Raw genomic sequence first — 72,089 nt, forward strand, 5'->3', positions numbered from 1 at the left:
TATCTATAGAAGTAATCATTTTTTTCTCCTTAGACATATTAATAGATTTGCTAATATTGAACTATTCTTGGAGCTCTGGAATAAATTCCATTCGATCATGATGTATTTTTAAATGCGATGTTGAAATCTGTTGGCTAATATGTTTTTAATACTTGTACATTGATATTCATAACTTAAAATGATGTATAGTTCTATTTTTATTCAATTTTATAGTTGTTTAAAATATGAAACTTTCTTTTTATCCCCCATTATTAAGTTTAAGAAATATTGGGATGATCAAATCTTTACAAATTTTAGAATTTTGCGCTGAAAGCATTTGAATCTAGATTTTTTTTTTTCCAGCATTCTTTATTTCTTCTCCAAGGAAATTGCTCTGTTTAGACTTTCTTTACTGTGGCCACTTTTGGTAAATCATATTTGTATAGAAAATTATACATTTCATCTAAGTTTTTAAAATTCGTGTTAATGGAGTTAAGGAAATTAACATGTGCTTTTTAAATTTAGAAATATGATATTGGTGACTCAGAGTTTCTCAAGATGTTTGAGTGGATGAGATCAGAAGCATAGGAATGCCAATTAGCATTGAAAAGAAATGGGATCATCTCCAAGAGGGTTAGGATACAGTTAATTTAAGAAAAAGTTAATGATTTGATTGTTTGTGTTTAACTGCATGGTCTAATGCAAAGGTATCTGCTGAATTTGAAAACAAGCAGAATAGATTTTAAGAATTTCATGTCACTTGCTCCATTAATTTGGATCTTCTGGTTCTTCTAAATTATGATAGTATTACTCATGACACATTCTATTCAAATGAATAAAATCAGAAAGATGTACTGAACTTTTGTGACATGCCATTCATCCCTTTTCCTCGATCTCTCCATCCTTTGGGAATTGGGCAATTTTTTTTAGATGTATCAACTTCCACATGATTGTATTCTTATTCTCACAGAAGGTGGAGGCCAGAAATAGGGATAGCACTCTGGAGAAAGGCTTTAGTTTTTCAATACTATTTCAATCACTATGGCCTTCTGTTCCTACCCAATCAATACCTTACTTTTCAACCCATGTCACATAAAACTCTGTCAGCTCACAAGCCCTCTGCAATTACCTTTTCTACCATAAATTTAGTAGAAGTAGGGCTGCTTTTCAACTAGTATGCACCACTTCAGTGTTCCTGGCACTATCTATTCTCATTAAGCAGGATCTGTTCATATGGGGTGGTGCCTATGACATACACTGGTAAATATTTTCAATATTAACTCAGAACTTAATGTGCTCTATGTTGGAAGACTATCTGTATGAGAAATAGTCTGTGCATTTGATATTTCTCACCTATTTTCTTAATGTCATCTAATTGCTGAGACAAGTTTTTAAATTCTCTAGTTTTTAAATACCACAGTCATTTCTTTAAATATCTCTGAATATTCTTTTCAGGCCTCAGCAGAATGATATAACACTTGGGAATAAACACGAAGGTGAATAATGCAGCACTTGAGGCTAAAATAGAGATCTCCACAGCCACTGTGGTCTTCCCCTTGGTGCCATGGTAAGTGGGAAGAAAAGAAATCCAGACACTGCAAAACACCAGCATACTGAGTGCAGTGATCTTAGAGCTTCATTGAAAGTGTCAGGTAGGCTCCTGGCCAAAAATGCCACAGTGAAATTCACAAGTACCAGGAAGTTCACATAGCCCAAGACACAGTAGTAAGCAGTGATGGAACCCTCGTTACATTCAATGACAACGAAACCAGGCTCAGAATGTGAGTCCTTGTTTAGAAATGGGGGAGAAGTCTCCAGCCAAATCCCACAGATTGTTGCTTGGATCAGTGAGCAGACACGAACAATGGTTTAAAGGTTGTGGGTCCCATGCTCTTCCTTATTCTACTCCCAAGCTTCTTGGCTCTAAATGCCAAGGCTAGAGTGGTGGTTTTGGCCAAAACAGAGGAAAGAACCACAGTAAATATAACTCCAAAACCTGTTTGTTGAAGGAGGCAAGAGGCTTCCATAGGTCAAGCAATAAAAGCAAAGAACAGGAAAAGTAGAAGAGGAGAGAGATGAGGTGGGTATAGGTGAGAGCGCTATTATTGGCTTTGATGATAGGAGAGTCTTGATGTTTTACAAAGAATATAAGAACTAGAGCTGTGAAGATGGAAAAGGAAATGCTCACACAGGCCAGAGACATTCCCAAAGATTCTTCAAATGATAGAAATATTTCTGTTTTGGGGAGGCAGTGGCTTCTCTCCTTGTTTGGAAAATGATCTTCTGGACACTTGACACACTGTTTGGAGTCTAAGTAAACAAATGAAAAATTACTTTATCTCTTGTAGTCTACATTACTTCTCCCCAAGCCAACATAATGATTATAGCAATACATTTCTTTTAGTCTACAAACTACAATTCTTTGCTGCATGGGAATTACTATGCTAAAAATCTTAAATGTAAATTTCTTTCCTATAAATGAAAAGGTGATTATTAATGGTTAAGTACATTGAATTAGTCATTTTATGGGTTAATCTGTGCAACAATCATTATATTTGGCAACATTCTTTTAACTACAAGTAACAATAATTCGGACAAGCTTAATCACAATGGGGAATATATATTACAGTTGATCATCTAAACACACATGTCCTATATTCTTCAATAACTTCCTATGGCTCTTAAGAGAAAAGGTAATGTAACTTTCGATGCCCTACACTCCTTGGGTTCTGCTTCATTCATACACTGCTTGTCTTAATTTCACTGCTTTTAAGACTTTAGCCACACTGCCCATTCTTTTTTTAAAATAATTTTTTATTTTTCAATTACAGTTGACATATAATATTATTTCAGGTATACAACATAGTGATCATCCCAATAAGTCTAGTGCCCATCTGACACCATAATTAGTTACTACAATATTGACTATAGTCCCTATACTGTACTTTACATTCCCGTGACTGTTTTTGTAACTGGCAATTTGCACATCTTAATCCCTTCCCCTTTTTTATCCATCCCCCTATCCCCTTGTTCCTGTTTTGTTTGTTCATTTATTTTGTTTTTTAGATTTCGCATATAAATGAAATCATAAGGCATTTGTCTTTCTCAGTCTGACTTATTTCATTAATACCCTCTAGGCCCACCCACATTGTTGCCAGTCACGCTGCCCATTCTTAAAGTAATGTGCCTTCTTGGTTCTGGGCCTTCACATATTCTGTTCTCTTTTGTACATACATTCTTACCTCTTCTTAATTTAGCATCTCCCATTGATGATAATAAAGATTGTAGCTTAAACATTACCTTCTCATCAAAGCTATCATGTGTTTTAATATTCTATTATAATTTAGATATAGTAAGGCCAAAAGATTAAGAAATGACTGCCATTGAAAAAAATATTTTGCTATACTCACAGATCTTCCTGAAAGGGCACAGCCTTGGGCATGTACATGGTCTTCCAGACTACTAGGGACATGTGTGATTTTACTTCTAAGCCTGACTTTTGTTTAAAATGCCATTTCAAAATGGAGTTAGAGCCTCCATTCCAGAGAAACTGCCTTATATATCTTGTTCCTTCAGTCTCTGGACTGGGTCAGACCTTTGTGCCACTGCACAAGAGTCAGAGGCAGGGACAGCAGCCCATTTCTCTTGGAGTAGCTCTCTTGCACTCTGAGGGCACTGATCCCTGGCCTTCTTGGCTTGTTTCTGTTGGAGTAGCATCTCCACTCTACAAATGAGCTGGAGCAAGGGAATTTGAGAACATTAAGGCCCCAGTGTCCCAAGTGCCATGCCTAGAATGGCTGGGCTGTGTGGGAAAAACAAAGCCACAGTCCTATTGGCAGTGCCTACCCTGAATAGATCTTCTGCAACACAGAGCTGAGGAAGATGAGAAACAGTGATCTGCCCCTATTGGGGGTGAAACCGTATCCCAAATCAGGAGTTTGATGGGGAAGGAACCATGGTGGTGGAAGGTTGTATAATACAAATGGGACTTAGGGGATAACCTGTGAAGTGTGAGAACTGTTCTGGAGGAGTGGGTGAGGACATAGAATGGGCATATTCCTCAAAAGTCTTATTCTATGGATATATTTTATTGATTGTTTTTATTTATTCATAACCTGCCTATATACAAACATATACTATCTGATTTGAGGAAACTTATAAACACACACATGTATACACACAGGTCATATACTTACATATATTGCTATAAATATATATTTGCATAAGACTGAGAACATTTTATGTTCCAATATTCTGAGAAATATGTTCTATGGAAGCCAGGCCTACCAGACATAATTTCTACATATAAATCCAACAGAGAGTGGGACTGGACAGCATTTTTCAAGGGTCTACAAGATATGGAGAGGATATCATGAAGAGAATGTGCATTCTGGAAAATGGCAGCATGTAAGCGGGGAGACAGTGAAATTGCAGAGTGCAATGTTATCTCTTTCCACAAAACTCCAAATTTTCAACAGTTTTTGAATTTACAAAGAATTAGGTGAGACTGTATTTTTTTTTTTGAGTGGCGGAGAAGTTGAAGTCCTGAGTGCCACGGGAGTTTAATAGAGAAAATTCAAGAAAACACATATTGATTCTGAAAGAGGCAGAGAGAAGCATGAGGACATTTGTCATGGAAATCATAGAAGGAAGGACAGTTTTTAGCTGTTATGTTCCACATAAATGACATCCAAGGAAAATTTAACCAGTTCTCCAGATATAAAGGAGTCCCCTGTAATCTGGGTCACATTCTGGACTTTCCAGCTAAGATTTGTAAATTAAGCTGCAGGACTCAGCAGGATTTCACATTAATTTATAAGCTCTTAAGTGATTCATGTGGGCTTCCTCCACATGACTGCCATGTTGGTGGAACAGGGTGCAAGTCATAGTAATTAGCTTGCATAACTGATAGCGATGCCGAGCATAGAACCTCAGAGTTAGCTGAGTGCTGCAGAAAATACTCTGAGATGAGTGTCATAATCTTTTTGGAGTCATAGGTAGGGTGCTCTGAGCAGCAACTAAATAAATGAAGCATTATGAGAGTTTGGTAGTATGCAGAAGACTGAAAAAAAATCCCTCATAAATCCATGCTAGAAACTGATTTTCAACTGACCCTAAACAAAAACTCTCTTTCTTAATAAACCAGAGTCTCCTAGAAAGACTGACTACTGCCCTCCATTGAGACAGGATTCACTGGACCCAGACTGCTTCCCTGGGACTATTAGCAATAGCTGGGACTTGTCAATCAAAACTCTATGCTATCTGAAGCCAGTTCTATTCTTTGGGAAGAGTGGTTGATTGTATTAATGACTCCAATTAATGGCCTGCCTGTATTTATACCCTTTGCTTTGTTAATTCTTAGTTATTTCCTGCTCTAATTCTGGGCCTAGCCATGGTTTTGGCCATCGGGATGTTTGCACACATGATATAAGCAGAATCATGAAAAGCACTTGCATACTTTTGCTTCCTTTCTAGCTTCTCTGCCTTCATGTAAGAACATGTCTTGGATAACTCTTTCTTAAAACCCTGCCACCATCTAACAAGAAGCTTGAGCTAGCCTGCTGAAGAGATATAAAAGATACATGAAGGAGAGCCAATTTATCCCAGCTGAAGCCATATTAGATGAACCAGCCCCTAGCTAATCCAGCTGATTGTAAACACATGAACAGGGCCAAATGCAATCAACTGAATCCACTCTAGATCAACGAAATCACCTAATTTGCCTGTGGACTTATGATTATTGTTTTAAAGCATGATATCTGGGGCTGTTTGTTACACAACAAGTCTTATTGGTACCAGAGAACACCACAAGGACAGAAGAGAATTTTAACTTGTCATTAGAGTATTTCACTGAAAGGTCACAGGTGGAAAGTTCTGAAGAAGCAGTAGAAATTAAAAGAAAGTTTTCATAGCCTTATATTGGAAATGCAATATGGTCTTGAAGAATTAAATGCCTCCAGCATAATTTGAACCAGTCTTATAAGAAATTTTAGAGCAAAAGATATAAATTAATGAGGGAGGGGAGGATATTGTGATTTGCACTTGAATCTGGAAATATGAGTTTTTGTTAAGCCAGTGAGCCTACAAACATAGCATTCTCAATTACCAAAGATTCTGGTGACCATTAATAACAACAACTAGTAAAGGAATTGAGCCTCTAGTTTACCCTTTCCGGTTTCGAATCCTGGGAGTATATTGCACTTACATGGATACTCACAAAATTAATTTACACTAAGCACCAAAAACATTTGATTCCACATTTGACAGTATAATAGATTTGTTAAGAAAAGCCACTTTTTCAGATCACAGGTTTTTTGTTTTTTTTAAAATGTATTAAGTATTTTTATGGTATCTGTCATGGATATAGATTTCTTTTATATTTTAAGACAGGATTCAGATTCTTCTGAAATCCTGTGATGTGAATAATAATTTAGCAAATATCATAAATCCAACAGAACTTAGAAGACAGAATCTGAGTCCATGTAGAGAGAAGTCATAGCTTGGTTTTTTATGTACTCTTACCTCTGCTATCCGAAGACTGCCCTTCAGGGCAGAGTCTGCCACCGAAGAAGCAGTGTGGGGCAACTCAGGGCCAGGAATCTGGTAGGACCCTGGGGGGCAACTCTCACTGCAGACAGAGAGGAGAACCTGGGGGTAGGGGAGGAATAGCATATACATAGATCCCTAGATTCTCCCTTTTCCTGAATAGGAGAATTAGAAGCTCCACTGTAGAAAGAAGTGGTATAAGTTAGTTTGAAAGAAAGGAAGCTATTTATGTATCTATTCAGTCCTTCACCACAGAAACTTGGAAATCAAAAATTCTTGTGGGAATGAGAGCTAAGAGAACTGAGAGGGGAGACAGTGAAATATTTTGTTGTTGTTCTTTTGCTTTCGTATAGCTACATACGTGTGCCTACAGACAAAACAAATGAGCTATCTGAAAAGAAAAATTCCTCCATCTGCACACATGAGATTGGTAAATAAAAGGCAAAATAATAATATTCCAATGTCCTGAGTAAGTATTCTCCACATTCCACCTTTGGTGTCATTATTTCTTTGCACAATGGACTTTCCAAAGGCTAATAATTTTTATTGTTTTAAATAGTCTCTCCATATTTTGAGAAATGTATTGTTATATTTCCTTGCTTTCTCCAGGCAATGGAGAAAACTCACTTAAAACTCTACAGTCTGATATTGCTCACCAATGTGAAAGGAACAATTGTTTTGGCCTTAGTTTAAAATCGCAGTCTCCCTCATCTGCCTGTGATGCTCGTCCCCTCCAGGTGATGGTGCTTTTGTTGATCATCAGTTCTTTGAACTATGGGATCAATATATCCAATTTTCACAGAGTAGAAGTTGCCTTTAGGGGTCTCTTGCCAGTTAAGAATGTCGTATCTTTCAGAAAAGTCTCCATTGGCCTTGAAGGATGCCTTCTCTCTCCACTGGGAGCCTGGAAATGCACATTCCTGAGGTAATGGAGGAGCTGGGGAGAGACAATGCAATGCATGATGAATGCAGGTGGATGGGGTGGGGGGAAGGGAAAAGAGGAGGAGAATTGGACTATTTGGACCAGGGACTGGGTAATTCATCACGACTGCAGTTTTCTTTCATTACTCAAAACCACTGAGTTCCTATTACTCCTTCTTATCTTATTTTATAGATTTATGATTGGAATTCAATACATAACTTAACAAATGAATGAATAAATTATTGGCAGGAAATGTGAACTCAGTGGTTACTAGGGTGTTGACCTATAGCCCAGTGTTTTATTCCTCATGAAAGACTAAAATCGGAAAGGCCTGTGGAAGGTGAGGGAGTGTGAAAAGTGGTGAAGGAAGGGGCAGGCTTCTCTTCTAATTCCCAAACTTATGTATGCCCATTTCTGTTGGTCCCAGGGCAAGCTCCACACAGCTGTTATTAACATCACAAACTGCTGACACAATTGGCCCTGCCTGTCCCTGGACCTTTGAAAGCTTTTCATAGCATTTTGAGCTTCTTCTCAACTAACAAATAGAGTCTGGAAAGAGTATGTCTCTTATTTGCTTGCTTGCTTCTTTCCTTCATTCTTTCAACATTATATGAGAGTCTCTTTGCCAGCCCACAGGAACAACAGCAGTGAACAAGAAAGTATGATGTTATAATCTCTTCTATATGTTTGGGAATGAGCAAAGCATTAGGTGCTGAATCTTGGGACCTCAGTTTTCCTGTCTGTCTCTCACCTTAGTACTTATGAATCCATTGCTGCTTCTTGTTTATACTCTACCACATCTCTATAATGAGGCAGAACACACGTATCATTGTGCCTAACTTTAAACCAAGTTTTCTGGTGTCCTCTCTTATCAGATTCATGCCAGGTACTTCCTGTCTATGTTGGCCTAGGCATTGACATTTCTTCTGCAAAATCTGAATGAATTTTATTTCATTATGTGAAACTTTAACAAAAGCATCATTCAAACTGTCTATGAGCCTTCAGACTAGACTCTCTTTGTGTGAGATAATAGAAAATATTGTCTCTGCCCACATTTCTTGGTAAAGAGATCCTGAAACCCTTGTAATTTCCTAAGTGATAAGAGTACTAGGAGCATCTCTTATTCTAATATTTGTCCTTGACCCCATCCCTGGTACAGGCCTCCTAAAACCCTTATAAATTCCTAAGAGATAAGAGCACTAGGAACATCTTTTGTCCTATGAGGTGACTTTGGAGGTGCTCCTGGATGGGGGCTTCTGGTCACCAGAAAGACCAAGGCATTATTAGAGGCTTGGGATTTTCAGCCCCACTACCCATGTCTCCAGAGAGGAGAAAGGGGCTAGAAATGAGGTTAATTACTGATCATACCTATATGGGTAAACCTTCATAAAATCCCAATAGGTGGTTTGGAGAGCTTCCAGGATGGTGAACACAGTCACACCAGGAGGGTGGCAGACCCCATCTCCCCAGTGACAGAAGCCTCTGGACCCTCCCAGACCTCACCCTATGTATCTCTTCATCTGGCTGTTCATCTGTATCCTTTATCATATCCTTTAATAAAATAGTAATCCTAAATATGTGTTTCCTTGAGTTTTGTGAGCTGTTCTAACAAATTAATCAAACCTAAGGTAGAGGTCATGAGAATTTCCAATTTGTAGCCAAATCAGACAGAAGTTGTGGGTAACGTGGAGACCTACTACTTGTGATTGACATCTGAAGTGGAGTGAGAGCAGTCTTCTAGGACTGAGCCCTTAACCTGTGGGAACTGAGACTATCTCTAAGTAGATAGTGTTAGAACTGAGTTATACTGTAGGGCACCCAGCTTGTTGTGGGGGAAAAACTCCACGTATTTCATGACCAGAAGTGAAGTGTTTTGTTTGAGTAGTAAGGGAGACAAACAGGAGAAAGAATCACAGGAGGGGAAGACTGGATTTTCCCCTTTACACTTGGATATTGGCCCTACCTTAGTTCCACTCCCTTGAACTTGTGATTTAAATGACTGATCTCAATGTCTATGGCCATGCCACCCTGAACGCACCTCATCTTGTCTGATCTCAGAAGCTAAGCAGGGTCAGCCCTGGTTAGTACTTGGAAGGGAGACCACCTAGGAATACCAGGTGCTGTAGGCTTTAAAAAAATAGATAGATACATACATACATACATGACTGATCCCTCCCTGGAATTAACCAGTCCTTCCATCCTTATGCTGGCAAAGCATGCTTTGTAGTCCCCTTGCATACTCTGTAAAATGCTTGTCTCCATACCTCTGCACCACAAGACATCTCTCCCCAGGCTCTATTCTGAATCACTTTCTCCAGGTTCCTGTGTTCTGCCTTATGCCTAGTACCTCTGCACTGGCATTTCAGTTTTTCTAAATACATTACTACTTTGGTTTTACCCACAGATTGTCCCTTGGATCGCTCATTGACTCCACATTTTGCAGCTCATGTACCAAGTCAACCATGAGTGTCTACCTATCCCAGCCTTCAAACTCCAGGCTTTTCCATAAGGATTGTTCAGAAATTCGCTTCCTGAACAATGGACAATTCTTGCTTATCCCTGCCCTAAAGCCATTCTCAAACATCAGCCTCTGTGCACTATGTGTTTTCTCCTGGACTCTGTGCTACTAGAGCTATAGCACCTATAGCATCTATGCAACTGTGAGCACTGGCTTTCTGGCTCTTAGTGGAACTTACGGAATTTTGAGCATACCCTGATGACCCCAAACTCTGGCACCCACCAGTATATTTTCAAGCCTGAAGTGGCTGAGGATAAACTTGGAGTCCATGTTCAGTAGCGTTCCAAACCCCAGGCTTGATGTAGTTTCCCACAGTGGCCTTCACTCTAAGCATTCAGAGTGCAGCTCACAGTATTGGTACCTGAGGTTCGTGCCAGCACATCATTGTAGCTCCTGCTCCTGCAACTTGCTGCTGCAGAAGAGATTTACCAGTGATACTGAGACCCCTGATTCTCTTCTCCCTTCAGATACAGTTGTACAGGACAAGCTGGAAGTCAAGGTCACTTGTAGGTTGGAAGTGTGATGGGGACTAGAGACTATAAGATTCCCTTACGTGTTTCTGAGCTAAGTTTGTGGGAGCAGGCCCAGAGGAAAATACTGCATCTTTCCATCCAGTAGTCCTCTTTTCTAGGACCACCATGCATATACCTCTGTGGTCAGGCTGCTGGCACGACCAGTGAACTGGTGGAAATCCTGTGTTCCTGCTTCTATACTTCCCACCGTGGAGAAAGAACCATCAGCAGACTGTGCAGGTAGACTAGATTCTTGGTCTGCAGAATTAGTATGTAACTTGCTACTAAGGGCCAGGATGGCAAGAATATGTTCCTCTTTTTCACCATTCATAGCCCAAGTGCCCTCACTCTTTTCTGGGATTAGAGAGCAAAAATGTTTTGTCTTAAACTTATGAAATCAACCACAATGAAAACATGCCTGGATCCAAAACACAGTTTGGCTAAATTGTAGTGTGTTATTAAGGAAATACATTGAGCTGCATGACTGAGTTCAATAATTCTGTACTATGAAGCTTTCTTATCAATGAAAATCCACTTTTGAATATAGGCTATGGCCTGACCTAAATTGATAGACACTTATCCTATGTATTTTTCTATGTTATCTGTAATATTTTTATACAAATCCATCTTAATACTCTTAAATGTCCATCAAGATATTCTCTTAAGCCTCATGTAGTGGCAATGAGGATGTGCCTCATAAACCTTTTGCTACAAGGAACAGTTGACTGGGGCCCTGTCTCTTCACCTTCCTGCAGAATCCATGCCTCCCAGAAGCTGCTCCCTGCAACTGATTGAGTGCACGGGGACACTAAGGCAGACCTATCTCTGGAAGGTATGGGACTCTTTTGTAAGCTGACATTGGCTCATAGACTCCCCAAGGGCTTTGCTAAACTTTCCTTAAACTTCAGGGCAGACTAGGATGCTTCCTACTGACCTTCACACCCCTCTCCTGCACTTAAGATTAGACTTGCATCTTAGGCTGATGGCTGCCCTGCACCCCAGCCCTATACTTTACAAGCTCCCACCCTATTTCCTTTCTCATAAGCATGTCTCCTGATAAAATCCTTCCATGTTTCATCTCATCTTGGCATCTGCTTCTTGAAGGACCTGGACTAACATACCACAGAAAGAATAATATTTGAATTCTTCAACTTCAAAAATCCTTGCTCTCAAAATAAAAGTTCCAGCTATTTTATGTACCATTAGCCTATTCTAAGTTCTCTAACTTATGGGGAGATTGAAAGCCGGATCATGTCAGGAGGACTTCTTGGTCCTGGGTGATGGAATTACTCTCCTATTTTTATCCCCTTTCACCTCTGATACTATCAAGCAAGTGACTTGTCTAGCAGGAAAGAGTATTTAATGTCTATCAGCCAGAGATAGTGTATTGTTGAACTTGAGTGGACCAGAAGAGAGAATGGCTTACTTGCTATTGTCTAACCTGGAAATTGAATACATGAAGTTAATTTTCCCATTGCAATTCCATAATCATGCTCATTTAAAACAGGGGATGGGAACAGCAAATGAGCATGCTGGAAGAACAGATACCTCCTACTACAACAAGGAGTCCTTACTTAACGTTGTCAATAGGTTCTGTGACTTGAAGCAAAATGATGTATAATGAAACCAATTTTACCATAGGCTAATTGATATAAACAAAGTTAAGTTCCTATAGCATCTCATCAATGTTGTAACAAAACATGTATTCAAGGACCTGCTGTATTGAATAATCTCTCTGAAGGCTATTTAGTTTCTCACCTGCCAGGTTTGGACGTCTTTGTCTTTTGAGTATGCCCTGTTTCTAAAGGCCCTCATTCCATCATCCCATGAATAAAGGTCTTGAAGAGCATGGGCAATGCTGTAGACAGAAGTGTATGTATTATAAGTTTGTACCAAAGCACTCATGTACTGTCTTTGTAGATGCTCTGTTCTTGTGCAAAATTTGACCTCTCCAGTATCTGTGCTATTTTTAAGAACCAAGCTCTTGACCTGGCCACTTACACCTAAAATTTTCTTCCCAAAATGTCTTCATGAACATGTTCTGGAAGGATCCATTTGATCAAGGAATTCTGAGAAGCTTGGAATTATGACCTTGGATCTAAAGATGCTGATGGTCTGGTACATGCCCAGGTTAGACTGTTTAAGTTCATTTTCTTGGACAGTGCTTTTTATCCATACCTTCCCCTTCATATCACTCTCTGAGAGTCTCTCATAGAAATGGGGGGAGATGCTGATAAGAAACATCACAATGACCTTTGAAGTTGACGTCCTTAGCAGTTCCTTGTTGTATTCTATGTTCTCCCAGGACTTGGAGGTGGGAATGGTAATTAGGAATTCCTTACAGGCTCCCATTTTCTCTAGCTCAGTGATCAATAGGGAGTTCCCCTGGATTCTAAAATCATCATCTTGAGTCACGATGTCCACCCATGTCCAGTTGAAGTAGCTTAGGAGGTGTGCCACACCCCGGGCCCAAGATTGGTCACTGGATATTGTCCTTAGGAATGAAGGGAATTCAGTTTTACCACTGAGGCTGACTACAGTGGATGCATAACTGACCTGGAAAATGAACTCATCTTTTTCAGAAATCAGAAGTTAATTCTGACAGAAGCATATAGAAATACTGAAATTTATTCTTACAGTTAAAGTTTTGGCATAAGAGCCAAAATATATGGCCTAGTCCATATAGTCAAATTTGTTTAAGTTAAGTGACTCTGTGAAGCACCTTCACTGTATATTTATATCACTATTTTTCCTCACCCTTAACCATATTTAGATTAGCTTGCCTCCTCTCTACCTGGGTATTTTACATGAGTGTACGCACGCATGCACGCACACACACGTGCACACACAAAGACAGTAAAGACTCTGGAGCCAGATTACCTGAATTTAAGTCATGGGTCTGCCACTGATGAGTTGTGACTTTATGCTTTTACCTTCATCCTTAAAATGGGGGGAATAATAGTACCTAAGCAATGGTTATGTGGATTAAATGAGCTATTATATGTAAGGCGATTAGAATTATACCTTACACAAAATAAGCACTATATAAATATTACCCACTATTATTATTCTTTGCTCATAATAATATCCAAAATTAAAATTAATCAAAGTCAAAGTTTAACTCATACTTATCTAAGCACTCATCTCTGCCAGTTTTCAAAGCCCTTGGTTTTAGTTGCACTAAATTGTCCACTATCATATTCATTCCTGTAGTATTTTTTCCCAACATATTTAGGTCATGTTTCATTGATAGAAAGTATGGATTATATTACTTTTTAATCATGATCAGTCACTTATAGTAATCAGGCAGCACCAGTAATGATGGCTCCAGTAAACTGAGCCAATGTTATATTGCCTATAGAATTGTATATTCAATATAAATATACTAAATCAATACATTGATTCCCAATCTCACGTTCTGTGATTTTCAGATTCATCTTGAAACCTTAATGCCATATAGGTCGATGCACTTTCAGATTATTCAGTCTAGAGTTGGATTCTACATGCCACAGATGTCATTCTGATTCTGTGGGGCAAGTTGGAGGGTTTCTCTGGCTAATTTTCCTTTTATCTGACCTTCTTACCTACAATTACGGATGGCAAGAATCTTCACCTGTCCTCACCCACTCTCATGTTGGCAAAAATTTTATAATTTGAGTAATTAAAGATGGGTTGGGGAAAACGGAAAGATGAATGCCAGTTGGATATTTAGCAGTAGGATAATATAATATTTTGAGGAAAATGTTTGCTATATCTATATGAATGAATGCCCGTATGCTTGTTTATATTTTGAGTGGGGCTGCTTTCTGTAATGAGAGAAAGAACTATGACTTTAGGCTCAAACTGCCAAGAGAAGAGTCAGGCTGGTGGGTAAAGAATGATAAGAAATGAGAACAGGCTTCCACGTTACTCACCTGGGGAAAGTTATCTTGCCATGGGAATGGACAGCGCTCATTGAGATTCCCTAGTCAGAGCAAAGAGAGGAGGGTAAGCTTGGCAGCAATAGTCGGGTACTGGGTTCTTCGACCCAGTCAGGAAGCTGATGGTTCCCTGGAGGGACCCTGAGATGGAGCTCCTAGAGTCCCAAATGGAGAATCCTAGAGTGAGACTGAGTAACAAATAGATGTCTTTGTTGATTTCTTCAGTTGCAAAGATTAAGACCCAAATTACCCAGTAACTCCAGGCTATAATTCTGGGTAAAAAAAATAAGTAAATAAACAAACTACAAATTAAGTTTTAAAATTTCCTTACATCTACCAATATCTGTACAGTCCCTTAGTAAATTTTTTAAATACATATGTCTACAAAGATTCTTTACTTTCCTTGGGTATGATGAAAATTACTCTGAATCAACTCCCATTCCAACTTTCCCAGCTCCGAATGGTCCTACATAATGTGTTCAAGGTAGAAATTAGGGTGAGGCAAGTGAAGCATTCATTTTGGGTGCAAAATTTAAGAGGGTGCAAAAAAAAAAAAAACAGTAATCAAGATGAATAATATCGTAAAGCAATATTTTTAAAAATCAAAATTATTGCAAAAAGGCAATGATGAACAAAAATATCAAAATGTTAAATAAGACAAGGTTATTGTTTGCTTGTTTTGTAACCTGCAGTTATTATGCATTGGGAATAGTCATTTCCAATCGGCTAATGACTCCTAGGCCTCATGGCCATCACATTCCATTTTGTGCAGGTTAACAATGATGTGCAAACAAACTGGGCAATGTGGACTTTATATATAGTCATTTTTAAAAATTATAGAGCTTTTATTAACTTTTCCTATCTGGTTCAAAACATGAAAAGATATTTTGATAAGTGTATACTGGGGTACATATGTTTCTTTTTGACTCAAAATTCAGTACAGTTTGGAATAGCACTGGGTGGATATGAAAATTTTTTGAAAAGGTAATGGCTCAAAAATCAAAACAAAATACAGGGAACAGCTGCCCTCTACACCTGCCCCATCGACTTCATTCCTTTCAACCCCAACATGTAATAATTAGTTTCTTGTGAGTTCTTCCAGTTTCTTTTTGCAAACACAGTCATATGCAAGATGTTAACTCTTAGCTTTGTTGACTTCCTATATTGTATATTTGCTTTCTATTTTAAAATTTCTGTTCTTTATTATGTATTTTCTTTTACTTTGTGTTTAATTTGCTTTTGCTTCTGGTCTTTCAGTGAAAACTGAGATAATTTGTTTTCAACCTTTTCTATTTTTAGAAAATTTAATGCTAGAGATATCTCTCTAACATATTGCTTTAGTTGTATCCCACAAATTTGGGTATGTTGTATTTTCATTATTATTTAGTCAAAATATTTCCAATTTTTATTTCTATTTCCTCTTTTCTCTTTGGTTATTTAAAAGTATATTGTTTAATTTCTAGGAAGTTGATGCTTTTTTCCTCATTATCTTTTTTGTTACTAATTTCTAGATTAATTCCACTGTGGTCAGAGAATATAATATATTTTACTTTAATCCATTGAAGCTTGTTGAGATTGCTTCATGGCCTATCATATGGTCTATTTTGATAAGTGTTTCATGTGGACTTGAAAAGAATATGCATTTTACAGTTATTTGGGTGGCAGTGTTCCATACATGTCAATTAGGTCAGGTTAGTTATTTGCATTGTTCAAAGCTTTTATAGTCTGTTTTGTTTCTCATTCTATCAGCTATTGTGAGATGAGCTTAACTTTGTCAATTTTTTCTTGCTGTATTTGGAAGATATTTTATTGGTTGCATACATATTTAAGATCTTCTGTCTTCCTATTAGATTGGCCCTTTTATCTTTATGAAATAACTGTCTTTATCTTTAGTAATACTCATTGCTCTATTCTGTACCTTGTTTTATATTGATATAACTACATCAGTTTTCTCTTGATTAGTATTTGCAAAGTATGTCATTTTATTTTCACTCTGTGTCCCTAAGTGTCCCTTAAAAGTAGCATATTGTTAATTATTTTATGCAGCCTGACAGTCTGAATCTTTTATTTAGTATGTCAATTTTATGTTTAATAGCTGACATTTAGATATACTAACTTTCTTGGACCAACATATTAAATGTTTTTTTTTTTTCCTCTCCTTATTCCTCCTAAATTTAGATTAAAATATTTTTATCATTTTATTTAGTCCTTTGTACTAAATTGTTAGCTAGTCAATCTTTTAGTGTTCTTTTCATGATTAACCTAGAGATTACAAAATGCATATTTGACTTTTCAAAGTCTAATTTAAGGATGAATTTTAGAACTTGATTATATTATCTTACATTAAATCATCATCTTTAAATTGAACCAGACCACCAAAATTTTTTGAACTTATGGTACCATGGGGTTGAAAAGTGTTCCTCAAAGTACAGCTATTGAAACAATCACATCAAGTAGCATATGCAGTATAAATATGCAGTTTCCTGCATTCCTCTTCATGCTTACTGAAGGAAAAGCTCTGGGGGTGAGCCCAAGGGATCTAAACTTTAACAAGCATTTCAGTTATTCTTATACACACCAAAATCTGAGAACTACTAGAATAGAGTTTGACCAGCAACCAGCGGTATTAGACTATTTCCTCAAAACTGCAGGCCAAATTAGGAAATTTTTTGAGAGGAATTTTTGTGGGCATGCACTGACTAACAGCCACTGACTATCTCAACATTACAAGAAGAAATATTCCTTTCTATATTTGTGAAAAGTATTCTGGTGATTTTTATTGACGTAAATAATACATGTTCATATTGGCCCAGCAATCCCACTTTCCAAATGTCTTCTGGAAAATTAAAAGCTGATATTAAAGGAGAAAAGCAAGTTACATAATAATGCAAATAGCACAATTCTTCTTTTTATAGATATTAAATAAACAGTAAAATAAAATTTAAAATTCTATTCATTTGTACAGATGTGTGTATAAGGTTAAGACTGAAGAAAGGTGTCGAATAATATACTACTGTGCTCTCAAAGATATGAGTGAAGAAATGAAAAGTGAAAGCTAAAAACTATGGATTTTTTTTTTGGTATCGTTTCACAGGTTGTGGTAAATATGCATCTTGTAATTTTTGAAGAAGAATAAAAATAATTGTTAAAAATCCACTTATATAGATGTCTAACCAATGTACTATATACTTGAAACTAATAAAATTAAATTTAAAAAATTCACTTGTATAGAAATCATTCATATAAGTTTTTGTTAAAAATGTAATCAAGAATATATGTACTGGAATATATGTACATTGAACACAGTGGAGCAGGACAACAGCTTCACTCAAAGACAGGACAGGATGTTAATATTAATAATATTTAAAAAAAGAAGTAGTTATTAGTTACTGACTACACCTGTATGCCAGGATATTTGAGGATATCATTAGAAAATACACCTCATCATCTCCTTTCAAGTGCTAGATAGCAGTAAAAACCTATTAAGTTACTCACTTTGATGAGTGCAGTCTAATTGGCCCAGCAGTGAAATTCAACTTTGTGAAGACTCTGTCATGTAAATGGGAAAGATGCCTCCAATGATCATGTCCCCTGGTTGCTCCAACCTTGGTGTTCCCATCTTTTTGTTTGGATTCTCTAAATCTGTGGTATTGGTAACAGACAAAGCACTCATGAATAAGGAAAGCAAAAGCAGAGGAACATTCCTATTGTGGGGATAGAGGTACAGAAAATCAAGAAAGAAGAACCAAGGGTGCCTCTGGTGGAGTCTGTGCTAATGATCTTGTTGGAGGCCACTAGGCACCTGATGGGCATTTATCTACATATTCAGCACCTTTCTAGCCCATTCATTGGGCTCTTTGGGAATCAAATAGTGTTTGTCTAAGAAAAGAAATTTAAACTTTATAAAAATTCTCTGGTTCTCCAGACTTCAGAGATCTTGATGGATCTTGGAAAAGAAAATAAGACTTATATGAAATCAACTTGGGGCTGCAGTTATTAGAGCCCCTGAGGCTCAGTAACGTAAAATTTGGATTGCTCTTGGTTTTCCCTATAGGAAACAATATTCTCTTCACTCATTATCCATTTAAGTGGACTTAGAAATGGTTCCCCTGTTCCCCAAACATCCCCTCCCAATTCTCACACAACTCATGGAACCTCAAAAGGACTCATTCTCAAGAGTCTTTCTAGGCCTAGGGCAGGACCCAGAATCTACTGCAAATGATCCTGCTTCAGAGCTGCTAATGTGCTAATTGGAACCATTTCAGATAATTCTGGTAATTTCAGGGGTTTGGCTTCTGATTTATTCCCTTTTGGGCTAGAACATAAGGAGCAGCTGGATGATACTGCTTGGAAATAAAATGAGAAATGTCTCACAGGAATATGAGGGTTAGAGCAATAGAGGCCCATGGAGGCTCCTGGGAACTCCTCAATAACTCATTGAATTTGTTTATCTCTCACAGAAAGTCATCTTGAGGGCTAAAAACTGGTGTTGCAAAGTAGAGAAATTGTGTTTTTGTTTTGTTTTGTTTCTGTTTTGTTTTATCTTTTTGTTGTTTTTTTGTTTTTGTTTTTGTTTTAGAAATTTGTTTAAAATAATTATATATCCTTCTTGACTTTGAAAGGGAATAAATTTTGCTCTATGGGAATAAATTGGGTAGTTTGGGATCCTAGACACTCCAGACATAGAGAACACTGAGCATTAGAGATACAGAAGACATTTAATGATCTAATTCATAATTTTTATAATTCAGAATAGGATACTGTGCTTCTATAAGTTAAGAGACACACCCATAATCATGGAGTTATTTAACAGCAAATGAAAGACTACTCCACTGAGTTCATATACAAGGCTCTTTCATGTTGAGTCTAATTCCAAAGTAAATCCTATATCCACTCTTAGTAACTAAAAAGTTAGGTATGATTCATTCACTCTGTCATTTCACCATTATTTATTATGTCTGCGGTAAGTGATATGCAATGAGAATAAAGCAGTGAACAAGATACACTATGTCTCTGCCACTGCAAAACTCTATCATTGAATGACACTCAACAAGTAAATATAATAAAGAATCAGCTTATATATGCAGTTGACCCTTGAAACAACCCATGTTTGAACTGTGTGGATCTATTTATATGCCGATTTTTTCAATATACAGTTTGCCTTCCACATCCCTGTGTTTCACATCCACAGATTCAGTCAAGCACAGATCAAAAACAGTATTTTTGATCTGTGGTTGGAAATCCACAGATGTAGAGGACCAAACTATAAGCATTGTTCTATATAAGGGACTTGAGCACTCACAGACATTAGTAACTGTGGAGGCGTGCGGGGGGGGGGGGGGGGGGGGGGGGGGGGCGCGGTCCTGGAACCAATCCTCCTCGGAATTAGGGACAATTGGGGAATCAAAAGTTATACGCGAATTTTCAACTGCACAGAGCCGGGTGTCCCTAACCCCCGCATTGTTCAAGAGTCAACTGTAATAGGAAAGACATTGAACAAGTAATGATAATAAAGTGATGGCAAGAGAACTAAAAGGGGTTACAAGAACATAATACTAGAGGTAAGTGACCTAGTTTAGGGTTGGGGAAAGCATTCTAGAGCAAGTGATAATTTAAGCTGATACTGGAGGGATAAATAGAAGTAAATCAGATGAAGAAAGGTGACAAGAATGTTTCAGGTAGATGCTACTGCATATATAAAGGCCCTGAATCAAGACAGGGGATGATGTATGAGGAAATGAATGATCATAAATACTAGAGCATAATGTGCAAAGAGGGATGGTAAACAGAGATGAAACTGGAGAAGAAATTGGGACTAGAGGAAGGAATTTTGATCTTTCATGAGGTGTTTTTACTTAATTTGGAGCACAATGATGTGTCTTATTTACTGGATATTCTTAGAATTAAAATATAAAAGCTAGACTTAGCCTTCTAGACGAGATGACAGATAATGAACACATTTCTTCTTTTAGTCCCAAGAATATAAAATACTGTATAAAACATTTTAAAAATCTTATCACTGAGCTAAAAATCATGGAAGTCTATAAGGACAGAAACAAAGAAAGAAAGGGGAAATTATAATTATGGGGAAGAACTGAAGCAGCAGAACCCATAATGAAATCAAAACTGAATAACATTTAGAGATTGGTATTTTTTATGAAACTGACATGTGCAGCCTACTGCACTAAGGAGGAAAGTTAAAGGTTGGTATTTTAATACCTACCTAGGAGCAAGAGGTGAGGCTACAGGCCCTATGCCTTGCATGAATTTGGAACTGGACTTTATAAGAAATAGGAAGCCGGGAAATTAATGCATTGGTAAAATCTCTTTATCAGCCTAGGGTTATGGTCAGAAGAGCAGCCTATCTTAGGCCATGTATGGAAAAGAGCTCACAAGAGTGATATCTGAGCCCCTAGCTTGTGCTTTAAATGTTTGCATGCAAATTAACAATACCTTGCAAAAAAAATCAAATGTAAAAATGGCTTACAATTTGCAAACTCCATAGGGTTGGGGCAAATGCATTCTCCAAACCATTCCAGAGCATTATGAGAACCTGTAAAACATGAAAAAGTGATCACAAAAAAAAAAGTAGAAATATATGAGAAAATTTATAGCCCGTCAGTCAAAATGACAAAATATTAGACAAATATATTAATGACCATTTGCTACAAAAGTATTTAATAAACAACCATAAGTTTCCTGGTATACAACAGTAAGAATTTATTATTGTCATGCCTGTGGGTCTTCTGGAGGTTGGTTTCTCTATGCTAGTCTTGCCTGAAGAATTCTAATTTTGAGTGGGCTTGCTCACATGTTTGAAGGTTGGCTAAAGGTCAGCAGAATTAATCTGGTCTCGGTCAGAGTAGTTCAGCTTCACTTGTCTCTCATCCTCTTCCTGAAAAGAACAGGCTAGTCTGGGTAAGTTCTTTTCATGGTCATGGAAGACACAAGAGTATAAATCCCAAACATGCAAGCACTTTTTAAGCACACACTTGTGTTATGTTAACATATCATTGGCCAAAGCAAGTTGCATGGTTAAAACCAGAATGAAGGTTAAGTTGGGGAGAGGAGTGAACAAATCATCTTTAGAAATGAGGAGAACAAAAGAACTATTTTGCAGCCATGATCTATAACAACAAAACATAGAAACTGTTGTTTGAAGGCAATGGAACACACAAAATTGACACAGGACTTGAGAAGGTAGGATTATTGAGAACTTTTTATTCAACTTGTTTTTATTCCTGAGTACATGAAAAGATGGTCAACTTCATTATGCATTATGGAAATGCAAAGCAAAACCACAATTAGATACCACTACATGCCTATTAGCATGTATAAATTTTTTTTTAATAAAATGAAATCAAAATCTTGACAATGCCAACTGCTTGAAAGTACATAGATCAACTGAAACTCTCATACATTGCTGGTGGAAATGCAAAATGGTACAGCCACTTTGTAAAACATTTCAAGTTTCCTTTAAAGTTAAACATATATTTACAATATGATCCAGCAATCCCACTTCAACGCAATTCCCCAAGAGAAATGAGAACTTGTGTTTAGACAAAATCCTGTATGCTAATGTTCATAGCAACTTTATTAATAATTGTTTAAAACTGGAAACCCCTCAAATATATTTCAATTAGTGAATGGATTAACAAACCATGGCATAGCCATATAATGGAATACTACTCACCACTAAAAAGAAACAAACCATTGACACACACAGTTACATAGATGAATCTTAAATATATTATGCCAAATGAAACAAGCCAGACTAAAATTCTATATGTGGTATGATTCCATTTATATATTCTGTTAAAGATAAAATTCTAGAGATGGGGAATAAATCAATGGTTTCCAGGGGTTAAGAGTGGGGGTAGGTTTTTGGCTATAAAGAAGTAGCAGAGGGCATTTTTAGGGAGTGGAATTGTGTGATTTTGTAGTGTGAATTCAGCTAAAATAGAACTACATTTCTCAGAATTGCCTAACCTGCATAGTTTTCATTTAGGATTGGCTACAAGAAAAATTTGCATGAGATATGGGAGGTGGAAGTCAAGCATCAGGTATGTTTAAGCTTGGAAGTCCAGGTGCTGTGCTGTTCAGGGGGATGTCTGCTGGCTCAAGTCGTTGGCATAGGATGGCAGCCCATTCTAGTTTCTCTGGCTACCACCAGATCTCTTTAGGGCAAGAGCTGAGACTCCAGTTCCTTCAGGTCCTGAGAGATCTCCTCCTTCACCTTTTATGAATCCTGAGTCAGGTTCATGTGCAGTTCTGCTATGAAGCTTGAAATCTTTTTTACAGATTATCTACATCATCAGTATTGGAGGCTTAGAGGTGGAGAGAGACCAATGTGGATCTGGTGAAAGGTAGATAGGGGTTTCATTTTCTTCCTCTACACTCCACATCCATCTTCTCTTCCCAACTGCCAGCCCGACTGACTTCAGCAGACTCACAGACTGCTTATCCAGCTCCCAGTTATAAATTCCTTAGTTTTGCTTCTCTGATCATATCCTAAATAATATACCTAATAAACACATAGGTTTCAAAATTGTTGATCCATACCACTACAATAAACAAACCTATTAAAATTCAGGGTTTATTTACAGTTTTGTGTATGTGTGTGTGAGGTAACATTTACAACACTAATATGCACAATTTCTAATTACACAATTTGATGACTTTTGACAGAAGGGTATGTTCATGTAACTCACACTCATAACAAAGTATAGAGTTGTTTCCTCATTCTAGAAAATGCATTAGTGTCCCTTCCCAGTCAATCCCTCCTAACAGACGCAATCACAGTTCTAATCTTTTTCACATTAGATTTATATAACAGTTTTCTATTGCTGCCATCACAAATTTAACAGCTTAAAAACAACAGGAAGTTATTCTCTCACAGTTCATAGGTCAGAAGTCCAGGTGGACTCAGCTAGTTTTCTGCCCACAAGGCTGAAATTTAGGTGTCCACAGGCCTGGGCTCTTAGCTGGAAGTTCTTCCCCAGAGAAGTTCTCCCCCAGAGCTTCCAGATCATTCAGGTTATTGGCAGCTTCTGTAGGACTGTGGTCCTTGGATCCCTCCATCTTCAAGCCACCAATGGAGCATAAAATCCTTCCTGTGCTTTAAACTTCTCTTTCATTTTTGTTGTATCCTTTATACCTCCAGCCAGAGAGTTTTCTGCTTTTAAGGATCCATGTAATTAAAATTATAATTATGTGTAATCCAAGATAATCTCTCCATTTTAAAGTCCTTAACTTTAATTACATCTGGAAAGTCTCTTTTGCCAGGTAACAACATATTCATAGGTTTCAGCGATTAGGGTGTGGGCATCTTTTGTGGGGAGGGAGGCATTCTTACTACCAAAATTAGTTGCCTCACCTAGAACTTCATATAAATGAAATCATATGGTGTATAAATACACACACACACACACACACACACACACACACACACACACACACACACACACACATATGTATGTATGTATCTGGCTTCTTTTGCTCTGCATAACATCTGTGAGATACATCCATGTTGTTGCGTGTATCACTAGATCATTCCTTTTAAATGCTAAGTAGTATTGCATGAATATATGAGTTTCATTTTCCCTGCTGTTCTTAATGGAAATTTGTATTGTTTCTTGTTTTTATTATAAATTAAAAACAATTCTTTCTTCAGGCATATGTCTCCATTTTTACTGTAAATACTTGAGTGAAATTGCTGAGTCAAAGAACATGCATTTAATTTTACTTAAAAAAATGGCCAAACTGTTTTTCAAAATGTACCATTTTATATTCTCACCAGCAATATATGAGACTACCAGTTGTTCCTCAACCTTACCAACATTTGTATTTTTAATTTTAATTTTAATTTTTTAACTGTTCAGGTGTGTGTAGTAGTATCTCACTGTGGTTTTAATTTGCATCTCCTTGATGATTAATGCTATTGAGCACTTTTTCATGGATTTCTTAAATATTTGTATATTTTCTTTTGTGAAGTTCAACTCTCTTGCCCCTACTATGTGTTGGGTTATTGTCTTTTTATTCTGGAATTGTCGGAGTTCCCTTTACACTCTGGACACAAGTCTACAGATACATGATCACAGATACATGATTCGTAAATATTGTCTCCAGGTCTGTGGGTTGCCTATTCATTTTCTTAACTACTTATGAAAATAAAACAACAGTTTTAAATTTTCATTAAGTATAATTTATAATTTTTCTTTTATGGTTATTGCTTCTCTGTCCTAAGAAATCTTTGTCTACCATCATCTCATGATGGTAATCTCCTATGCTTTCTTCTAAGTATTTTATAGTTTAGTTTTTAAATTTAGGTTTCTGATCCATTTCTAATTAATTTGTGCATACAAAGTGAAATAGAGGCCAAGAGTTCTTTCCTCCTCCCCTTATGGAATATCCAGTTGTTCAAGCACTATTTGTTAAATTGCTCTGACACCTCTTTTTGAAAATGAAATGACAATTTAAGTGGGTGGGTCTATTTCAGGACTCGTTTCTGTTTCACTGACCTATTTATCTAGCCTACACTAATACACACTATCTTAATTATTGTAACTTTATAGTAATTCTTGTTATCAGGTAATGTGAGTACTTCAACTTTGCTCATCATTACAGTCATAGTGAGAATATGTAATTATTTTAGAAATTTGCTGCATTCTATTCATTATGAATTTTTTCATGTTGATGAAAGGCTGAACACACACTGAAAGTTTTCTCATATTTCTTACATTTGTAGAATTTTTCTCCTGTATGAGTTTTCTGGTGTAGAATAAGAAATGAACTCTGGCTGAAGACTTTGTCACAATCACTGCATTTATATGGTTTCTCTCCAGTATGAGTTCTCAGATGCTTTGTAAGGGATGAGCTCTGACCGAAGCTTTTCTTACATTCTTTATATTTGTAAGGCTTCTCTCCTGTATGAATTCTCTGATGTCTTACAAGAGCTGCGCAGTCACTGAAGGCTTTCCCACATTCATTACATTTGTAAGATTTCTCCCCAGTGTGGGTTCTTTGATTTTGAATAAGAGCTGAACAGTAACTGAAAGCTTTCCTACATTCGCTACATTCATATGGCTCTTCACCTATACAAGACCTCTGATGCTGAGTAAGGCCTGACCTGCCACTAAAGGCTTTCCCAGATTCTTTACATCCATACGGTTTTTCTCCAGTATGAACCCTTTGATGTTTAATAAGGGATGAGTTGTCATTAAAAGCTTTCCCACATTCCTCACATATATAGGATTTCTCTCCAGTGTGTATTCTGTAATGTTGAATAAGGTACATGCTTTGGTTGAAGGCCTTCCCACATTCATTGCATTCATAAGGTTTTTCTCCAGTATGAATGATATGATGTTGAATAAGGGCTGAACGATGACTGAAAGCTTTCTCACATTTGTTACACTCATAAGGTTTCTCTCCAGTGTGAATTCTCTGATGTTGAATAAGTGATGAACTCCGACTGAAGGCCTTTCCACATTCATTACATACATAGGGCTTCTCTCCAGTATGAATTCTCTGGTGTAGGATAAAGGCTGAATAGTAACTGAAGGAATTCCCACATTCATTGCATTTCCAATGAGTAAATGTTCTGATGTTTCATTGAGTTTGAACTTCCCCTGATTTCATTACACTCCTCCACAAGGTTTTCCTTGTGTTTAATTATGACTTGCCTTAAATCTTTCTTCTGATTTCCTTGCTGCCTTTCTAATGTGCCTTTACATTCCCAGGCTTCTATAAATCTGGAGTCCCAGGAATCATCCTTTTTAAGTCTTTCTATTATTAGCTCCCTTTCAGATAGATGATACTTCTTCATACACTTCCTGCTTTGAAAGAAACTCTTTAGTTTCACATATAGATTCAGAATCTGAAATAAAAAGTGAAAATGTTTATGTTCTTGGTGTTGAGAGTAAGAAAACTGTTGAGTTATTGTAATGGCTATGTGTGGTGCCAGGTGGGTGCTAGAGTAATCAGGGAGATCACTTCATAAATTATATAAATGTCTAACTGTCATACTGTATACCTGAAACTAATATAAAATAATAATAAGATAATGACAGAGGAGGAAGGGAAAAGAAGGGTAGGGGATTGGAGGGGGAGGGAGGGAGGAAGAGAAGAAGAAGAAAACCACAGAGTTGGCAAGAGGATAAAAAAATAAAAACGATCCCTATTAAAATGTTTATTTGAATATTTTCGGAAAGTGCCTCATAGTGGTGGAAAATTAGGTTGTTTCAGGGAATAACAGAGCTGGGAGAATGACTAATATAAGGTACAATAAAAAGGACAGACAATGAGAATGCTTTATCTAAGTGAACGAAAAACTGAACAGACTGACCAGGGAGAAAAATAAGCAGATAGAATGAAAATAAATGTTAACTCAAAATAACTAAGGAAGGGAAGAAAGATGAAAACACAGGTTGAGACCAAACAGTTTAAGAAAGTATTAGACAAAAATCGCTTATAATAATGCCATCTGGAGACAACCACTTTTAACTTTTTAAATAGTTCTCTCCAGTCCTTTATTAAAGGCACAGATTTTTTTTGTTTACCATATACTTTAATTATGTTTTTGTGTCTCCACTAACCACTTTTCCCTTTTTTCTTTCCTTCCTCCCTTGCTTCCTTCCATCTCCTCTCCCTCCATCCTTTCTTCCTTCTTTTTTTGTCATAGCCAAATTTCTCAAAAAGGTTTTGCATATTCTCTCATCACATACTTGTTCCTGAATTTCTCTGTTCTCATTGAAGTCACTAACAATTTATGTCACCTAAATCCAGTGATCCTTTCATTCCTTGTTTAGCTTAGCCTCTCAGTACCACTTGACAGTGCTGACCATGCTTTCCTCCTAACAACATTCTCCCTGCCACCTCAACTTTGTTCAGATATAATTGACCTCTATTCTCTCTTCACTTTTATAATTATAAGCTCTCCAGTTTTTTCTCTGGATCTGTATTTCTTTGGACCTTTTTCTGCTGTGTTTTCTTCTTAAATGTTGATAGTTCTTAGTGTTCAATCTTAGGCTCCCCTCTTTTGTCCCTGTCACCTTCCAACTATACTGTCTCCTTTAAAGACCTCATCCAATCCATGGTATTAATTGACTTTTAAAAAATTGAAATATATTTAATTGACACACAACATTGTGCAAATTTAAGGTGTACAACATGTTGTTTGGATATATTTATCCATTGAAATATGATTGCCATTGTAGCTCAGTTCTCTCTCTTCCACATCCATATAGCTAACTATTTACTGTATATATCCACTAAGAAACCTTGAATTCAATATAGGCATATGTTAACTCATCCTCTCCTTCAACCTGTACATTCCCAGGTTTCATCATCCAAAAAAACAGCACCACCAAGATTTTAAATTAAATATATTTTAAATAACACATCATACAACAATTAAATGTATGTTGTATAAAATGAATTGAATACAAACAATACAAGCACGTAGGCAAACCTGGAGGGCAATAAGCATTCTTAAATTGTTTTATCCCATTATAGAAACATAACCAATATATGAGTAAAATATATGTGTAATGCCACCATAATTTTTATTAGTTGAGAATATCATGGTATGTGAAGTTTAAAATTTACTGTGAATCATAATATTGGACAAACATTTATATAGTGTTAATTAAGTGTAAGCTACTACTCTAAAAGGTTGAATATACAAACACAACTAATCCTCACAAAACCTCCAAAAGTTTTTCTAGTTGAAAGTCAGAAACTTGAAAATCATATTGAACTCTTCCTTCTATCCTACCAAACACAACAAATACATCACCGAGTTTTAGGGATATACTTCCTCTCAAATCTGTCTCATATCCATTTTGTACTCTTCATCCCCACTATTACCACCCCCATTCAGCATCATTAACTCTCACCTAAACTAATGAAGCAGCCTCATAACAGGTCTGCTTACATCCTCTCTTCATGCCATGCACCCAGCTCCAGCTCCATTCAAATCAGATTGTCTAAAACCATAGTCAGAGTAATCAACAGAACCAGATTAAATGATTACTCAGATATTAAAACTATAAGGGAATTTAAAACTACTATGATTTATATGTAAAAGGCTCTAGAGGAAAATATAGACAACATGCATTAACAGTTGGGGAAGTTTAGCAAAGAGATGGAAACTAGAAAAGTCAAATGAAAATGCTAGAAATGAAAAAAATATGGTACAGAGAGGAAGAATGTCTTTGATGGGTGCAGAAGTTGTGTCAATAAAGGTAAGAAAAGAATCAGTAAACTTGCAAATAGGTTAACAGAAATTACCCAAACTGAAACACTAAGAAAAAACTAAGAAAAAACACTAAGAAAAAAAAGAGAGAAAAAACAAAGTAACAGAACAGAAGAGTATCTAAGAACTGTAGGACAATATCAAATGTTTTAACATACACGTAATTAGAATCCAGGATAGAAAAGAGACAGAGAGAATGGGCAGAAACAATATTTGATGTGTTAATGGCTGACAATATTCCACTATTAATGAGAAACATCAAACCAAGGAAACAAGGAAGCTCAGAGAACCCCCAATAGGATAATACATGCACACACATGGACACATCATATTCAAACTGTTGAAAATCATCATAAGAGAAAATCTTACAGATAGCCATAGGGAAAAAAGATGCATTTCATGCAGAAGAACAAAGATAAAAAATTACAGCAAAGTTTTGTCATAAACTATGTGAGCCCAAAGACAGTGAAATGACACATTTAAAGTGCTTAGAGGATTCAATGCCAGTAGACCTGAACTATAAGAAATAATATAGACAGAAGGTACCTGGTTATCAGTCAAATACTTGGATCTATACTAGGAGTCAACATATTATGGCCCATGGGATAAATGTGACCAACCACAGGCCAAATCTGGCCACTCCCATTTGTTTGCATATTGTTTATGGCTGCCTTCATGCTATAATGTTAAGTAGTTGCAAAAAAGACCATATGGCCCACAAAGCAGAAAATGTTTATTATCTTGGCCTCTTTAGAGAAAGTTTGCCAACCCCTCATCTACATTAAAAAAAAAATGCCAGGAATGTCATAAATAAAAATAAATATTAATTTTTATGAGTATATAATTTTTTCTTATTTTTAATTGCTCTAAAAGATAATGACTGTCCTAAACAAAAACAGTAGCAAAATATTATGGGTTTACAGCATACATAAAGGTAAAATGCAAGACAACAATTACAAAAAAGATGAGAGAGAGAAATTAGAAGTTTATAGAAGATTCCCATACTATACATAAAGTAGCATATTATTTAAAGGTATACTGTGATTAATTAAAGAAGCATAGGAAAACCATTTAAAGAAACTTTAAAAATAAGGTTTAATAGATCCAATCAAAAAATCGGAAGAGGACCTGAACAGACACTTCTCCCTAGAGGACATACAAATGGCCAACAAAAATATGAAAAGATGCTCAATATCACTAGCTATTAGGGAAATGCAAATCAAAACCACAATGAGATACCATCTCACACCTGTTAGAATAGCTATAATCAACAGAACAAGTAATAACAAATGTTGGAGAGGATTCAGAGAAAAAGGAACCCTCATACACTGCTGGTAGGACTGCAAAGTGGTATAGCCACTATAGAGGTCCCTCAAAAAATTAAGAATTGATCTGCCATGTGATCCAGCAATCCCTCTACTGAGTATTTACCTCAAAGACTTGAAAACCCATATCCGAAAAGATAGTTGCACACCGATGTTCATAGCAGCACTATTCACAGTGGCCAGCACATGGAAGCAACTGAAGTGTCCTACAATAGATGACTGGCTAAAGAAGCTGTGGTACACATATACGACAGAATATTACTCAGCCATAAGAAGAGATGAAATACTGCCATTTGCAACAACCTGGATGAACCTTGAGATAATCATGCTAAGCAAAATAAGCCAGACTGAAAAAGTTGAAAATCACATGATATCACTTATATGTGAGATATAAACCTAAAAGCAACAAATGAACGGGATAGAGATTCAGGGACATGGACAATGGACTAGTGGTTACCAGAGGGTAGGGGGTCGGGGAGGAGGGAAGAGTTAGACAGGGTAAAGGAGGTCAAATATAAGGGGGTTGGAGGAGGGTGAAGTGGATAAAGGGGATTAAATATATGGTAGCTGAAGGAAACTGGACTCTGGGTGGTAATCACACAATAGAATATATAGATGTCAAATTATAATGTACACTTGAAAATTATATAATTAATTAACCAATGTTACCCCAATAAACTTAAAAAATAAAATAAAATAATATAAGAATAAGTTTAATAATAAGCTAATAGTGGAGATAAATTGGAATAAAGAATAATGAAAAAACACAGAAAAAAATTATGAGAAAAATATGGAACAAATAGAAAACAATTACCTGTAAGGAAGATTTAAATCCAACCATATCAATAATGATTTTAAATGTAAATGATCTAAACATACCAATTGAAAAATCACAGACATTGTCAAAATGTATTTTACAACTGGACCCAATTGTATGCTGTCCACAAGAAACCACTTTAAGTAGGTTAAACTAAAAGAATGGAAATATATACTATGCAACACTAATTAAAAGCTACCATGGCTATATTAATATCAGACAAAATAAACTTGCAAACATGGAATATTACCAAAATTAAAGAGGGACACTACATAATGATAAAGGAGTCAATTCACCAAGAAGATATAAAACTCTTAACGTATATGCACCTAACAAAAGAATTTCAGACTACTTTAAGCAAAAGCTGATAGAACTAAAAGGAGAAAGAGACAAACCCACAGTTATAGTTAGATAATTCAACTGTCCTCCATCAGTAATCAACGGAAGCCAGTAGACAACAAATCAGCAAGGATATAGAAGACCAGAACAACACTGTCAAGCAACCTGACCTAATTAAATTTTTTTAAGCGTACGTGGAACATTCCTTGAGACTATATTATGGATAATAAAACAAGTCTCAAAAATTGTAAAGAATTGCAATCATACAAAGTATCGCTGACCACACAGAACTAAACCACAAAATTTAAAAACAGAAATTTATTGAAAATCACCTAAAATTTTGGAATTTGTAAATAATTCATGAGTCAAGGAAGAGTGAATATTGAATTATATTGAACTGAACAGAAATGAAAACACTTCATATCAAAATTGTAGAATGTAGCTAAAGCAGTACTTAGAAATTTATAACATTAAATGTTCATATTGCAAGTGAAGAAAGATCTTATACCAATGATCAAGCTCCTACCTTAAGGAGAGCAAAGTAGACACAAAATTAGCAAAGGTGAAAAATAATAAAGATAATAGCATCAATGAACAAAATGGAGAACAGAAAACTATACATAGAATCAATGAAATCAAAAGCTGGTTCCTTGAAAAGATCAATAAAATTGTTAAACTCCTAGGAAGACCAATAAAATTAAAATATAGAAGATACAGATTACCAATATCAGGAATGAAAGATGGAAAAGCATTACCAGAGCTCGCTCAAGAAGAAATGAATAATCTGAATGGTCCTCTATGTAACAGGGGACCCAAATTCAAGGTTAAAAACTTTCCAATAAAATAAACTCAAGACCCAGATGGCTTTACCAGATCAAGATTTTGCTGCCATATCTAACAAAATTTTGCCTTAAAAAGAGTTACAATGACTATCTTTAACGTTTCTTCTAGAAGTTTTATAGTTTTAAGTTTTATAATTAGGTCTGTGATCCATTTTGAGTTACTATACATGATGAGAGGTATGACTTAAAGTTCATTTTATGGATGTCCAATTATTGAAAAGATTCTCCTTTTAACATTGAATTGTCTTTGCACATTTTTCAGAAATTAATTGACCATATATGTGTGGGTTTATTCCTAGACTTTCTGTTCTGTTCCATTAATTTACATCTATCCTTTCAGCAATACTACACTGTTTTGATTACTACAGTTTTGTAAGACTTAAAATCAATATAATGAAGCTGTCCTTTTTCAATTACACGTATGGTGAACTTTAACTTACCAAAAGAAAAAAGAAGACGAATTCTGAGCCTAAAGTGATCAGGGATCCTGTAGGAGATCAGAGCTCTCTGGATCATAAGCAAAACTATGACATTTTATGCCATTAATTATAGAGAAAACTTATGTTCCAATAAGCAGCTTTCATTACAAAATAACTTCCTTACCCCAAAATACTAGGCTCCCACAAGTCTCCACCTTCATATCCATGCCCATGTACCTCTGGGCAGAATTCAGCTCTTCTTCCTCCACATGGATGAAGTCCATTTCCTCATCTTTGACAGTCACCAATTCCTGGAAGAACAAGCACATTCTTGTAAGACTTGGTAATCCCTGAGAGAAGAGAACGATCTAGAAGAGAAAGTGTTATTTAATTTAAAGGTTAAATCTTTATTTTAACCATTTTATGGAATATTTTTAAATTCCTAAGTATTAGTCTGTGTTAGAGAAAATACTAATAGCTAACATTTATAACAATTGTCTATGTTATTTTCTAAGTCCTTTGAACTACCTCTTGCAATAATAACTATATGAAGTAAGTATTATTGTTAACACTATTTACAGATGTAAAGATTGGAGCTAAGATTTAGACTCAGGCAGTTCTGACTCCAGAACTATACTCTTAACTATACTCTTCTGCTTCTCACATATTTTACTAAATAAATCTAACATTTGGAATGACAAACAAGTGTTAATTACTAACTACACTGTAGATGGGATAAGGCTCATACATGCAATTTATACTGATTCCTGGAATATTCTGAGCTTTTATAGAAATTCAGCTTGCTATCATGAATGCATATGGAAAGTCATGCTATTCTAAATAGATTTTTCTTCTTTCTCTGTATTTGGGTCCATGACTTTTAGATTTGTCTTGTTATCCTTTAGTAATTAAAGTTGTTCTTAATGAATGGACTTACTAATTTTTATTGAAGATGATCAACTGTTCTAAAATGATTCAAACTCTATGTTTACTTTGAAATAGGTATCATCCCTAACTTACAAGATCATTTGTTTAAAATAAATGTAATAATGTCTGAAAATTGGCTCCAAATGTTGGAGTTCCCCAGAGCTCAGTCCTTAAACCTATTCTCCATTTACTCTTATATACCTATCAACAACCTGTTATTTCTCCTCTTTTTTAAAAAAAAAATAACAAAGTCTCTTTGGTCTTACTAGTCCTTCTAGCTATCACTCTATTCTTTTCTTTTCCTTTACAGTAAAACTCTTCAAAATAGTTGTTTATAGTCTCTGGTTCCAATTTCCACCTATTTTCTTCTAAACCCATCCCAATCTGGCCTTAGCTCCTACTACTCCATGAAATTGTTCTTGGCAGTCATCAATGATCTTCATATTTTTTAACCCAATGATCAACTCTCCGGCCTCATCTTACTTGACTTAGCAGCAGCATTTAACACAGCTCTTTAAAACACTTGTTTCTATTAGTTACCACGATGCCACACTTTTGGCTTCCCTTTAATTCATTGGCCATATCTTCTCAGTCTCCTTTGCTGGTTCCTCTCCATCTCCTTGATCTCTAAGTGTTGGAGAGCTACAGAATTCAGTAAGAAGATCTCATCTCTTTTCTATCTACACTTATTTTCTTAGTGATCACAGTTTCATACTTTAAAACTCAGATTAATCCCATATTTAAAGCTTCAGCCTGAGCACCCCCGGAGCCTCAAGTCTTCAAGAAAAAATTACTTTGGTTCAGTTCTGTACAATGGATTTCTATGAAATGAACCTCTGAAACAAGGTGGAAGAAACAAGGACATACTATAAACACCAAGCTAAGATTTCAGGGGAAGGAAATTAAACTTACACTTACCTGGAATTCAACAGGCAGGAGCTCAACAGTAGATTCCATTTCTTCTGTGCTCTGTTTTTGGGGCACAGAAGCATCCTCAGTAGTCATGACTAGAAGGAGAAGGAAAAAAGCCATAAAAGAGATAAAACTCTATCTTCCTACTTCCAAATTTACTAGGACAAAAGCTATCACAAGCCAGCTGAATTTATTTATATATATATCTATATATCTCCTACTTTAACTCAAAAAGCTCAGATGAGGATAAAACAAGACAATAAAGTGAAAGTGCTTTGACCAAAAAAGTTAAACTCACAGATCCACAATACATCAACTTCTTGAAACAGTCTAACAGGGGTGGAAAAGTATGACCTGCCCTTCATCACAAAAGCAACCACTATAGAATATTTTCCCTTGCGTGGCTTCAGAGGGAATATGGATGAACGCAGAAGTGCTAAAAGAAAAAGATGGGACTGGAGAATGAGCTACAAGAAGCCTGTTTAGTGATTCCCACACATGGTGGCTTACTGAGAGTTTCTCTACTTCAGGGCCTTCCCCTGACATGTGTCTGCTTCCCTTTTCTATCATACAGGGACAACTAACCTTTTCAATCTCGTCAAAAGCATTTCCTCCACTTGTCACTACTTCAACTTCATGCTTATTTCTGCAATTCTTACCTTTTCCCCCAACTTTAATGGTTAAATAATCCATGATCAGCTTCTCTTCTTTGTCCTGTTATTGCTTTGACTTTCTCCTTATTCACTGTTTCAGATGAGATAAACATGGATTTTCAGCAATACGTAATCTTTGTGCTTCTTTGTGTAAATCATTCAACTCTGAAGCTCTGGAGAAAGATTTCGATGTTAGGCTTGCCCTCCTCTGGAATTGTCCTGCTCTTTGGAGCATCTCCCTTTACTCCCTCCTACTCCTAGGAAGCTTAGTCCTATGCATTTAAGTTCTAGGGCCTCAGAAGTAATTCTATTTTGCTTGGAACCTTTATTATTTAAGGCTGGAAGACCATCCTCTGGAGTACCAAGATAAGCCACTACATGGCATATCAGGGCAAAAAAAGAGGGTGGTGAACTGTGAGACTCAGTCACACATCTGGTTCCAAATCGTACAGAAACTCCTATGAGACCCTAAATGTCACAAGTGTCCATAAGGTGACCTGTGATTATGGTAGCAATAACTATAATAAGCAGGGCTCCCATAGTTGGTTCATCCTCGCTATTCATAAACACAAAACAGTTGATCAGATGGGCCCTCACTAGTTCCTTATTTTAAGACCCTGGAAAAATACAGGCCGAGATTCCCTCCTACTTTAAGTTAAATCCCTTGCAGTGGCGCCCGCAAATACAGGCGGGCTCCCAAACCGATTAACACAGAGGAGAATAAGTAAGATGCAGTCCCCATGTTTTTCTTTCTGTACCAAAATTTCAGAACCTTAAGGATCTTGGTGGAGTGACAAGATTTAAGGTCAAAACCAGGCGGAGGCGCTCTCGCTCTCCACACCTCAGAAGCCGAGCCCTCCGGCCTCTACAATCTGGCTCCCCGAATGCCCCCGTCCGTCACGCCCACTTCACGCTCCCGGACTCCACTGCCCAGGAGGCTTAGCGGCAACCCTGCTTCCAGGCGTCTCTTCGCTCAGAGCTAAACCAACAAAGCCGGCTCGGGACGCAGCGGGATGTTCGTCGATGCCGGAGGCGGAGCTGGATGCTGGCACGGCCCCGCCGTTTTCCACCGAGGCCCGAACCTGAGAGCCTGGCTCGAGCTGCGGTGGGAGGCATTAGAGCTGCGTGCACCGGCTGCGGACTCGATCTCCACTGGGCTGCGCTTTGGGACGGGCGGACAGAGTCGTCTTGGGGCTCCGAGAAGACAAAAGACTTAAGGCCAAGGCTCCGTGCGGAGTCGCATCTGCGCACTTGGCGACAGGGCCACGTCGGGGGTCTCGGCGGAAGGAGTCCACTTCCCAGAGGGCTCGGAGATACTGGTGACTGTCCTGGCGGGGTTGTGGGTAGCGACTGCAGAATCGAGAGGAGAGAACTGCGGGCTTTCACGGTGAGCCTTAAAATGGAGATAACTCCACACCTGATAGGTCTTTCTGAATAAAATGAGAAGCTGTCGTTTAAAAGCTCCAAGTGATTTTAGTGCCTCATTATTAATTGGAGAGTGGAGTGGGGACCTGGTACACAGTTTTTTACCCTAGTATTTATCATTATTTCTTATAATAAAGCCCAAATCTGTAAGCTGAGTGCAAATGCTGATTTGAATGAAAGCATTCTGGCTGGTAAATAAAAAGCATATTGTCCTGAGAAGCCATTGTCCTGATTGGCAAGATAGAAGAAACAAAATTTGGAATGAGTGCACAAGGAAAAGTTAGATGTGAGAAAGTTGCAAGGAAGGAGAATGGCTTTGAAATGCAGAATTGTGCAGACCTGGAATTTAGGAACATTAGTGCTGGAAGGGCCACTTCCCCTGAGCCAAAGATCTTTGAGACAAAATGTACTTCTTAGTGTCAGAAATACAGAAATGGTAAGAAACCAACTGTATCAGTGTCATTCTAGCCCAAATTACGAGTTACTTGAATGGTCTCCACATCTTGTCTTTTTTCAATCCCTGCTATTCAAGACAGCCAAGATGAACTTTTAAATATTAAATCTGTTTGTTACTCTTCCCAGAACCCTTCAATGGCTACCCTCTGTCCTAAGTATAAGGTAAATTTTGCATAGTTTATAAAACCCTGCATAATCTGGCTCCGCTAATCCTGAATTTTTGCTGTCTCCTTATCATTCCCTACACTCAGATCACAGGTGCTGTTTAGTATCTCACACATCCCAAACTGCTGTTCCTTATGTAGGAGTGAAAAACTTTCCAATAAATCAGTCACAGGGAAGTGATATCTTCAGGCGCCAGCCCCCAGGAAAGCACTGACAGCCACAAGGACGCAGATAACAAAACTGCCTGCTAGGCCCTGTTTGATCTAAGAGTTCCCCGGAAACATTTGTCTTTGTGTAAGACGTTTACAGCCAACATCTGCTTTCTGTAATCTGCTTGCTTGCTTGTTCAGAAGACCACAAGGCTATGGTCTTAAGCTTTATAAGCTGCCTCCTCTGGAAGCTCGCGGCTGATCGATCTCCTCTGACCCTGCGTGGTAGACAGTCACCGGCCGGCTAATAAAGGCTCACAATTCATCTCAATTGGTTCCGTGGGTCTTAGAATTGATTGCGCCACAACACTTAATCTACACATTCTGCTTAAAACATCATCCTTTAGATTTCGGGTCAAATGTTACTTCTTCAGAGAAGCCTTCCCTGACCCTCTTCCCCTTAATTCAAATTAATTTTCTCACAGAAACCTGTTATTCTCTCCATAGACTTGTCACAATTTGTAATTTTACATTTATTTTTGCTACTATTAAATGTCCATCTTCCTACTTGACTGTAAATTCCATGAAGACAAAGACCATACATGTTTTGTGCATCACTGTGCCAAGTTTCAATCACAGAGCCTGATAAAGTTGAATGTTGAGAAGGTGCCATTTCACAATTATTCCTAACCTCAGCTAGGTTCTAGCATAATTTAGCAGTTATTTATCCATGGTTATCTCCTTTTAACCATGGTTGTCTCTTTTTCTGACTCAACAGCCATTCCAAATATTGCTCTCTTAAGCTCCCTACCTCTCACCAAGCCCCTCTTTTTAGTCAATGAAGTCACCACCATCTATTTCAAGGAAAATGAAAGGTTTTCAAGTGGGAACATATCCAACTGTTGTGATGGTTAATTTTATGTGCCTACTTGACCGAGCTAAGAAATGTCCAAATAGTAAAGCATTTCTGAGTGTCTGTGAGAATGTCTCAGGAAGACATTAGCATTTGAATTGATAGACTTGATGTAGGACAGGGCAAATTTCCCCAGGTGATGGGGAGCCCAAGTCCTGTACCGAGAGAAGAGAGTCCTTTGGCAGAGAGTGTGGAAAGAATTCAACACACGCCAAAGTTAGAGTCAAAAGGAAAGTTTACTAGAAAAGGGGTAACACTCCACAGAGTGCGGTCTCCTCTCAGAGGCGGATAGTGAGAGGGACATGGAAAGGCACTGAGAGGGACGCTGAGTGTTCAGGGAATTCAGTTTATATGTCATTCTTTAGTTCCTATTTCCTTTGACATGGACATACAGTGAGGAAGGGGAAGAGTATGTAGCATGAAAAGGTAAGAATATGTAGAGTGAAAGACCTGCTGGCAGTTCCCAGCCTTCTTTAATCCTTGAGTTCCCTACAGTTTTAGCCAAAGGAATGACTCGGGGTCTGTTTCCCCTTCACAGGTGTGGAGAATGGGTTGTTAGTAACCCAACAGAAATCTTTCTTTGTTCTGAAGGTGTCCTCCTGGCCTGGCTGCAGGGCTGATTAGCGTACTGCAGTCTCTGATTGTGGCTTGATTAACATTTTTAATTCTCTCGCCTCCTCCCTACATTAGACTAAATTAAGACAATTGTTCTCACCAATGCCAGTGGGCATCAATCAGTCCTTTGAGGGCCTGAATAGAACAAAAAGGCAAGTTTTCTCTCTGCTTGAGCTGAGACATTTCATCTACCCTTGGACACTTGTGCTCATGGTTCTGGGTCTTCTGGTTTGAACTGGGCCTTACACCATTGACTCCCTGGTTTTCAGACCTTTAGGCTTCGACTATAACTATACCACCAGCTTCCCTGGGCCTCCTTTGTAGTTGGCAGATTATGGGATTTCTCGGTTCCACAATTGCTTGAGCCAGTCCCTCATAATAAATTTCTTTGTAATACGGGCCATTATTTACAAAATGTGCTCACAGAACTTTTAATCACTTTATTTCCTTTTCCTGGGAGAAAGCCTCTCTCCCTCAAACTCGAGTAATTACCCTGAAGCTTGTAACTCAGGTTATTAAGTAACTCAGGTCCTATCAATAGTAAGAAAATTAATAGATACATGGTTTAAATAATAAGTTTACATCTTCTTCCTTTCTTTCTTGTCTAAGGACAGGGGCAGCATTTTGGCAGGATACATCCTCTGGAGGACAACCCAAAACCCCGTTCTGACTTAGAGAGGGAAAGAGCTCCATGAAACCCCAAAAGGCAGAGACTACGACCCTGCTCATCAGGAAGCAGATACAGAAGAGATCTTCCGTTCCTCAACATCCATACTAATAAGAAAGTGTTCGTGGCCATTAGAAAAAATTAGGGGTTTCGGGTCCACTTGCAAAACGCTGAGGCCACCCTGTTCTAGAAAAGGCCCACCCCAGTCTGCCCACAATTAAGTAAGCCAAAAGGCATTTTTAGGCTGAGCCAGTGCCAGCACCAATAAACACTACTTCCTGCTTATTGCCTTGGTGTCCTGTGTCTCTGTCCGAGTATCCTGCAACATTTCCTAAAAAGTAACTTCCACAAAGAAACAGGTAGGCAGAGATTAGGTTCCAGTTTAAGCCGGTCACTTGCACCTGAGCCATGGAGCCCAGAATGAACCCCAACTCACGTGAGCCTCATTATGACATCATTATGATGTAATGTATATGCCCGAAAGTTCATTAATTCATTAGACTGAATTCTGGGAATGAACATGTACAGAAAGTAAATGATTAGACACTGAGTCCTGTCAATCTTAGTTTTCAATCAAGGAAGCCCACTCCTCTAAGAAAAGTAACCACCCACAGTTAAGTAGGGATAAAAACCCCAAAGGCTTAGTTACCAGGCTTTTGAGCCACCCTTCTCTTGTTCAGCCCACTTCCACGTCTGGAAGTGTACTGTTGCTGTACTCTCCCTTCCAATAACTATTCTTTGCTGTTGTATTTCAGTGTCTTGCTCAATTCTTTGTTCAAGACATCAAGGGCCTGGACAACGAGCCGAGAGGGGAACAGAAACCCCACTCTCCAGTAACATTTTTTATCTATCTATGTATATCCTATTGGTTCTGTTTCACTGGGGAACCCTTATACAACTTCCCTGTACTCAAATCTGAAGGCATGAAAGCACAGATTACCTTAAAGTTGTTTTTCCATAGGTGTATTTTAACTATACAGCCATGGTAGATAACATTAGTCAAAATCTTTGCTGTCCCTCCTGGCAGGAGGATTATACTTCCTTGCCCAGTTGAATTATGGGTTGTACCTATGACTTACAATAACCTTCTTGACAGAGATGTGCTTTTTTTTCCTATTTAAAAGTCAGTTTCTGGTCTACTATTTCTTTTCCCTCTGCCATGAGACTCGGAATGTCTCATATAAGACTATTCCATCAGTCTGTATTCCAGACTGAAGGCATGGACATGTAGAATGAGTAAGAAAGACACCTTGATTGTTGTCTCTGAGAATTTTCAGGTTGTTTGATTCTAGAGCATAAACTAGCCCCTCCAAGATGCTTTCTGAGCACTTTTAGGATAATACTTTTCAAATGCATGAACATTTGTTTTGTTTTAAATAATAAAGGAACATGTTTTTCTCAGGAAAAGTATCAACATGTTCCCCAACACAATCACAGTGCCCAGCTTTAGGTCATATAAGTTAGTTAAAAATATGAAAGTATAAATATCAGGTAAATTACAAAATTCTAGTAAGCATGATTAAATTAACAAGACATCTCTCATATGCTTTGCAGATATCCACAATATCATTCCTGTTCATGCTATACTCACAAAGATAGTCAATAGACCATGACTAAAGCACGTCTCAGCTTGAATCTAAAAACTACAGGTAGAGAACACACAATTTACAAGCTATTCAGAAATAATACAGGAGTGGTTATTACAGTATTATAATGAAAAGCAGACTGTATTGTGAATCCTACTGTTTTTACTGATTCTAATATGTATAATTTTATTTTTTACATTTTCATAGCTCCAAAACCCAGAAGTAATGTACAATTATTGTTGGCTGGTGTCAGTGGTGCGTAGTCATCATGCTTGTACCAGTAGGAAGGCACACCAAAATGGGTGTGGAAGAAAACAGCTTGGAAGAAAATCCCAGAGACAATAGTGGAGTATCCTTAAGAATCGCCTTATTACCTTATTACATAATACAAGAGTATTATATACTCTTGGTTTCAAGGAAAACAATACAGGGTGGAAAAACATGGGCACAGACAACATTGCATGGAAAAATGATTCAGAATAGGATTCTGAATATGAAGAGTTTAGCAATACCTTAACCATTTTATTTTCTTTATATTTTCCTTTTTATATAAGAGGTATGCATTACTTTTAAATGTATGATTAAAATTATGTCTAAATAAGTCTAAAAGAGATCTATTAATAATATGAAAAGATCAAAGTAATAATAAGTTTTATTCATAATTTAGTTTTCAGTGTTTTTTCTTTATTCGTGGTGCAGAAAATAATTGTGCATCTTGCAAAACCAAGAAGAAACCAAGAAGCAAAGAGGACTGTTTTCAGGGCTATTTATATAAATACTTAGGAATTATAAAGTAGGTATCTAAGGGAAAGTCCAGGGGACTAGAATCTTTTAATGTTTCACAGAAGGATGAACCCTATGACTGCCAGCCCCCAAACATCTCCAACTCAATCCCAATGCCTGGACTCCCTAGGCCTCCTATGGGCTGCAGATGACCCATCAAAGTAAAAGTGATATCCTCAGATGTGTTTCCCCGATCTCCAAGGTGCTCATACAAGAAGGTGGACACTATACAAGGGCATAAGTAGTAGAGAAAACTTTGATACCTTCTGCCTCATCTCTACAAATAGGTTCTGTAGATATTATTAGTAGTTTTGCTATATCTGATTCTCTGCATCAGCTTCTCTCCAAATGGAAAAATGACCCTGTGCTCTTTCTTTTATTCCCTCTCCCTGAATGTTTTGTCTATTCTATTAACCTAAAACAAGAAAGCTCAAACTCAAAGATGGAAGGTCCAAAGTAGGAAAGGGCAGGTGCCAGGTGATCACTGGGAGCATCTTGCACATTCAGCATAGAAATTCTTCACCCCTGATGAATTTCACTGTCCAGGTTGTTGCTTTGAACTCTAAAGAATGATTAACTGCATGAGTTTAAAAGTGCATTTATATCTAGAAGGGAATATGTATATTTTTAAATCAATAAATAAAAAGTATCCTGACATAAGTCAATTAATTACATCAATTATTTACATTATTATCATTATCTTTAACTTTTCCACATGTACTTTTTAATCTCCTCCCTCCTGCATCTTTCCCTTTACCCTCCAATCTGACAACCATCAAAATACTCTGTATCTATGAGCTTGTTTCTGTCGTTTATTTGTTTATCCTGTTCTCTAGATTCAATGTATGACATTTGTCTTTCTCTGTTAGCCTTACTCCACCCAGCATAAGACCTTTTAGGTCTATCCATGTTGTTGCAGATGGCAAGATTTCATTTTTTTTTATGGCTGAGTAATATTCCATTGTATATTTGTACCACCTCTTCATTATTCATTCATTGACGGACACCCAGGTTGCCTCCATATCTTGACTATTGTAAATAATGCTGCAATGAACATATAAATGCACATGTCCCGTCAAAGTAGTTTTTTGGGTTTCTTTGGATAACTACCCAGAAGTAGGATTACTGGGTCCTTCTCTGTCTCTTGTTACAGCCTTTGTCTTAAAGTCTATTTTATCTGGTATAAGTATTGCTATCCCAACTTTCTAAATTCATTTCAATTTTCATGAAACATCTTTTTTGCCTTTACTTTCAGTCTGTGTGTGTCTTAGGTCTGTGTTCTTTAAAAAAATAATCAATGGCATGAAAAACAAAGGCAGGCTAAGAAAGGCACCAGGTTAAAGGAAACTAAAAAGACATGAAAACTAAATGTAATGCATAATCCTGGGTTGGATGTTGAATTAGAAGAATTCTATAAAAGATGTTATTGGGACAATCTGTAAAATCTAAATATATGTAAATATTATGTAGTTATTGTATTAATGTTAAATTTCCAAGATTTGATCATCCTACTGTGATTACATAAGAGAATGCCTCTGTTCTTTAGCATAATACATGCTAAAATTTGTCATGATACATGCTAATGTGTTAAGTGTCATGATGTCTATAACTTATTCTCAGATGATTCACAAAATGGCAATAATAATATAAATATGTATATACATATATGACTATGTGTGTTTATGAATATATGTATATGTGTGTATATGTGTATATATGTGTATGAATTCATATAACTAAAAGCAAATATTATAAGATATTTTTTAAAACTAGTAAATCTAAGTTGGAAGAATATGGGAATTCATTTGCTATTCTTGCAATTTTTCTCTAGGCTAGTTACATTTTTATAAAAGTTAGAAATTCTGGCTCACAATATATTTCTATAATTATAGAGTAAAATAAAACTTCAAGAATTTCCATTAATTTCTGTGACCAAGCCATCCTTTCTTATTTCTTTGCATGGTTTATAATATTTTGTTGAAAATGAACATTTTGAATATTATAATGAAATAACTCTGAAAATCTGATTCTCCCCCTTCTTCAGGGTTATTTTGGTTGCTTGCTGTAGGTTGCAGCAGACTGTTTAGTGTTTTTTCTAAACTTTTTTTTTGTAAAGTCTTTGTTCTTTGTACTGTGTGGTTTCTGATGTCTCTGTTCCTTTAGCTTATATTCAGCTAAAGTCTTAACAGAGATTTTCTTGAATATGAGGAGCCAAAAAGAGAGAGAATATTTTGAGAAAGAAACCAAAGATGAAATTGATGTTCCATACCTGGAAATGTGGAATATATGGACTATATTCAATGTAAGCCAAGAATCTGGAGAGGGAACACCAGTTGTGGTTTCCTTCTAAATCAGCTCTATAGGTATTTGAAATGAAGGGAATATTGAGCTCTCCCCTAGAGTAACCGATCTGCAATCTTCTTTCTTTCCTGCTATTCATTCCTCCCTCCCTTCCTTCCTTCTTTCTTTCCTTCCATAAGGATGTTTTAAAAATGCACATTAAATTTATAGCTAATACCTGTTAGTATTATTGGAGAAATTGTTTTACAAAAAGAATTTTACAGCAAAGTAATGTTTAAGGATATAGAAACAGAAAAATACCAGGGAAGTTGCACATAATTACATCAGCTTTGATTTTGTCTGAGATGTTTGATTATGGATAATTTTGTTTTCACATCAAAATCTCCTGTATTTGGAATAATTTCTTTCAAAAAACACTTTTTTTACTCTTTAAGAGTAAAAAACAGTCATCCTCGCAGGTACTACTCAAACACATTCTTGTGTGAAAGGCCAGAAGGAAGAGACACTCAAGTTCCTGATACAAACCCCCATCCTGACTATCTCGCCTCAGCAGTTTTCCTTTTGTGTTGTGCTTTGTCGTGTGTCAAAATCTCTTCAGATATGAGACTGGTGCCTCCCTATTCTCTGACCCACCCCTCAGCTCCTAAAAGAGTGCTTGGACATCCTGGAACATTGTGTGTTATCTTATGATTATGTGAATGTTTGTGAAATAAATTAGGAAAACAGCTCTAAGAGTCACTTTAAAGAGGAGAAACCATTCAGAAGCAAGCAACCCACACAGATAGCAGAGTCCTACAGCAGCACCCATGTTTCTCCTTATAGAAGACCCGGGAAGGTCAGTACTGGCTCCAGGAAAGCTCCAGGCATCTGAACATAGGGAAAGAAGGAGGGAGGGTCAAGCATGACCATCCAGAGGCAGCTGATATAGGGAGTCAGTTCTGCAAGTCATCTCCAGGCCTGGGAATGCAGCTAGGGAGAAAGATAACAGGTCGGGTCCCCAGGCCACTTTTGTATATTTGGAGTGGGACTTGGCTCCAGCTCAGAATCCAGAATGTTCTCAAATGCACACTCCTGGGAAGACAATTGACTATGAATGTTTCCTTTCTTTTGCTCTCCCTCCCACCCTGCTCCCCACTTTTCCCTGGGTGGGTAGAATTTCCCCTTGCTCCTGCTGATCTTTGAGACAGCTCCCGTCAAAGGGAACTCTCCCTGTCCCACCTTACTTTCCTTTTGAATAAAACTTTGGCCAGGTGGCTGCTTGGAATCTGAAGTCCAGAAGGGGCTGGACCAGCAGAGCAGTTGGGAGGATGGCCAGTGCCTCAAAATCACAGGGAGAGCAGATTGTTTGTGAATATCGAAGGCAAGTATTCCCCGAGCCCCCCAGGTTTACCTCTACTTTATCCAACTTATCATCTTCCTTTATATATTTCTCTAATAAAAGGACAAGAAACCCAGAGGAAGTCCCAAACCATCTGGATGCGTGAATAGCAAATATTGAACTATGCAACTGAGAAGTGAGGAAGCATATGTGAAATATACAAAAGATTGGTGCTTGTGACTTCATTGCCCAAACAGCAGCACATCTGACTCTAGACTACTAGATGTCAAATCAAGTGTTATGCTGTCCATTCTAAGATTTCATTAATCACAGACTTTTAAAACAAGGAGGCATTTTTTTGTTGTTGTTTTTGTTTGTTTGTTTGTTTTTTAAACTCAGGAAAGAATAGGCTTTTAAACTGAAGGGATAGTGGGGCTGGTGCAGTGCAAGCTTAAACCTCATAAGTCCACAGCGATCTTCATTACTACTAATGTGAGTTTTTCCTGGCTCTCACATCGCAACTGGTTAGTATATGGAACTTGATTGTTTCATATCCCTGTTGAAGGGATATATTTAAACAGCTCCTAAGTAAAAGGTGCTGTTAAAAAGATAACTTTCCACTCTCAGAGAGTTCAAGAACTCCTTCCTAAACATAATAAATTTTGAATCAACTTCATAGTACTATTATCTCTTTAACCACAGCGTTTAGGAGCTTTTGACAGAAGACTTATACTCAAACCATGAAAAGGCAGGGAAGAGGTGGGGGAAAATAGGAGAAAATTGGGAAATTGACTTCTTCCAGGTTATAGATATCAAATCAAGGAGACTGTGCAATACTCCTTCCGGGAGCCAATAAAACTATTTTCACACTAGAGTGAATTCATTCACAAAGTCTCCGAATGTCCTGTTTTAGTGTCCTATCTGAAGTTATTTGAATGTCCTATCTGAAGCACAGTCCTGATAAAGGTAAATCCTGATGAAGATGTGAACAGAACGACTTAAATTTTGGCTCGTGTGGGTTTTTCTTCCCTTCCAGGTCATGCTTACCCTTCATCTTAAGTGTCTATCCACTGCTGAGGTTCATAACAAGAAATTCCTCTGGACTAAAGAAAAGGTAAAAAATGAAGTACAGGGTTGGGAGCTAGCGATAAGATGCTGGATTGTTCACTACTGAACTTACCCAGGTAGCAGAGGAGAAAAATCACAACTTCAACTCCTGACCCAGATGTGATTTGAATACATAACCTTCTGATCTGGAGTCAGATGTCAGATGCGCTACTGTTACACCACGAGGTCCTGGAGAACACCGTGTGTGTGTGTGTGTGTGTGTGTGTGTGTGTGTGTGTGTGTGCGCGCGCGCGCGCGCGCGCACACGCGTGTTAATTTCAGTAGAAGGTTTTAGAAGGACGTTACTTTCAGTAGATGGTTAGATGCACTGTCCAATAAATTTGTTTCTTCTACTACCCTTATTTTGACTTGGAGTTGACCATGAGTTCTTTGTCATTTTATAACGAGGCTATTAAAAGCTATTAAAAGCGAATGGTAAATGTAAATGGAGCAGGGGAGAAGCTGAGGGCTGGAGGAATTCTCATCCTACCCCCCCACACAGAGTAACTCGGGGAAACCCACCTCCCGGGGGCTATGGAGACTCTAGGGAGTGATGTTTGCAAAGCAACTGTGGAAAATGAGAAAGTGCAACTCACAGGGAAGGCTGGGTTCATCAGGGACCTGGCTTCTCTTCCCCCAGCTCTTCTGCACGTGAAGCACATGGGCGTCACCTACAGAGAAGGAAGATATTTCCCTTTATCAAAAAAAGCACTTGGCAGTTCCTTTTTTTTTTCTTTGCAATATAACACATATTCATTGTAGAAATCTCATCAGATAAAAAACAAACAAACAAACAAACGCTGGGATGAGGAATGTTGCACTCCTACAGACACTGGCTCTGCACATCACCACCTGATGTGATCTTTCAAATCAAAGAACAGGGGATGGAGAGAGAGATTAATGCTTTGTGGTTGGGATGCTGAGTGTGACCATGGATTATACGATTTCAGCTATTCATTGCTCTGAGTGAATGGGGAAGAAGGAGCTGGCGTGAAGGAGATTTTGGGCATGGGAGTCGGGTGACAGCCAGTTGTCCTGACTGGGTATCATAAAGGTCTCCTGGGTGAAGTACCAAGGCTGATCTCACCATATCGTTGCTTGTATAACCAAAAAATCTTCCATTTCTGAGACTTAGGACATGCAAAACAAAATGTTGATTTTGAGTTGGGAACAAAGAATAGTTTAGATATGGCTGCATTCGTGTGTCACAGTCTTATGCAGTCAGGCTAGCCCCGTTAAGGACGCTTCGACTGAAGAACTGAAGGTCTCAGGCTGTATGCTGGTTTTCAGAGGTGCGTTACTTTTCTTTCCATCTCCAGGCCTCCTGGAAGACACTTAGAAAATTCCCCTTTATAAAAGCCTCCACAGCAAAGCTTCTCCCTGGAGGTGCTACAGTGAACTTGCCAGCAGAGACTCAAGAACCAGCCTGCACTTTCCCAGGGATTTCTCAGAGCTTGAATGGTGCCACAAAGTTGTAACACAAAGAAAAGTGCTTTTTTGTTGTTTCGGTAATATACTTTATTTTTCAAATATAACAAGTGATACTAGTTTTCCTTTATATTGGAGATATAATTATGGGATGTAAAGAATCTATGGATATATCTCCTAGGAGATAAATCAAATGACAAAACGGTGAAGTGAGCACACCCAGGACACAGACTTGGAGATTGTTTCCACGCCCAAAACAAGGAAAATGAAGAATTCTCTCAAAGTCCAACCGAGGCCTATGAGAAGGGCTGAAGAGAACACTCCATTTCTATTTCCCCAGGAAGACTCCTAACACTGATGCCCTCGCAGGATGGGATCAACTAGTGGGAAGTTTTCCACAGGATAAGGGTCAGAGGCTGCGCGCCCACGTAGACAGCTTTTCGCGCATGCAGCAGACGGTTTGTGGGTCTCGGTGGTAGAGACGTGTTTCTCCTTGTTCTCAAATAGTCTCACATTAAAAGGAAAAAAAAAAAGTAAATGCGTTGAAACCAGAAATTCTCTGTCACTGATCAAAATGGAAAACTGTTGCACTTAATACCATAAAAACCTACTTTTTATTCCAACAAAACCACAGTACCTCCTTGGGCACATTACTACCAGAGAGGCCAGGCTCCACCAGTCGTGAAACACCTTTGTACCTGCAACTGTGCAGAAATTTTTGGGAGGTTTATTAGAATGGAAATGAAACAACTTAAATACGGCTCAGACTTAAACCCTACACTCTAACCCAAAATGTCGTCGAAGCAGAGACCTCCGGATGTGTAGTGGTGCACCTGTGCCTGCTTCCTTGAACTCAGACTTGACCTTGATGCCCAAAGAGGGAAGAGTCCTCTAGACCTTGGCTTCCCAACTCAGAATACGAATGGCGTGATGTGTTTACTAGTCTATGAGTTTCCAGATATTCCAGCATAAGACGAAGAGGTCAGGTTGAAGCACAGTGGTAGAGTCCCCGGCTCTCCCCATCTCTGCCCAGTAAGCTTTCAGCTAGCTCACCCTGGGGACAGGATAAGTGTACTTAGTGCTATTAACTGTACACTTAAGAATGGTTAAAATGGTAACCACATAATACATATTGTGTATTTTACCACAATAAAAAAGTAAAATAAAAACACATACTTTTAAAGGAAAAAAGTGAATACTTTAAAATGCCTAAAGCTTATGAAAACAAAGAGGACTAGACACACTAAGCTTCCAGAAAGGAAAGAGCTCTTATTAGCTGAGGTGAGATTGCCAGACATTTCCACATCTGGGGAAATTTGCTTAATTTCAACACTGATAGATTTGTCTTAATAGGGTAAATTTGAGGATTTGGGGGTTGATCAAAATAAAAAACATGACCAGAAGATGGCAAAAGCACACACTTAACTTTATTTGGGCAGTGATTTGACAGTTGCATGAGAGGGGAAAAAGTCCATCAGAGCAGGAGACCCTCCAGTGACAGCAGTGCAGGACCACCAACTAGAGAGCAAATAGGACAAGCGAACTCCCAGGCAGAGAGGAATTGGAGAGGGGACTTCAAGTGTGTAAGTCATGGCATTTAGTGAGTGGTAGGGAACCTCTGGGTCACAGAGATCTGAAGGGCAGCAGGGGCCTAGGGTTTTTCATAGCCCCAGGTTTTGTCTTATCTATGGCTAGCAGGTATTGGATCCAGTTTCATGGGGTATGCAAAGCAAGCATGCTCTAATGGCTAAAAAAATGTGCTTATCTGGACTATATTTAAAGCAACTGGGAAAAAAATAAAGCAATTGGCTGTGTAAAAATTTGATGCCAGTGGGCTTAAGCTAGCAGTCCCAGCCTACTGTGAAGAAGTAAACAGCAGAGGGGCTATCTTTAATGCATTTATATAACACATTGTGATAGAATTTCCTGGGTGATAGGAATGTCTTTTTTCTAAGGAAGCCACTCTTGGTGATCTCCTATAGCTTCAGGATCGGGGGTGGTCGCCAGAAAGACTAAAGCAGAATTATATCATTTTAACTTTCAACTTCACTCGCCCCCGCCCCTCCACACAGACACTCTTCCAAGAAAGGAAGAAGAGTTGGAAACTGAGTTAATCACTAATGGCCAATGATTTACTCAATCGTGCCTACATAATAAAGCTCCATTAAAAAAAAAAAATCCTAAGCGAAGGGGTTTTGGAGTACTTCCAAGCTGGTGAACATACCAAGGTGCTGGGAGGGTGGCTTGCCCAGAGAGGGATGGACTCTCTGAGCAACCCCCCATCACACATACACACACACACCACCACCCCATACTTTGCCTTATGTATCTCTTCCATTTGGCTATTTCTAAATCATGTCTTCCATAATTAACCAGCAACAGTACTTTCCTGAGTTCCATAAGTTGCTCTAGTGAATTAATGAGGATCATGAGAACACCTGATTTATAGCCAGTTGGTCAGAGTACCAACAGGTGGCAAATGTGCTGGTGACTGGCTCTGAATTGGGGGTAGTCTTGTATGAATGAGCCCTTAACCTCTGGGGTCTATATTAACCCCTGGTAGTCAGTCAGAATTGAATTGCATTGTAGATTCCTCAGTTGGTGTCTGGAGAATCAGGGAGTTAGTTGCCGCTGTGGGATAAGAACAGGGCATTCATGAACATAGAAAAAAAGGACCATAGTAGGAGAAAAAGAAGTCAGCAAAGCCCGTGATGGACATATGGCTTAGTAGAATGACTGTCAATTGGGTGCCTGTCACCTATTATAAATCCAGCAAAAGCAGGCATGTTATTTGGTGACTTCCTTGTGCTTCCCCTAAGGGAAATGCCAGCAGCTGCAGTCCTTGCTTATCTGAGGGTCGACTGCTGTAAGCAAATTCTGGGTCATCAGTTTAGTGTCAGCGAGAAAAATTAAAAAAAAAAAAAAAATCCAAAGGATTTTCCTGTACCTGTAGCTCCCTCTGGTGGCTAATGGGACAACGACCCACCTCTAATGTTTGAAGATAAGATCTAATGTCTTGAAGATTTATGATTATGCAAGGTTCCTATTGGAAAACTCCTCCACTAGAGCACACCTGGGGAATTCTCAAAGTGCACACATTCAGAAAACTAATACACAACTTCAGTGTAAGTTCCGAGATTTAATGTTTTTGTCTCTCTTGTTCAGGGTCGTGGTCCTAGGGCCCAAACACATGTATATACCAGTGTATAACAGATGATCTATCACTAAATACTTGTTAAATGACTGAGTGACTCAAGTGCCACTCTGCACTTGAACTGTTTCTCCTAATGAAGTTGTTCAGTGAACATTTATTAATGAGTTTCTGTGCAATACACCATGCTGAGAGATATGGGGAACAAAAAAATTTTAAAGATATGTTCTTGTCCAAATGGAGTTGCTATTCCATGAGACAGACCACAAGTGATTGCCTATAACTGAGGTAAATTATGGTAAGGACGATAGATACTAGCAAAGATGCGGGGGTGGAGTGGAAGACAAAGTAGGAGGATTGGATATCAATCCTACAATGAGGGGAGCCTTTCTAGAGATGGCATTTGAGCTGAAGTTAAAGGAGAAATGTAATTTCAGAAGTGTTGGAAAGAGAAAAGAGTATTGCACGGGAGGGGAAAGTTGGAGGCCAATATCCTTCCTTGCTGTTCTTTCTTGTTCTTGCTGAAGTCCATGTTCTTACTTCCTGTTTGCTCACCACACCGCTGCGCTGTAATTCTGGAATCCCTAAATTTGCCACTCCTGGAGAATTCATCAGTTGGTCCTGCTTCTCCCAATGCTTCCTTTCCTCTCTAATCATTTTCATGTCTTGGATGTTCCTTCCCACCTAGGTAAGACTCATTCGCCAAGCCCTGCACTGATGTTCTTGAATGCTTCAGTAATCCGCCCAAAAGTTTGACTCAGTTCGCTGAGACTATACTGGGACATCAGTGGGAGATCCAAAGAAATGTAGCCCTGCCAATGACTCTGAGAAATCAAATTTACTTGAAGAGGGAAATAAGATTTATTTTTTAAGGACCAAATAGGCATTCGTACAAAATTATTCTAAGATCGGAGGAGGAAATTAATTAAATCTGGACTGCTGAAACAGGAAGGAGGTAGAGGAAGTTGAAGGGGTAAAATAAAACAATACTATATATTGTTTGGCAATCTTAAAATGTGATAAACATCTAAAGAATAACAAACAATACAAAATTAAGAACATTGATTATGTATGAGGGAGAGGAAAGAGTTGCCAGGAGTGAGGGCACAGAGAAAGCATCAAAGAAAATATTATTGTTCTACTTAAGATGAGCTGGTTTACCAATTGTTTTTGTCTTATTGTTACATATAACTTAAATGTAATAAAATATTATCATGTAAACTATAACTTTATGTATTATCCTGAAACGTAGCTAATGTGGATGAGGTACTACATTTTAACATTACTTAATTCATATTTACATTTAAATAGCAGAAAAAAGTAACTCATGGTTACCATATTGAACCACAAAGTATTACCTTGTCAGCTAATTAATTTTTTTCTCAGGATAGGGATAAGACAACTATCATCTACAAAGAAGTTGTTACAAGAGAACTCACCTAATATAAAGAGGAATTATTTTTTTAAAAAAGCAACAAGATCTAACAAACTATGACTTTAAAAAGAAAAGGAAAAGAAAAAGTTTACCTAAGAACATGATAAAAAATGGGCAACATTTACTGAACTTAAGGAAGCCATCATTTCGACAATATGAGACAAATGTCCTGATCTCAGGGTCCGAAAGAGGACAGGATGACAGGAGGAGATGAAACATAGATAGCTCAGAGGGAACAAATTTAAAAAATGAGTTCCGTGTTAGAAAAGGGTGTTCTGTAGGAAAAGAAATGAGATGAAGGGTATAAAAGAGCTGTGGTTTTTTTAAAAGTACGAATTCTAAAAGATTTAATGCTCTAAATGATGTGAACGTATAATTTGATTTCAAATAAATATTTACCAGTGAAACAGCTCTTTCTGACGACCCTCCAATGTTTGAGTCTCCGTAGCCCCGTTCCTCTCAGTTGTTCTCTGCTCTCTGCTCACACTCGTGCAGGAGCACCCTTCCTGGCCGGGCCCGACTTCTTTCTAGGAAATTGCTATGACCAGGTTTTGCTTGGGATGAGGACCTGGCACCTTCCCCAGCTCTGCTGTGTGGGGCCAAGTGCACATCTGGGCTCCAGCTGCACTATTCCTTGGAGCGGGATCCCAGTAGGTGCTGCCCATTCCTGGTGTCTGTTGCCCCTCCCAACACAGTCGCAGTCTCGGTGTCCTGAACCCCTTGCCTCGCTCCCGCGTGCTCCCTTTCTCAAAGGTCCATGACTTCCCTTGGGGGCATTTGCGTTGGCATTGAGTCACTTCATTTATGCAGGTGAGGGTAGGGGGCAGTTCTGAGCTGATGCTTGTTTACCGTCACCACAGAAGCCGCGTTCCCCCGGGCGGAGCTTCAGAAGGGGCGGTGTCAGGGGTCAGGGGTCAAGGGTCGGGGCCAGGACCTAAGATAGGGATCTCAGCCCTTCTGGCTCTTCCAGGAAACCCTTCTGCTTAGCTTCTCTACACAGTCTTGACTTCGAGCCCCGTCCTTTCGAATCCCCTGGCCCCAGGAGGAAGCACGGCCACGGGGACCTCGGATTTGGAGGTTTCCTCTTCCACCTGATGTGATGGTTGCGTCGCTCTCTCCGGGACGCTGCGACTTCTCTGGGAAGTGTGGGACATCTTCGGTTCTGCACGGGAGAGACAGCTGGCAGGACCGGGACACGGAGGCAGGAGCTGGAAAGGGGAAGGACTGTGGTGGAATAGGTCACTCAGGGTCAGGGACAAGGACAGGGGAGTTCTAGAGGGTCTTCAATGGATGGAGTCAAGATGAGAGCTGGGGACCAGAGGATCCCATTGTGACACGCCTGGAAACTCGACCCCCGATTGGCCAGGCTTGTGAAGGGCAACAATAAAAGCTCAGATGTCAGGCTTGATATTATTGGATGGAGAGGGTCTGGGCGCAGAGACGGGTCTCCAGCTCTGGGCCTTCTGCTGATTCCTTCCTTCAAGAAGCCCTTTAAAGCTAACTCTGTTGAGGAATCCACCCTTACCCTAGCCCTCTAGCCGGATTCACAGGCGCAGACTCAGGTCTTGGGCTTCCCGCGACCACCATCCGACCTCCGCTTTGTCCCTCATCTCTATCCAGGGCTAGGGGGCTAGAGTAAGGGTGCTGCGTCCCACACTCGAATCTTCGAGGTCGAGCCCTTACTCGGTACCTTACTCGGCTTTGTGCCCGCCTAACATCTGCAGTTCCCGGCCTCTTGTGCGTATCCGTCTGAGGCCACCAGGGAAGCTACTGAGTCCGGAACCAGGTTGAGAGTGGGGGTTCAGGGAGATGAACCGCTGTAGAGTGTGTCAGTGCCTCCGCTTGAAGTCCTGAAGGTAGGAACAATTCCCTTTTCAAGAGAGGAAGGTGTCCCAGTGGCGAGTTCTGAGCTACTGGAGAATACTCAGTGTTTGAGATTAAATGAACAACAATTGAGCTCAGAAGTCATCCAATATTGACAATCATTCTGTTTTTATAGTTTTTGCAAATGTGTATTGTTTCATGCAATCATTTTTACATGAAGTAAATGATATCGTACCACATAAAAAAGTCCAGTATTGTAGATAACTGAGTGAAGTAAATAAGGGTCATGCTCTGTGGAGTAAGACTAGAAGAAAGAATGAGAAACTAGATTTTAAATAGCAGTGTCTAGAGATAGTTTTGACGCATGCCAAGAGGCAGCCTGTTGGACCCACTGTGAACCAGGAATCACAGAAATTTCAGAGTATGGCTTAGAAGAGAGCTCTGGGTATTAAAGTTGTGAGGAGTGCAGATTTTTTTTCTGTTAAGGAAAGCTGGTAAGATGGACCCAATAGTTAATAGCTCTGCTTGGATGAGGGGTGAATCTACCCTGTGACAGAATTTCGAGTTTTCCAGGATGCTATAATTATTACTATTTTATTCTTAGGAACTCTCCATAAAAGTATCAGTTGACTAAACATTGGAACCAGCGGTTGTTCAAAACACCATCATAAACAGGCAAGAGGTTCTTACCTTGTTAGAATACTAATGGAAATCAAAGCAGAAAAAAAAACTTTTAAAAAACATGCAAAAGGCTCTTGAAAGGAAGTTATTCCAGATGATGAATGGGAGGAAAATGAGCAAAGACAATCAAAGGTGGTGAGGTTGTAGAGAGATATAATTTAAGAACAGGAGGAAGGAAAAAACAGAGTGCTCCTCAAAACCCAGACAGGTAACTTGGTAAGAAAAGCCATGGCTACTACCTTGCAGCTCAAGTTCTTTTTAGAGAGATGACATCAGTTGCAACCTGTGGCTGGTACTCGATGCATTTTTTTAAAGCCACTTTTAAGGTTTTATGTTTAAAACAAAATTGAGAGGGAGGTACAGAGATTTCCCACATACCCCCACCCTGATACACGCATAGCCTCCTCCATTATCAACATCACTCACCAGAATGGGACATTTCTTACCAAGAAAAAATCTACACTGATACATCGTAATCACCTAAATTTCACAGTTTACCTCTGAGTTCACAATTGTATATTCTATGGGTTTGGACATATAATGTGTAATGACATATTCCTTATAATATTGTACAGAGTAATTTCTCTGCCCTTAAAATTCTGTGCTCTGCCCATTTATCTCTCTCCCACCCCTGGCAACCACTGATCTTTTCATATCCCCATCATTTTGCCTTTTCCAGAAATTTAATATAGTTAAAATCACAGTATGTAGCCTTTGCAGAATGGCTTCTTTCACTTAGTAATATGTATTTAAGGTTCCACTATATCTTTTCATGGCTTGATAGCTCATTTCTTTGTAGTGCTGAATAGTATTCCATTGTCTGGATGTACCACATTTTAGTTACCTATTCACCTATTGAAGGACTTCTTAGTTGCTTCCAAGTTTTGGCAATTATGAACAAAGCTTCACATCCATGTGCAGGTTTTTTTTGTGTGTATATAAGTTTTTAACTCCTTTGGGTAAACACCAAGGAGTGCAACTGGATCATATAGATCCAAGGAACCTATCGCAAGAGTATTTTCGTTTGTAAGAAACAACCCGACTGTCTTCCAAAGTGACTGTACCATTTTGCTTTCCTACTAGCAATGTATGAGAGTTCCTGTTGCCTCAAGACCAGAGGGTGAAATTATCCCTTCCTTGTCCCCACTTCTTTCTGAGGGTGAATGACTAAGGCTTAGAAACTACAGGTCTCGGGTTACCCATGCATGGTGAGCCTGGGATTTGTCTGGACTCTTGGTTTTTCACATAATCACAAATCTTTCTGGTTTTCACACGCGGGCTCTTTCTTGGCTAGGGAAGGAAACTGTACAGTCTTCAAAGTGCCCTGAGGCAGATAGCTCTAATCAAGCCTGCCCCTGCTGCAGACTGCTGGTGCCTGCTGGCTGTGACCACACTTCACTGTGGCCTCAAAGGGGCCAGAGGTTGTCTCTGGCATTAAATCCCTAAATGTAGTTCTAACAACTGTCTGTGAGCCAAGTGCATCTTTCAAATGCAAATCAACCATTCCAGAGCCCAATCCCCAATCATTTCCTTTATAGGCTCTTACACTTCAGTCCACCAGCTCTAATCACCCAACGGCCTACACACTAGAGCCCCCTGAAATTACTCAAGTTTGCCAATCCTAAACCTGTTTACACTGCCTTATCCAATCCATCCCAAAGAAACCACAATAAAGGCTCTTGTTCACATTTTTCTCTCCCTCCCTCTGCCTTCTTGACCCACCTTGTGCCTCCCCTGTTCTCAGCCATCTCAGTGGCAATCAATCCCTGATCTGCTGACCTCACCATACCTGAATAATAATAAAACCTACACTTTATTTTTTAGCTTACAAATAAGTTTTTAACTCCTTTGGGTAATATATAATTTATGAAGTGATCCCCCTGATTAGTCTAGTACCCTCTTGGCACTATACATAGTTATTACAATATTATTGACTATATTCCCTATGCTGCACTTCACATCCCCTTGAATATTTTGTAACTAACAGTTTGTACTTCTTAATCCATTCACCTTTTTCACACAGCCCCCTCAACCCCTCTCCAATCTGGCATCACCAGTTTGTTCTCTATATCTATGGGTCTATTTTTGTTTTGCTTGTTTATTTTGTTCTTTAGATTCCACATATAAGTGAAATCATATGGTATTTCTTTTTCTTTGTCTGACTTATTTCACTTAGCATAATACCCTCCAGTTACATCTATTGTTTTGCAAATGGTAAGATTTTTTAATAGCTGAGTAGTATTCCATTGTATATATGTTCCATAACTACTTTATCCAATTGGCTATTAATGGGCACTTAGGTTGCTTCTATATCTTAGCTATTGTAAATACCACTGCAGTGAACATAGAGTTGCATATATCTCTTTTAATTAGTGTTTTGGATTTCTTTGGATAAACACCCAGAAGTGGACTTGATGGGTCATAAGGTAGTTCTATTTTTAATTGAGGAACCTCCAAACTGTTTTCCACCGTGGCTGCATCAATTTGCAATCCCATCAACAGTGTATGAGGGTTCCCTTTTTTGCTTGTTTATTTTGTTCTTTAGATTCCACATATAAGTGAAATCATATGGTATTTCTTTTTCTTTGCAATCCCATCAACAGTGTATGAGGGTTCCCTTTTTTCCACATTCTCGTCATCACTTGTTGGTTGTTGATTTATTGATGATAGCCATTCTGACAGGCGTGAGGTGATATCTCATTGTGGTTTTAATTTGTATTTCTCTGATGATTAGTGACATTGAACATCTTTTCATATGTCTATTGGCCATCGGTATGTCTTCTTTGGAAAATTGCCTATTCAGGTCCTTTTTCCATTTTTAATTGGTTTGTTTGCATTTTTGGTGTTGAGTTGCATGAGTTCTTTATAAATTTTGGATATTAACTCCTTATCAGATGTATCATTGGCGAATATCTTCTCCCATTCAGTAGGTTGTCTTTTCAATTTGTTGATGGTTTCCTTTGTTGTGCAAAAACTTTTTAGTTTGATGTAGTCCCATTTATTTATTTATTTATTTGTTAGTTTCCCTTCCCTGAAGATATATATCAGAAAAAATATTACTGAGAGCAATGTCAGAGAGTTTACTGCCTATGTTTTCTTCTAGGAGTTTTATGGTTCTGGGTCTCACATTTAAGTCTTTAGTCCATTTTGAGTTTATTCTTGTACATGGTGTAAGAAAGTGGTCCAGTTTCATTTTTTTGCATTTATCTCTCTAGTTTTCCTTACACCATTTATTAAATAGACTGTCTTTATCTCATTGTATATTCTTACCTCCTTTGTTATAGATTAAATGTCCATATAGTTGTGGGTTTATTTCTGGGCTCTCTATTCTGCTTTATTAATCTATGTGTCAGTAAAACCTACATTTTAAAATATGGAAGAGCCAATAGGTAGTCTACTAGCCACCTTAATTAAAATTAAATAAATAGGACTCAAAAGCCAGATGTGGCTGGTGGCTATTGAATTGGTCAGTGCAGACATAGACCATTTTTATCACCATAGAACTTTATATGGGACAGTACTGGTCTACTGCTCCCATCTCAGAGATGGTTCTACCCCCACCCCCAGCCCCATTTTCTTCCAGGCAAGAAAACTAGAGGTCTCCTTGACCCCTTCCCACCACCGACTCTCAAACACAGTCCACCCCCAAGCATTGAGGATCTGTCCCTTGAATGTGTCTGTCCACTGCTTTCCATTGCTTCCCTTCTGTAAACAAACCGATGTGCCCTGTCTGCCTGCTGCCTCTCCTGATACCCAAGAAGTTCACTCATACCCCAACCAACCTTTTCCATCTCTGGGAAGGCCTGCTCAGTCACCCTGTTTAAAACCACTGCCTTTCTTCTTCTGGTACTTCCTATCCTTCCCAGCTTTAGTCTTCTCTACTTGCCACCATTAGACACCAGAAGACATGGCCATTTCCCAGATATCTCTCAGGTTCCCTTTTTTGGAGCAGAAGATGGCTTTGCGCTCTGGGGTGCTCTGGGATGAAGCCATGTGACCAATTCTGGCCAATGAATGTGCTCAGAGGTACCTGTGCACCTCCAGGCCAGAATGTTGACAGGCAGGATGAATCTCTAAACTGCATTAACTGTTTGAGATGGCGGCTTCTGATCAGCCTGAATCCCTGAATGAGTACAAGTAGAGTCCCTTGACTACCTGTAATGGGCATGTAGGGTCGGTAAAAAAGTACTTGGGATTTGGACGTGTTTTTCTACTGTAGCCAAACCTATACCATCTTGACTACAGATTTCACTTGTTTATTTACTGTCCCTCTCTCCTTAGGAATGAATGCTTCACAATGGCAGGGATTTTTATTTGCTTTGTTTTCCCAGGATCTTCAGTGCCTGGAACAGTACCTGGCACAGAATAGCACTCAATACTTGTCGACATGAGCATCCTACAGAACTGTGACTCCTGCATAGCTGGCCTGTATCGTCCAGTATTACTCTTCTCCCTATTCATTTTCTACCCAGCATCCTGGGTTATTGTTCAAGTATGTAAATCTGATATTATCACTTTCTTCCTTAAATCCTCAATGGCTTTCCATTGCCCTTAGACTAAGCTCCATTCTTCACAGCAGTTTGTGTTCTGACCCCTGCTTGCCTCGCCAGACTCATTCCCATCACCTTTTATACTTTTTCTTTTTTTTATTGCAGTAAAATTTACATAACATATAATTTACCATTTTAACCATTTGGGGTGTACAATTCAGTAACATTAAGTACATTCACATTGTTGTGTAATCATCACCACTATCCATTTCCAGAATGTTTTTATCATCCCCAACAGAAACTCTGTGCCTATTAAACACTAACTCTTCAACTACTACCATTCTGACTCATGGAGCTCTATCTCTCTATGCCTTTGCAGTTCCTGGTGCCTGGTGTGCCCTTGGACATTTTTTTCACTTAGCGACCACCTCCTCATTTTTTCAAAAGCCAACCCAGATAAGCTCCTCTTCTCTGAAGTCCTCCCAGACCTTCCTCTCACTAAGGAGTCCATGGACCCCTGCTGTGCACACATCTATTGCTATGCTCATACTTGTCTACACATTTGTCTCCTGCACAATGCCAGAGATCCTGGAGCTCAATGACCATGTCTTACTGATTTCTATGTCCCTAGTGCCCATACAAAGAACTGTGTGTTTGGTGAATGAACAAATGGCTGATAATTCCCTCAAGTCACTTTCCTGATAAAGCTATCAGTTCATTGGCCCAATTCCTACCATCCACTGAGTTCTTAATCCTTTATTTTCACAAATTCCATTTAATTCCTACAACAAGAATGCTAGGTAAGCATTATATCTCTATTTTACATAGAAGGAAACTGAGATTCAAGGAATCGAAGTGTTTCCCCAGAGTCAGAATTGCTTAACCAGAAATGGCTAAAGTAGCCTTTCCACAAAAATCAAGATGATGGTCAGGCATCATTGTGTCTGAAAACGAACTGGCAAAAAGAAGGGCTGGAGCTGTTGTTGTAGCTGCCAGCCCCCGAAAGACACATGGGCCACCAGAAATCAGTAAGTTATAGGAAACACACTCTTTATTCAGCCAGCTGGGTCTGCCAGGGGTACGCAGACCCCAAATTAAGCAGCCCCGAAATGTAGAGGTACGGGGTTTTTAAGCCCTAAATCCCATTCCTCATTCTGTCTTAAACACAAAGGTCTATTTTTCTCCTATTCACTACCTGTCAACCCACAGGTCAGGTGTGCAAGTGGGGGTATAGAAGCAGAAAGCTTATTGTTAGAATGTTATGTTCCCATGGGTGATAGCCTATGTTCCCATGGGTGATAGCCTATGTTCCCATGGGCGATAGCCTATGTTCCCATGGGCAATAGCCAAGCAGTAATTTTCCAGCCAGCACATTCCCCACTGGCCTTAGCAGAAAATCAAATCTTGATTCTTCATGCGGAATTTGCTCATAGCCTCTATTCTGTAATACTAAAAGTTTAATAGAATTAATTCTCTTCTTTATATATGCAAACAAGAAATTGAGGAAACATGGGCCAAAAGTTAACAAGAGGAGGAGGAGGATTAAAGATCCAGCTATAGCAGATAGAAGGGTTGTTAGCCATGGTGACCAATTGAACATCCTATGAAACCAGTTATCTGATTCTAGTCTTTGTTTTTCCCTGGCATCTAAATTTCTCTGTACTAGTCATTAAGCTCTCTCTAATTACTCCAGAGTTATTAGCATAGAAGCAACAGGTTTCACCTAGAGCCATACATAATCCATTTTGTTCTAAGAATAATAAATCTAAACCTCTTCTATTTTGGAGGACTAATTCTGCTAGTGAATTGACTTGAAGTTCTAGCCTGCTGAGCTCAGTTAAGTTTAAGGGAGTTCCTACCCCGACATAGTAAGGGGGTTTTGGGTTTAGGCACGACCCGCAATCTTGTCCTATGTCTGGGGCGGTCTTATTTAAGACCTTTGTCGTTAGCAAAGTTATTAATGCTCCTTCTGGTTTTGGTTGTGGCTGGTCGAATGCCTGGGCTAAAGAGGAAAAAAAGGAAAAACAAGGAGTTATACTTATGTATGCTTGAGTCTTAGTCTTAAGGGCCTGTCCTCCTGAGCTGTCCACTCTCGTGCTGCCTTCACGTGGGAGTGATGAATCCATGATGGGATGCTGACTACTTTAACTGCAGTGGGCGTCGTCAGGTAGACAGTAAAGCGTCTTTTCCATTTGAGTTCTAGTCCTTTGGAAGTGAACTTCCGGATCTACACAGAGTCCCCAGGCTGAAACTGATGGGGAAGTCCATCCCTCAGGGCTGAGTGGGCAGCATGAAGCCAGGACTAAATCTCCTTCTGTACACTTTGAAGGGCCTGTAAAGACTTAAGTAAGACAAGGTTACGTAGTTCTGCCTTTTTCTCATCTTCTATTGTAGGTACTAAAGGTGAGGGTTTTCCAAAGAAAATTTCAAATGGGTTGAATCCATTAATATATGGAGTACACCTGGCTCAGAGAAGAGCACAGGGGAGAAGTTCTACCCAGGTCCCACCAGTTTCTAATCCTAACTTGACTAATGTCTCTTTTATGGTCCGATTCATTCGTTCTACTTGGCCCGAACTCTAGGGCCGGTAGGCGCAGTGGAGTTTCCATCGCAAATTTAGGTAGCTAGCCAATTGTTATGATACCTTTGCTACGAAGGCTGGCCCGTCATCTGACCCTAAAGTTCTGGGGAGACCAAATCGAGGGAGAATTTCTTCTAGTAGTTTCTTAGTAACTACTAAGGCAGTCTCTTTCCTGGTAGGGAAGGCCTCTACCCATTCTGAAAAGTTATCTATAAAAAGAAGTAAATATTTGTAGCCCCCCAGAGTCGGGGTTACCTGAGTGAAATCTACTTCCCAGTGGTCCCCCAGATAAGTTTCTCTTTCCCTATGCCTAGGTTCTTCTATCTTCCCCTTCTTTGGATTAACTTGGGCACAAGCCGGGCATCGTGAGGCAATCTCCTCTGTAGTTCTTCTCCCTTCTAACAAGTGAAAGTAGGAGTCTAAAGCTTGGAGCATCTTAGTTTGCCCTAGTGTGTGGTCTGGTGTAGTTGGTGGAGAGTCCTTCCAAGGGCCCGTGAGAGCCTGATTTTTCCATCTGGGGTCGTCCACCATCCCTCTTGGTTCCTAGTGGCTCCCTTATCTTGAAAATATATGTTCTCTTCTGCCATATAGGTCAGAGATGGAGGCAGTTCTGGGTAAGGGACAACAGTCAGTAGATGTGGTGGGGGCCCCACTGGCCTTGTGGCCCCTGTTCTTGCCTCTGCATCGGCTCAACAGTTTCCTTCAGTCTTGAGACTATTCTCTTTTTGATGCCCTTTACAAAGAGCCTTAGGCATCTATATAGCTTCAAGTAAGGCTAAGATCTCCCCCTTGTTCTTGATGTCCTTCCCAGCTGAAGTCAGAAGCCCTCTTTCCTTGTAGATGGCTCTGTGTACATGTGCAGTGGCAAAGGCATATCGGTTGTCAGTGTATATTGTGACTGCCTTATTCTTTCCTCCTCTTAGTGCCTCAGTGAGGGCAATGAGTTTGGCCTTTTGAGCAGAAGTACTATGGGGAAGAGCTTGTGATGACCACTGCCCCAGCATACCTTCTTCCTTTCCTGCATGAAGCTGCTCCCATCTGTGACTAGAACTTCATTAGCCTCAGGCAGAGGGGAGTCTTTGAGGTCTGACCGCAAGGAACACACAGCATCAGTGAAATCTATGCAGTCATAAACGGGGGTCTCGGGGTCTGGGTCTGGCAACAGAATGGCTGGGTTGATGACAGTAGCTTTGGATTTTAGCTATACGTTTGGGGTCATCCGGTGCCTTCTTGTTGTTGAACACTTTCTGGGCTATCTCAACAAGTTGGGACAGGTTCATCCCTGCAAAACCTTCTAATTTTTTGCAATTTACGCCGGATATCAGGGGCTGCCTGAGTAGCAAAGGCTATATTAATTGCCTGCTGGGCCTCAGAATCAATGGGGGTGTATACCCGATACGCCTTGTTCAAGAAATGCTCCAGGGGATTCCTGAGGTCCCTGTATAACTTCAGTTACCTTAGAAAGGTTAGTTGGCTGACGAGCAGCCATCCTAATTCCCCCAATTAGAATCTGGTGGTACCGATCTAATGCCTTTCTCCCTGCCTGAGAATTGTGTCCCCAGTCTGGGCGGGTGGAGGGAAATTCATCCTCAATCTGTTCCCCCGCTTCCTCAACTCTCCTTCCTCCCGCAGCTATCTTTTGTGTTTCAGTCCAAATGCGTCCGCGTTCTTCGGAGGTCAAGAGGTAATTAAAAGCTGTTGGCAATCATCCCAGGTGAGGCAGTGAGTCTGAAAGACACTGCCTCACCTGGGATGATTGCCAACAGCTTTATGCCTGGGGTTTCTCAGAGAAAGGCAGATTCTGTGCCTTCCAGTTGTACAGGTCACTAATTGAGAAAGGCAGGTAAACCATAAAGGGCCTGTCTGTGTGATGTCCCTGGGGTGGTACTTCTCGCAAGGAGAGGATGGCCAGGGTGGTGGTATTGGCTGGTGCCCTGCCCAGAGCCGGAGCAAGAGGCCCATAGGGGTTACCTGCCCGTGTCTGAGGAGGTGAGGCAGTGCTATTTGGCCTCTGTTGTCTTGGATGATAGGGTGGGGGAAAGTCACTGTCTTCCGGTGGAGATTGGAGGACTGAGGGACTGAGCTGTCTAGAAGATTCAGTTGCTGTATGTTTCAGGGTGCCCACAACTAAGACTCATGCTCCTAGAGAAAGGGCACACCGGCGGAGCCAAGGAGAGGGTGTCTGAACAAGGTTTAACCATTGATTGATGTAGGGAAACTGATCGGGATATTCCGGGTCTCCCGTGACAATCTTCCAAACATTCTTCACTAAACCTCTGTCAAAAGAACCCTCCAGAGACCAGTTTACATCAAAAGACAGCCACTCAACTTCACACAATGTTCTTAGTCTGCCTGGAGAAAACTTTATGCCATAGTCAGCTCCTTCTACAAACTCTTCTTTGAAATGTCACAGGAGACAACCCAAGGGTGTCTTTTGTGAACTCGGGCTTCCCCGCATCGCTTGCGCGGAAAACACAAAACAGACACTCAGACAAGAACAATTACTGGGATGTAGGTGGACCAGAGAAGTCCACCACCTACAACCTAGACAAGACCAAAGACAATAGACAAAACCTGAAAACAGGGCACAGGAGGTGGCGTCCCGCGGCCTGGCCATGGTCCGGGAGATATGACTGCGTCCAGTCTCTCCATGGACCCCGGTGACTAGTCAACAGAAAAGCAACAGAAAGGTACCTTTTATCCAGACGTTGAGGCCTTGGAGATTCCCATTGGGACCAGGAACAAAGAGTGTGTCCTAAAGGTTGCTTTCTTGATGATTGTACTGACCCCGTCATGGCATTCAAGGGCCATGGAACGTCTCAGGTTGGCCACCCCTTTGAATCCGCAACAGGGACAGCAACTGCTTCGGAGGCCGGTCTGGTCTTAGATCCCAGGGCCACTCCCTGAGATGTTGCTAGGGCCTCCAAATGTTGTAGCCGCCAGCCCCTGAAAGACACCTGGACCAGAACTCAGTGAGTTATAGGAAACACACTCTTTATTCAGCCAGCTGGGTCTGCCAGGGGTACGCAGACCCCAAATTAAGCAGCCCCGAAATGTAGAGGTACGGGGTTTTTAAGCCCTAAATCCCATTCCTCATTCTGTCTTAAACACAAAGGTCTATTTTTCTCCTATTCACTACCTGTCAACCCACAGGTCGGGTGTGCAAGCAGGGGTACAGAAGCAGAAAGCTTATTGTTAGAATGTTATGTTCCCATGAGTGATAGCCAAGCAGTAATCTTCCAGCCAGCACACTGTGAGCCCCTCGGGTCTTGCATATCTCTGTACTTAAGAGCCTAGCACAGAGCTGGGACACACATAGATTCTCTTGAATCAAACCTATTTGGATCCTAAGCCCTGACACAGCTTTTCCTGGTGATTGGGGAATTCCTTGAGGGTCGGAGATTACCTTTCATCCAGCACAGTTGGGAGAAAGGATCTCAATATGCCCCTGTCATTTTTTACAACAAATTTAAAGTGACACAGTAAGAAAACCAGGATGCTCTTTTACCCTCACTTCCCTTTTTTTTTTTTTTTGGTCCCTTCCAGGCTCCTCCCTCCTAGAATGAGGAGCCTAGGCTGAGTCCTACTCCCCTTCTCCCTTCCCCAATTGCGGAGTCCCAGAGTTTTGCCCTTAGACACTTCGCCCTTCACTCCATGGCGCACTTGCAGCCCCAGCTGAGAACCAGTGCGACCTGCTTCCCGTGAGTCTCTGCTGCTCCCTGCGACTCCGGCGCGCGTGCTCCCTACCCCAGCAGTCCTCGCGCGGCTCGACAGAGCGGACACCCCGGACTCCAAGATGGCGTCAGTTGGTGAGTACCCGGACCCGTTTAGGGCCGCCAGGTTGGAAGCAGGACCCGCGGTCCAGGATCTGGGCTCAGAGACGCATTGGGAGGCTAGGGAGCTACGGAGCCGCCTGCCTTTCGCTCAAGGCCCTTCATCGCGACCTTACCTGAGTCTCACCGGACCCTTTGCCCCGGGTCCTGCGCCGTCCGACCCTTCTCTGCTCTGGGTATCGTCGCTAGGCTGTGGTGGGGAGGGTGAGGACTGCCGGGCAATGCGCCTTCGGGCTTGGGAATGCGCTGCCTCGGGACTCCCTCCTCCCTGCTAAGAAATAAGCTAGCTGCTCTAGTCCCGGCCGCGACCCAAGCGCTTTGCACTTGAACCGTACGCTCTAATTCTATCCTTCCCAAAGCTGAAGCTCAAATTAAGCTCCAAGAGACGCTAATGCCTAGGACAGTACCTGACATCATGAAAGGTTCGACGCGTATATGTTGACAATGCGCTGAGAAGGCTTTAAAAGGTGAAGTGACTTATTCAAGGTCACAACTAGTGAGAAGGCTGAGCTGGAATTCACACCTAGGAGTTTGGGACCTCGTGGTAAACTGAACTTGAAGCACAAGGATGATCTTACGACCAGCGGGCTTTTGGTGATGTGTGTGTAAATCCTTACACGTCTGAGTGTGCGCACACTTATTTATTTTTTTTTCAAGTACGGAAACTATGTATTAGTCCTAGATTCTCACATTAGCTTTGTCAGGAAGTCAGTATTGGGAGTGTTGTTTCTTTTTTAAAGATGAGGAAAATGGTCAGAGATGTATGGCCTGCTGGAGATCACACTCTGCATGATAGAAACAGAGTTTTGATTGACATACGCGTGTCTTACGCCAGTTTCTGTATTCTTAATCTCAGCTTGGAGCAATAAAGAGGGGATCAGAAAAGATGAGAATGATGCTATTTTTCCTATCTGTAAAAAACAGGCATGAAAAACAGGTGGTTGTGTTGTTTAAACAAGACAGCATGTGAAAAGGAAACAGTAGACTTGGCATCTTATTTAAGCAAAGGGTTGTGAAGAGCACTATGGACAAAGGATTTAATGACTTAGTACATGTAAGGTATTTGGAACGCTGTGTGGCCCAAGGGTGAGTGCTGGTCATCTCAGCTTTCACTCTGACCTTTGGGCATGGTTGTGTCACATCTGGCCCATTCAGCATCACCCTAGGTGAAGGAATTGGAGTCCAAGTCTCAAGTACTGATGATCTTTTAGTTGGTGTCTGTTGCCAGAGTATAAAACCCCTAGTTCATTAGCAAGTGAATTGATGGCAATATGAATTAATAGTAGATGAAATCAGGGCTTGGCAAACTATTGTCAATAAGCTGGATTTCCTGCGGCCTGTTTTTGTATGGCCTGTGAACTGAGGATCGTTTTTATGTTTTAAAAAATTTGTTTAAAAAAAAAAAGACTGTTAAAGAGACCATGTGTGACCTGCAAAACCTAAACTCTTTACTCTCTGCCAACCCTTAGGTTGGATTTAGCACCCAGAAGACACTTGGCATTTCCATGCCTCTTCATATAAGTAGATGCTTCTTGAAGTCATAAAATTAAGCCATACCTGTGGTCCTTCCATTGTCTTAACTGAAAGTCTGTCATGGCTAGGAACTGTGTGTATGGATACTTCCACCTTCAGATAGCTCATAGTCAGGCAGAAAGACAAGTAATAATAATAATTCCCATTTACACAGTACTTAGAGCCAAGTACCAATGTGGGTTTAATTCTTACTCTTATTTTACAAAGGAGGAAACTGAGGCACAGAGAAGGCAGTAACTTGCCCAAAGGCACACAGCTACAAAGAGGCACAAAATCCAGAATACTTGACCCTAGAATCTATTCTATTATCATCATTCTGTACTGGTGACTGTTGAGGGGTGTTCAGTGCTGCAGAGGAGTATTGGAGGGTTCTGGTATTGCTGCCAAGAACTGAGGCCTTTGTCTTCCACTAAAAGGGAAATTCTTGGAATGAGTGTAGATGTATCTTTAATGAATTTGATTACCCCTTGGAGTTTTGTGAAGGTGCTATACTTGATTTCTTTAAGGCTAATGTGATTTTTTTCTGTGCTTGTAAATTTCTTAGTTTTGGTTAAGGAAACCATCTTGTCTTCATAGTACAGAGATCTAAATATGTAGAAAATAAATTTTAAATTGTTGGCTTTTTTTCTCTTGTGATGTGCCAGGGCACCATGCCAGCCCCTGAATGTGGTCATGAGAATGCAGAATGTGTTTTCATAGTTTGTGTGAATGTGAAAAAAAAATAGCTTCAGAAGCTGGCTCAGAAGTGGCATGATTTTTTGTTTTTGAGTCACCAGCCTTATACCAGTCAAAAATAATTTGATTTAAAATACTGGGTTTGTGGGTTTTTTGCACATTTACCCAAACATAGTTCTATTTTTAAAAGCAGTTTTAAACTTTTTATTACGGAAAATTTCAAATAAAAAGGAAACAGAATAATGTAATGAGTGCTTTGTACTCATTACCTATTGTCAACAGCAAAATTCTGCCATTCTAGTTCCATCTATACCTTCATCATCCACTCTCCACTACAAAGCCTGAGCTGGTTTTAGAATGACATGTTTGTATACCTCACTGCATGCAAGATGCTTTGAGAGCAGCAAAGGAATGGACTATGTTATTATTCAAAAAGAAGTGTGGTATAGTAATCCTTGGACTAAAAGCCTACCAATCCAAATGAAGACAAACCTGAGATGTAAGGTGTATACTTGTTAAACTTTTCTAAAAATAGCATAGGCAAGGTTACAGAGAAAGGTGTAGGTCATTTTTGGATGACATTGTTTGCTGTTGAGTACATTGACACTAAACTTTCCAACAGAGATTTGGAACATGTCCTAAAATTCATTGGAGACTATCTCACATTTCAAAAATATTACCGAACTAATTACAGTTTTCTGTTTGTAAAAGAACTGAAAGGTGACATTAATCCCTAAAGTCCTATGTGGTTAAAATGTACTAAAGTTTAGTTTATATGCCATTTTTTTCTACCTTTTTTTTTTTTTTATAAATGTTTCATGTAGACCTTAATGAAATTTCAATAACAACTATTTACAGTTCTGAGCACTGTCTCAAAAGTTTTTCTGTGGATTCCCATTCAGTACTTGGACTAAACCATTTTACAGATGAGAAAATGAGTTCAGAAATTATATAGAAAAGAAGTGCTAGCACTTAAGATAAAGCAGGGAGGGAAGGAGGCCTTTTAGGAGAAGACATGTCCTTTGAGATAGCCTTCTGAGAAGCATGGGCACTGCAAAGGCCCTCAGGTGACGTAAGAGAAACAGAAAGGGGTTTGGCCGAAGTGTGGTGAGCCTGCATAGATGAATGGATATGAGATGGTTGTCTTTCCTGATAGAATGTTGTCTTTCCTGATAGAATGTTGGCTCCTGAGAGCAAGGCTCTCATCTGCAGTCAGTGCTATGTCCACAGTGCTTGGTGCGCTGCATAGCATATCATAGGTGCTCCATATTTGTTGGAAGAATCTATATGGAAGGTTGGGGCAGTTTGTTTGGGACAGGCAGCCTATACTGTAACCCTAAAGCCATGTATGCAAGTCAGGCTTATGCCTCCATCTGTCACTTATGGCCTTTTGACAAGCACTCAATCTGGTCCACGAAGGCCAAGCGTCTGGTTCTCCAGATGACCTGTAGCAGATTAGAAGCTGCTGTGAAGCTTTGTAGTTCTCTTTATAGCCTGACAGCTCTTGCCCTTGTTAAGGGTTGAGAGATTTCAGGAAACCTGTGGGATTCCCCTCAGTGGACTCTTGAGGCTGGTCCTTAAGAAGCAAGCCTTAGTCTTTCCTTGGATTCCCAAAATGGAGAAGAAACCTTATTTAGTTTGGCTCCTCCTGTGGTTGGTCATCTTTAAGAAGGGATAGTAGTCTTTAACTCCTTACTCTGAAGAGGACACCTGCTAAGCAGCTTTTTAAAGTCGACCTTTGCGCAGAGCACAGGGGAAGGGAGTCTGTTCCCTCCTTATGAGTATCTGGACACTTACGGGTTTGCCTCCTTCCAGGCCTTCCCTGGTCTCCTTCCTGTTTTACTCTTAAGCCCACAGATGAGTACAGTATGGCCTCAACCAGGAGTCCTTCCTGTCCTTTTCCAACTCTAAAATATCATCTGGGATGCATTGGGTCATTCGGAGTTGTTTACTGTATTTGACATCTGTAGTGCCAGATAGGATGCTTGAAGTAGAAATCAGATTAGCTTTAGGAATATGAGGACCAGACCTGAGGTTGGGTCCTGACTTCACTGCTTGCATGCTCTGTGACCTTGGCCAAGTTGTCCAACTTCTGTGAGTCAGCCCTCCCACCTTATAAAAAGTAAAGGTATCAACTACGTGCTTTGAAGATTAAATGAGCTAATATATATAAATAGTAGTTTTGCAGTACTCTTTCTGTTCTGTCCTCTATTACATTCTTCCTCATGTAGGTTTTTTACATAGTTATACCCTATGAAGCAATGTTATTCAAAATCCTGTTTATTAATACACCTTCACTGTAGCAATTCTGCAATTATATAGATTCTGGCTTAAAATAGTGATTTTGGTGTGGGATATTTATTCATATTACTACTTATGTGCAGCCTCTATGTAGTGTTGTTACCAAATGTCCCTTTATTGAATGGTTGAAATAAGGAACATAAAAGGATGCTATTTGTATTTTTGGGATATTTTTCAGTGTGTGAATTTTTGCTTTTCCTTTTCAGTACCATTGAGGGAGAAGAAACTCATGGATGTCAAATTAGGGGAGCTGTCAAGCTGGATACTGATGCGGGATTTTACCCCTAAAGGCATTGCTGGAGCGTTTCAAAGAGGTCAGAGCCTTATAGACTTGTGTAAACAATAGCAAGTCTCTGAGTCTTTAGGTTAGTTTTTGCCCTGAATGAATTTGGGTAGTAAAGGCCTTGTCTCAGACCAGTAAGTTATATAGAGGACAGGGTGAGATTGTTAGCCCTTGGATTTCCTTGTTTGATTGTTCTTGTCAAAGGCTGGCTCTGAGATATATCAGCCAAGGAAATGTTTTCTATTGCTTGGAATCAGTACCACTGCCTTCATCTTAAAGAAATGTCTATGAGCATTTTTACAACATAAGACTTCTTTAGGAGGAAAATGAGTTTGAAGCATAGTGGACATCAGTCTATATAATATAATGCTCATCTCCCTGCCAGGCAAAACTTCCACGATGAACATTTGAAATGGTCTTTCAGGTCTGTGCATTTTAAAGTGTACGGCTAGTCAGATCAGTCCTGTGGCACCCATGTCATCATTCTAGGAATAAAGACCCAGATCATTTCATGGTCTGCGAGGTCTCCAGCCTCCTCAGGGGCTCCCATCATTTTTCTAATTCTAGTCACCCTGTGTTTGCCTTTTCTGTGCCTGTTTTCTCCTGCAAAGCTTTTCTTCAGCTTTGTCCTCAGATTAGAATACTCTGCCTTTTCTCCACACTTAATTATAATATTCCCTGACTCCTCAGTGGAGGTGAATATGGCCTGTTCATGCTCACAGCTCGATGTAGTGCTCCTTTATGGCATCTCTATTATAAACTATGGCCTTCTGTGTTCATTTCAATCTACTGGCCCTGAGCACCAAGAGAGCAAATACTGTTTGTTCCTTCACTGGTGGGGGCACCTAGTAAAGAGATAGATGCATGAAGCCTTCCTCCTCCAAGGGCCAGGCTGAACCAACTGGCCACAACCAAGTGGCCCTTATTGGGGTTGGATTTTTGATCAGAATTAGAGTAAGGGGATCCCCAGGGCCGGAGGTGACAGTGAGGTAATGTGCTGAGCCAAGTCTGAGCTCAAGGCCAAAGGGTAGGGGCAGAATCAAGCTGGAGCTTGTCCTGGGCTCACGGGAGGCTCAAGACTCTGTGGGGCATTTGTAGTTTTCCCTTTATCAACTGGCAAATGTAGGGTGAGTGGCTTAGAGAGCCAGAGTAGGACTAGGTCCCTGAATTTCAGCCAGACTCTATTTGGCACTGTGTAAAGCATTCACAGCAAAACAGGGCAGTGACCTCCTCTCCTGTTCGCAGGTTATTACCGGTATTACAACAAGTATGTCAATGTGAAGAAAGGGAGCATCGCTGGGGTTTCTATGGTGCTGGCAGCTTATGTGCTTTTCAACTACTGCCGTTCTTACAAGGAACTCAGTGAGTGTCTCTTGGATTGTCTTGCCTTCAGTGGGGTTTCTCATGAGGGTGGCAGTGGTTCACTCTGATTTAGAAGTCCATCAGTCTACTGACAGCTGAAGAACTGGAGGAACTTGTCAGAATATAGTATGTAGACATTGAG

The 72,089-nt window shown here is 39.5% G+C and overlaps 2 protein-coding genes, 1 long non-coding RNA gene and 1 pseudogene across 3 annotated transcripts in view; 3 read left to right on the forward strand and 1 right to left on the reverse strand.

Annotated features, from left to right (window-relative positions):
- The first annotated feature begins 9,457 nt into the window (after positions 1 to 9,457).
- LOC111734051 lies at positions 9,458 to 9,576 on the forward strand (annotated as a pseudogene).
- Positions 9,577 to 24,313: 14,737 nt separating this feature from the next.
- On the reverse strand, positions 24,314 to 28,343 carry LOC111734042 (zinc finger protein OZF-like). The gene is given in 4 exon segments (XM_023526203.1): positions 24,314 to 25,981; positions 25,983 to 26,209; positions 26,211 to 26,272; positions 28,331 to 28,343. Coding segments are annotated over 4 exon segments (1,218 nt in total). The 3' UTR covers positions 24,314 to 25,065.
- Positions 28,344 to 35,756: 7,413 nt separating this feature from the next.
- LOC111734043 lies at positions 35,757 to 39,569 on the forward strand. The gene is made up of 2 exons (XR_002778283.1): positions 35,757 to 36,272; positions 39,218 to 39,569. It is a non-coding gene; the product is annotated as an uncharacterized LOC111734043 (long non-coding RNA).
- Positions 39,570 to 65,588: 26,019 nt separating this feature from the next.
- The window catches only part of ATP5MF (ATP synthase membrane subunit f), a 7,262-nt gene continuing 761 nt past the window's right edge, over positions 65,589 to 72,089 (forward strand). Inside the window, exons 1-3 of the mRNA XM_011385606.2 lie at positions 65,589 to 65,769; positions 70,509 to 70,616; positions 71,831 to 71,947. Coding sequence (XP_011383908.1) covers positions 65,757 to 65,769; positions 70,509 to 70,616; positions 71,831 to 71,947 — 238 coding nt within the window. The 5' untranslated portion in view covers positions 65,589 to 65,756. The remainder of the gene's footprint in view (positions 65,770 to 70,508; positions 70,617 to 71,830; positions 71,948 to 72,089) is intronic.

This window comes from Pteropus vampyrus, unplaced genomic scaffold, assembly GCF_000151845.1.
Source record: "Pteropus vampyrus isolate Shadow unplaced genomic scaffold, Pvam_2.0 Scaffold739, whole genome shotgun sequence".
In the NCBI taxonomy this organism is placed as follows: domain Eukaryota; kingdom Metazoa; phylum Chordata; class Mammalia; order Chiroptera; family Pteropodidae; genus Pteropus; species Pteropus vampyrus.